This window comes from Oncorhynchus kisutch, linkage group LG5 (genome assembly GCF_002021735.2).
Source record: "Oncorhynchus kisutch isolate 150728-3 linkage group LG5, Okis_V2, whole genome shotgun sequence".
Lineage (NCBI taxonomy): Eukaryota > Metazoa > Chordata > Actinopteri > Salmoniformes > Salmonidae > Oncorhynchus > Oncorhynchus kisutch.
The window spans coordinates 9252226-9321374 of NC_034178.2; the positions used below are offsets into that span (position 1 = coordinate 9252226).

General features: G+C 42.3%; 2 protein-coding genes across 5 annotated transcripts; one reads left to right on the top strand and one right to left on the bottom strand.

The window, feature by feature from the left end:
• Window positions 1-12413: 12413 nt before the first annotated feature.
• On the top strand, window positions 12414-17558 carry LOC109890608 (protein sprouty homolog 2). Its single transcript, XM_020482552.2, has 2 exons — window positions 12414-12937; window positions 14449-17558. Exon 2 carries the CDS (start codon window positions 14500-14502, stop codon window positions 15547-15549), a length of 1050 nt encoding a protein of 349 aa, XP_020338141.1. The 5' UTR covers window positions 12414-12937; window positions 14449-14499; the 3' UTR covers window positions 15550-17558.
• Window positions 17559-31681: 14123 nt separating this feature from the next.
• On the bottom strand, window positions 31682-60109 carry LOC109890609 (NEDD4 family-interacting protein 2-like). 4 transcript variants are annotated; one of them, XM_031824350.1, is made up of 8 exons: window positions 59821-60109; window positions 54047-54227; window positions 53608-53744; window positions 53124-53211; window positions 52116-52240; window positions 51035-51101; window positions 50715-50819; window positions 31682-31702 (listed from the first exon to the last, which is right to left on the bottom strand). In XM_031824350.1, the coding sequence occupies exons 1-7, from the start codon at window positions 59848-59850 to the stop codon at window positions 50716-50718; spliced, it is 732 nt and encodes a 243-aa protein (XP_031680210.1). In that variant the 5' UTR covers window positions 59851-60109; the 3' UTR covers window positions 31682-31702; window position 50715. The 4 variants fall into 4 exon arrangements, with proteins under 4 accessions (XP_031680210.1, XP_020338143.1, XP_020338144.1 ...); XM_020482554.2 differs by lacking the exon at window positions 31682-31702 and adding an exon at window positions 49037-50241; XM_020482555.2 differs by lacking the exon at window positions 31682-31702 and adding an exon at window positions 49037-50636.
• Window positions 60110-69149: the final 9040 nt, after the last annotated feature.

Sequence of the window (69149 nt, forward strand, 5' to 3'; positions counted from 1 at the left end):
GACTTTAATTTCGAGGTGAATGATCCCTTCAAACTTTCTCAAAGGGCTGTGAGCTCGGTAACAAGAAGGTGCACATAACAGAACTGAAAATCTCATAGAGCATTGGATGCACCTGTGAAAAGAAACCTTAAAGTGCAACAATCTTACCTACAGATGTAGGATCTTAATATGACCTATTTCGTCACAGGAGGGAAATAATCCTGCAGCAGGAGTATTTGAATGAATTATTATATTTAGAATTGCCGCCAGGGGGTAGCTGGAAGCGGTGTTTTGTCGGCTATGCAATGCAGTACCGTACCTAGAGGGCTATGGTTTGGGGAAGGCTCTACAAATCAACTAACTTCATACCATCAAGTATCATCAAGTATTCTCACGCCTTACTAGAGCATTGGACACAACACAAACGCTGGCATGTAATGAAAGGATAACATATACAGTACCAGTCAAAAGTTTGGACACACCTTCTCATTCAAGGGTTATTCTTTATAGAATAATATTGAAGACATCAAAACTATGACATAACACCTATGGAATCATGTAGTAACCAAGAAAGTGTTAACAGTGAAAAGAAGGTGTTTACATCAAACAGTTTGCAATGACTTCTCTCCCCATAGGAATACATTGCCTGCTCCCATAAATTCTACCTGAAGCCTATGTGGGTTATGAATGTCTTATGAACCTGTCTTCGATGACAATTCATCAGGCCACTATGAGGTCTACTTGTGTTGATCCTAAGCTTCCTGGCGCAACCGGAAGTGATTAAATTCACCCTAAATGTGTTTTGATGTACCAAACCTGCAGTTTGTGAAAATCACTGCATTCAACCCTATGTAGATCAGTCAATTCTTTATGTAAAGACTTTAAACTCAGGATTCTGTAAGCGCATACCCCAATCAGGATATGTGTTTTTAGCTTTTAGCTTCCTGTGCCAACTGGAAGTGCCTTAAATTGTGGTCATAGGAGCTGTTTCGAAGGGTTAAAAAGGTCAGATGTTTCCAAAACTTCATATGTGTGATTAGGCAACACTCATGAACTGTAGATCAGTCATTTCTCCCAACAGATGTCAAAGAAAAATCTCTCACACACACACAGCAAGGATGGAGTGACACAGTGCGGGGCTTAAAGACACACAGAGCTTGCAATGGCATTACCATAATCTCTAGGCTGTGCCGAGTTCAACGAGATGCCCCGCTTGACCGTAGCTCGTCAAGCGACTGTTCAAGAAAGTAGGCCCATAATGAAGCCTGGCCCTAAATACCAGGTGCTTATAGGGGACAGCGGCGGAACCGTTAGGGTTAGAATGACAACGTTCCTGAAGTCCTCCCGATCTGTGCAAGCCTAACCTTGACCGTGTGGCCAAACAAATCAAAATATATTTGAGATTTTAGATTCTTCAAAGTAGCCAACCTTTGCCTCGGGTGATTGTGGAGGCCAGGTCATCTGATGCAGCACCATCACTCTCCGTCTTGGTCAAATAGCCCTTACACAGTCTGGAAGTGTGTTTTGGGTCATTGTCCTGCTGAAAAACAAATTATAGTCCCACTAAGCAAAAACCAGACGGGAAGGTGTATCGCTGCAGAATGCTCTGGTAGCCATGCTGGTTAAGTGTGCCTTGAATTCCAAATAAATCACTGACAATGTCACCAGCAAAGCACCATCACATCATCACACCTCCTTATCCATGCTTCACGGTGGGAGTCACACATGCCGGAATCATCCGTTCACTTACAGTACTCTGTGTCTCACAAAGACACGGTGGTTGGAACCAAAAATCTAAAATTTGGACTCATCAGACCAAAGGACAGATTTGTACTAGTCAATTGTCCATTGGTCTTGTTTCTTGGCCCAAGCAAGTCTCTTCTTATTGGTGTCATTTAGTAGTGGTTTCTTTGCAGCAATTCGACCATGAAGCCCGGATTTATGCAGTCTCCTCTGAAAAGTTGATGTTGAAATGTGTCTGTTACCTGAACTCTGTAAAGCATTTATTTGGGCTGCAATCTGAGGTGCAGTTAGCTTATCCTCTACAGCAGAGGTAACTCTGGGTCTTCCTTTCCTGTGGCGGTCCTCATGAGAGCCAGTTTCATCGTAGCGTTTAATGGTTGTTGCGACTGCACTCTCAAAGGTCTTGACATTTTCCGGAATGACTGACCTTCATGTCTTAAAGTAATGAGGGACTGTTGTTTCTCTATGCTTATGTGAGCTGTTCTTGCCATAATATGGACTTTGTCTTTTACAAAATAGGGATATCTTCTGTATACCACCCCTACCTGGTCACAACACAACTGATTGGCTCAAACGTATTAAGAAGGAAATAAATTCCACAAATTAACTTTTAACAAGGCACACCTGTTAATTAAAATGCATTCCAGGTGACTACCTCATGAATCTGGTTGAGAGAATGCCAAGAGTGTGCAAAGCTGTCATCAATGCAAAGGGTGGCTACTTTGAATAATCTCAAATGATCAGGAATCAAGGTAAGACCCAAGTGCAGACTGTGTGAAGTAACCACGTTTATTGTAACCACAGGGACAAGCAAACGACAGGTCAAGGCAGGAAGGGGTCAAATATCCAGAGCAGAGGCTCAGGTGATGGACGGCAGGCAGGCTCAGGTGATGGACGGCAGGCAGGCTCAGGTGATGGATGGCAGGCAGGCTCAGGGTCAGGTCAGGCAGAGGTCGGTAATCCAGAGGTGGAGCAAAGGTACAGGACAGCAGGCAGGCTCAGGGTCAGAGACAGGCAGAGTGGTCAGGCGGGCGGGTACGGGGTCAGGACAGGCAAAGGACAAAAACTAAGAAGACGAGAAAAAGGGAGACTAGGGAAAACTAGGAGCTGAGACAAAACGCTGGTAGGATTGAACAAACAAGACGAACTGGCAACAGACAAACAGAAAACACAGGTATAAATGCACAGGGGATAATGGGGAAGATGGGCGACAGCTGGAGGGAGGTGGAGACAAGCACAGGTCAACTTTTTACTGGTACTGTGTATATACCAATATAATTATATATAAATGCATATCAAACATGAATATATATATATTCAATTAAAATAATACAGTGTTGTAATATTATTGATGCCTTTAGCTATCCTTGCAGGGGATTAGACATATGAACTGAAGTCACAAGATGGCCAAGCCTCAAAACTAGAAACATTATGAGACATCAACACGTGTAATTTTTTAAATAAATGTAAAACATGTATTGGTTTTCCTGTATCTGTGCATGAGTCCTTAAAACAGTCCATTGTACAAAATAAGTCATTCCCAAGTGAGGTACATCAAGGAGATTAACCCCAGCATTCATAAGCTTGATAACTACGAGGGCATGACGGCTGAGTGGTCCCTTGGTGTTTATACTTGCATACTATTGTTTGTACAGATGAACGTGGTACCTTCAGGCGTTTGGAAATTGCTCCCAAGGATAAACCAGACTTGTGGAGGTCTAAAATTGTATTTCTGAGGTATTGGCTGATTTCTTTTGATTTTCCCATGATGTCAAGCAAAGAGGCACTGAGTTTGAAGGTAGACCTTGAAATATATCCACAGGTACACCCCCAATTGACTCAAATTATGTCAATTAGCCTATCAGAAGCTTCTAAAGGCATGACATACTTTCCTAGAATTCTCCAAGGTGTTTAAAGGCACAGTCAACATAGTGTATGTAAACTTCTGACCCACTGGGATTGTGATACAGTGAATTGTAAGTGAAATAATCTGTCTGTAAACAATTGTTGGGAAAATGACTTGTGTCATGCACAAAGTAGAAGTCCTAACCGACTTGCCAAAACTATAGTTTGTTAATTAACACAAAATATGTGGAGTGGTTGAAAATGAGTTTTAATGACACCTAAGTGTATGTAAACTTCTGACTTCAACTGTGTGTGTGTGTGTGTGTGTGTGTGTGTGTGTGTGTGTGTGTGTGTGTGTGTGTGTGTGTGTGTGTGTGTGTGTGTGTGTGTGTGTGTGTGTGTGTGTGTGTGTGTGTGTGTGTGTGTATACACACACTACATGATATATTAATATGGAGTTGGTCCCCCGTTTGCTGGTATAACAGCCTCCACTCTTCTGGGAAGGCTTTCCGCTAGATGTTGGAACATTGCTGCTTCACAATAACAGCACTTACAATTGACAGGGGCAGCTCTAGCAGGGCAGAAATTTGACGAACTGACTTGTTGGAAAGGTGACATCCTATGACAGTGCCACGTTGAAAGTCACTCCTCCTTAAGGCCATTCTACTGCCAATGTTTATCTCTTGACATTGCATGGCTGTGTGCTCGATTTTATACAGCTGTCAGCAACGGATGTGGCTGAAATAGCCGAATCCACTCATTTGAAGGGGTGTACATACACACACACACACACACACATTAAAATACAAAAAGACAGTGAATATCCTGGTGGTTGGGAGGTTCAAAACAAGTTATTTACATCTGTAAGGTGTCAGGGTGGGATGTCCTTTACCTGGAACAAGCAGAGACAAGGGGGAGAAATTAACCTCGCTGATTCAATTTCAGTGACGGTTCAAGGTGCTGAAACTACAGCTACCTTTAAATTAATAGTTTTGCATATTCTTAGGCTTGGTCAAGTTGTTTACAGTAAGAGTATAATAACTTAGCAACACAATAGGCGTGCAACACATTAGGGAAAGGGAATGTGGCAAGATACATTTTGCTAACGTTAGCTAGCATGCAGCTAGCTAGCAAAACAGACTCTTCAACAGAATGCACAAATAATGTGGCTGGCTAGCAAGCCTAGATTTAACAGAACACAGCTAGCTGCCTTTCCAACGCTTTTCATCGGATAATGTTCAAATGTCTTACCTCCAAATGTGTCAGGCAGGATTGTTTTCTCCTGCCAAGCCAATGCAACCTTTCGGTTACTAGTCCAATGCTCTAACCACTAGGCTACCTGCCACCCCATATAAAACAATGGTTGTGGATGTGTGTAGCTGCATTTCTGATACATTTTTGCACATTTCAAGTAATAGGACCTAGGCCTAGCTTTTGAGCGAGTGAGAGAGATTATTTTGATAGCAAGCCCTGATCCCAATTACTCAACTGCCCCCGCATGGACTGAACGAGAACTGCTCATTTACAGCCACACGAGGCTCATTTGAATTTCCTGATACATCAGGAAAATGATCCACAAAAAAAAAAAAAGATTAAGTTAAGAGATCCAACATCTGTACATCTTACTTTTGGGCAACTTTTTTGCATCACAAATAAATGTGCAGGTACCTCTGAGAATAGGAGAAGGGTTCATCAAAATACCCTGTCTGTAACCCTGTCTTTACAACACAAACACATAAGGTGACATTTAAATCAAGGAAAACAGTACTGAACTGTGCCTCAACTCCCACACGTCTTACCGTTACTTTCAGAAGGACCCCAAAGAGTTCAATTCAATCACTACGGATTTCATAAGATCAACCAGCAACAAATTTGGACAAATCACATTGTAAAGAATACAAAATATGGAGGACAGAAAACAGTGTGTCATCCCACTTCCTGTGCATACTAGTTATCAGCCTTTTCAGAGTTAAATTTGATCAACTCCTGCGTCCTCTGTCCTCTCTCGCCTCAATTTGAAAAAGGTCAATGGTAATTGAGGAGAGGTGGCGAGGAGAGTAAATGTGGACAAAAATGCACTTGTAAGAAATGAGAAGCTCCTTCTCCACTCTTACAAGTGCAATGTCACCTTATGCGTCCTCAGGCAAATTACATTTACAAGGGTGGATCACAAAATAAATGTGTAAAGTAATAAAAACAAATGAAATTACATTTTATAGACATTTTATAGATAAAAGGATAAGTACCATATTGTTTTTAAATGTGTGCATTATTTTCTCCTCCGACAACACAACAGCTGATTCAAATGGGTTGTGGCAGATATCAAAACTCTTCTAAGGTAGGATACACTTGTGCTTCCTCACCAAAAGGAGGCTATCGAGGAGGAGAGGACTGCCTACTAACTAAATTGACACAATCCTCGACCACGAAACCACCCACTTATCGATTTCCGGGTCACAGAGGAGAAAGGACGGGGGAGAGGACAGAGGATTTGCCATTTGCCCAAATTAGAAAAACCACATCGACATTCTGCCTGTTCAGTGAGATGGATCTTTTGGCTCCCCTCACCTAAATCAGACGTTCATTTGGCTCCCAAACGGCTCTTCGTTCAGTACTGCTTTAAAAAGGATGACAAACCATGTCAAACATCACATTTCTAATGTAAAGTCATTATGTCAGGTCTTGAAATCTGAGTTCAAATACATTTTACCTGACAAAATTAGATCGCTTACAAAAAAAGGAAGATTTATTTCAAAGAAATTGACCATGTAAAAAATGTGCGTGGACGAGAATGTGGCTCTCTCCTCCCTACCTATTGTTCCTGCAGTGAGGATTCACCATCTTCAGAGAATGATGGTGTAAATGTTCGACAGTTAATCGTTGTTTGAAGCTCAACAAGCAGTAGTAGCAGTGTGCAAATCAGGGAGCCAAATGAACGACTCTTTCACGGATGCGATTGTGATCCCGATGTTCACCAAGAAATCTGTTCAAAATGAGCCGTTCATTCGCAAATTACCCATCATTGGTTCAAACAGGAAACAACAGACAACAAAAGAGCCACACTAATGATAAATCTACACATCATGTGATTATACCTTCTCGACACGTACATGTTGTCACCAGCAGAGGAGTAGCAATTTCCCCTGCACCAAATCCTGGCACTGTTAGAGACAGATTTGCCTTCAGAAAGTATTCACACCCCTTAACGTTTTCCACATTTTGTTGCGTTACAGCCTGAATTTAAAATGGAAATGTTTATTCACTGGCCTACACACAATACCCAACAACGTCAAAGTGAAATTGTGTTTTTAGAAATGTTTACAAGTTAATTGAAAAAGTCAAGCTGTAATGTCTTGAGTCAGTAAGTATTCAACCCCTTTGTTATGGCAAGCCTAAATAAGTTCAGGAGTAAAAATGTGCTTTAAAGGTCACATACACTGTGTGGGAGAGCAAAGCAAGAGCAAAGACTTAGGCCTGGCCATTAAATCAGAGAGAATACATTACACATTCCTACACTTGAACTAAAATGGTGTTGAGTGACACGAGGCTACTGCTTGGGGATTTCATCCAAAGTAAGAACCTGTCAGTCTTCTAGCAATGTTGTTTTCTATAGACTTGTGTACATATCTAATTAGTGATTGTCCTGTAGAAGCACTGTGGGTAGTGTTTTCCCCAATTTTCCCCAATCATGTCATCGATGACATGCTTATGAACAACATCTTGTGCTGTTGAGACTTTCCTGGACAGCCTTGTGTGCCAGAAACTTGACAAAAATGTGGTTAATTAAAATGCATAGAGTATGATCTCTGTAGTCCTGGTGCGGGATTGGGGCACCTTATTGAATGATGAGACAAAATATTTCATTCAAATGCCATATATTGGAACAAATAGAAGAGTGGTTCTAAATGAAAATAGCAAACTAATTGGCTTCGTGTGAGGTAAAAACAGAAACGGTATACGTTACAAATAGCCAAACATTGGCCAATTATGTGAATATGTTTTTGATTATTGTATGGTGTCTAAAGAGTTCATTTCCAGTAAATACTAAACTAAATCATTAATACATGCAACTTTAGCCGTAAAAAAAAAAAAGTATATGTGGGTGGATTTATAACAGAAAAGAGGATCTGTGTGGTATGTATTGGTTAGATTTAGTCATTGGGGACACTTTATAACACAATGTACAAATTGAGATTTTGACTGCTATTCTGGTGTCCTAGTCTTACCATAAACATGTTGTCCAAGTTTAGCTAATAGCAACTCATATAAAAGAAACAGCAATGACAAAAAAACACCCTCACAGTCGAAAAGGAGGTATTATTTCTAACAGTGGAGCCAACTTTTCACTTCTACCTCAGCACATTTTTTTTCTCTCTGACTATTTCAATATGATCATAGTCACATTGTAACTATGCCCAACTGCCAAGAAATGGTGTACCGCTGCACTTCTCCCCTTTCAGATACAAAGAGTGGATAAACAGAGGGTGCCCAGGGAGACATTTTTTGGCTCCTGCCTTTAGGGAGGTATCCATAAATCAACCAAAACATAGACACACACAGCGGTCTAACAGTGAGCACAGAGAGTGAATGGGCACAGAGGCACAGTGGAGGGTTGCTGCAGCAGACCAAGTTCTTTCCTTTAACCCATTTTCATGAGAGACTTTTTGCATTCCACAGACCCAAACAGTCCAAACTGTGTCTCTAGAAGACTGGCCTGCCACCTTTTCTCCAAAGTAATGATTACACCATTAAATGAGGTACTTAAAGGGAGATGAGGCATGTTTATTTAATGAATAAACACACTGATTTATTATTTGTTTGATGGATATGGGCGCACTCAGGAATCATTGTGCTATTAAGGATCCAAATCTATTAACGTGATAGATATGATTGCTTTTGCATGGTATACTCTGAGTGAAAAAAAGAAATGAGTGATTTCTGTCAACTTGGGAGGTACATTTTAATGAATAAAAGCACACAGTCAAGTTCATATAGCCCAGGTGTGTGCAATGCTGGAGAATAATCCATTTGTGTCTTGTAAACATATTTCCTTCTGGATTTTGCCTCCATTTGTTCCACAATGTTCCGGGGTAATAGTTTGGGCTGTTAATTTGTGATACCTATCCTGCTTTAGTGTACATTATACTGTCATTAAAACTTTGTCATGTTGCTCTGGTTGTGTTCTTATGTGCAAGACTTCTATATTAAGATCATTAGGCTGAGGAAATTAGAATAGTTATTTATGTTGGTCTGGATTCCTATATTCTGGAGTGTGGACAAGGTTGCCAAGTATCAATTTCACTATTCTTCCAGAGAAGTGAATATAAAAAAACAGTGTAAAGGCCCTGATCTGAAACTGAAATGCCAATACCTATCATACTTTAGGCTTGAGGATAGATAGTTTATACTACCATTGTAAGCAATGATGCAACCCATAGAGCAACAACAAATGTTTCACTCATTTAAAAGCAACTAAGCTCCTAATTTGTGTCACTCTGAGTGTCTTCTAGTTAGCCCCAATCCTTACATCACCTCATTGATTCCCAATGAGTGGTTAGTGGTTTGTCCAGTCTCCCCCTCCTACCTAAGCATCAACCAATGCACCAGATTCAGCCTAGTGTGCAAACGCAGCAGCAAACGTTCTCCTCTCATGTATACCAGCGGTCCGTTTAATGGGTCAAGAAAGTGTATAATAAGGGCCTGACATCTGTGAAGACATTCATTGTATGTACTCTAACCCGTGCATCTACCTCATCTGACCCTGAGATAAAGGGATTTTGAGAATTTGTTATGGAATTTTGAGGGTCAAATGGGAAACGTTTGACCCTTAATTTTGAGCTAACCTAGATGGAAGTCAGATAAACTAACTGACGGGCATATATGAACAATACACGTATAAGTAGCCCTAACAAATAGACATTGAGTTTAACCTGATGTAACCTAGCCTAGTACACTTTCCTGCACAATATGCATCGTGGCACATGTATTTTACAACACAACCAGTTCTAAAAAAGGAATGAACAGCTTAAAAGCGAAACGTAGCTGTCAGAAGTAATCACACAACCAATATGACCTGAGATATGGGGTTTATTACACTGTGTCCTAATCTTATGTAACTGACCTCGCCAGTCCAATCAAGTGCGAGGACTTTCTCATTAATCCAGACCTGGCATTCTTCAGTGACTCAATTTCTGGCTCCGTTACTATGACAGTGGGGAGGGAGAATGCCGTAGCTGGTTCAAAATCAGTCAGGATTTAATATAAGAGGCTATACTTCCTGCACTCTCAGTCTAACCTGGTGTAATGGTCTTAATTGGACCAACAGTCTTCGGCGTCAACAGTTGTGGTTAGAGCGAGAAGGCTAACCCACTTGTGTTATCAATATGTGATGCGCTTTAATTACAGACCACACACCACATACCACTTCCTGCTTCTACTCAGGGCTCGATAGGCTTTTCTCATTAATAATAGTAATGTCTCTTTGTTTCTCTATCTCTTATTTTTACATCATGAGAAAAACTAAACAAACTGTGTCTTAAACCAGGTAAATGAACAGGTAAAGTAACAGTGAAAATAAAGACAGACAAGATAGCTGTGGAATTAATTGATAAACATGCTATTTTGTTCCATTAGCGAACTCCCATTCATTTCAACCCCATTCAGTGTAAGCATAGAGGAGATTGTCTCAGATGTTGGCGGGGGGTGGCTTTGTAAAGCCAAACTCCAGTCATGTCATGTTTATCTTTTGCCTGAAATCCCCAAACTCTGCATGCACCATTTCCGTTGCATCCCCATTTCATCTTTTGTGTAGAGATGGGAAAGGGGTTGAGAGAGGGGGGGTTGAGAGAGAGAGAGAATGAGAGAGAGAATGAGAGAGAGAGAGAGAGAGAGAGAGAGAGACAGCTGTTCCTTGTATGGTTCAGGAAGCAGGCTTTAAAGTATGGCTTTAGGGTTATTTTGGGATGGATGGGACACAGCAGTGAAGACAGGAAACACAGCTGAAGCCAAGGGAGCTGGGGGGGGCACAGTCCTTGTTATTCCCCTGGAAGGGGGGTGTAGGGGTAGGGGGTCGGTGTAAGAGACAGGATATTGTTGTTGTTGACAGACTTTTAAAAAGTTAACTTCCTGAATGTCCCTCTCTCCTCGTCACTCCACTCCCCCTCCTCCCTTCTCGCCCGGGGGGCTTGGCATTGACAACATGTGACAAGAGGAATCTAGGACCTATCGAGCAGCGGGAGTTCCAGACAGACAATAGGGCTGTCACTTACCTTTTCCCCTCTGCCGCTGAAAGGGAGGCCCTGAACAATGGCCCCCCCTCAGCTGGAGGGCGCAGTGTCTCTTTTTGGGAACACTCCCAGCCAACAAGAGGCATTCATCACTATAGAAACCCTACCTTGACCCCTCACCACTCTCCTTTCTCTTTCACTGCATTCTAGAGAGGTATATGCATGTCCCCCTTTCTCTCTATCTCCCTCTCTTTCTTTGATGATAATTTAAAAAAAAGTTATGTTGTTGTCATGTTTAGGCTTCCATTCCTTTAAAGTTCAACTCTTACCACAAACAGTGAAGCAAACCAAGTTGTGGTGGACCGAACTTGTACTCTCTGTAAGTGGCTACGGGTACACTTTATGTCAATCAAATGGTTAAAGGGATATTTCTTTACGGAGGCCTGAACTACTATGTATGAACATCCCAGCTTTACATGGGCCCTGCTAGGGAGAGGGGGATGGGAGGACTGGCTTTGAATATTGGATGAAGTATGCAGGGAAGGAAACGAGTCAGGACAGAATGATAGTGTGTGGGCTGTATTGAAGGAGGGAAGGGTAGTATTTGCAGACGATCCATATCAATGAATCAATCGCTGTATAGGTTCAATGTAGTTGAACAAGAAAATTATAATCTGAAGGGTGTTCCTGCAGAAACAAGTAGTGTCCTGTTCATCTGTAATTCCACAAGAGGGCACTACTTTTCACATAATCACAAATTGAGATGGATAATATAAAATGCAGCCTAAAGTGAATGTCCGTTGTAAATTTAATACACCCAAAAATGGAGGTAAACAAGGTCTAAACACAGTCATAGAGGTACAATCAACACCAACATTGTGTACATTACCAGGTTCTTAATTCCAGTAAATCATTGACATAACAAACTAGAATGTAGGGAAACAAGTACTGCATCATGATCTGACTGCCACTTCCCATGCTTTTCCCTCTCTGACGTAGATTTGCTTCCTGTATCTCCCATGCTTTGATACAGCTGAAACATTTACAAGGCATTTGAGAGTTCAAGAGAGTGCCTTTGGAAATGTATGATGCCCTTCCATGTTGCCTCATTCAGAAATGGCCTACTCACACCATCGAATTCCACCCTACATGCATAATCACCTCCTCATTTGCTTTACTATTCTTCAGCTGAAATTGCTGTCCAATTACAACTTCTGCAAATGGCCCAAGTTAAAACCGGGGCTTTTCTTACAACCTATATGGTCCTCTCCTCTGACAATAGCACAGTAATAAGCATATTAAAATAGATTGATAATAGCCTACCCTACATCTTCTCTATTATCAATAGTTTCAATTGCAATAACCATTGGAAACAGGAAAATATAGTATATTGTTTTGCAAGAAAGTATACTTTTAGAACTGGATTCAGTGCTACTACACACGATTTGAACAAATGCTGCCTATCAAGCTGCAGACCTGATATTCCTTCAATTAACGTAGTCTAGGCTATGTTAGAACGTTTTGCAATGCCTGAAGTTTTGTCACTGGGAATGTGGCCCGTCCCTTTGCAGTTGGGAACAGTTTGATAGCACAAGGGTGTGAATGCGAGCCCTGTAGCTACAGCCAATGAGCTGGGACCGGATACAAGATATCCTCTGAAACAGCAACTGCTTTGTCCTCCCTCACTTCCATATGACGCCATTTACAGCATAAACCCGACCTCTTCTCCGGAAAGAGGAAAAAACAAGACGAGAAAAACTTGAAAGCACCTCGGCGTGTAAGGCAGCCAAACATTCAACAATTACAGCGAGTATTTTTTTCGAACTCCAGCTTACGTCGGAGTGCAACAAGCTCAACGGATTCAAAAGTATCGAGTGCGCATTTTCACTTTTCTAATTTACTAAAAAAGTGGAGAGCCAGCAAGCCCTTAGTGATTGATTCGTTTTTGGCAGTATTTCGCCTCGGGTACTCTCGCAGTGGCTATGTTTTTGATCTCTTAAAATTGGAATCTGGAAATATTGTTTGTAGCTACTTTATCGTTGCACTGGATCGTGTGGATGGGTTTACCGATTAATTTAAGTAGGAATACACTTTCAGATTTAGGAATTTAATACAACAAACGGGGCTGAAGTGGTGCGAACACGGTGAGTTCGTGAAAACAAGTTTGTACTATTTCAACAACAATGTTTAAAAGTTGTAACATAAGAGTAGCCTTAACAATTCTGCATTGTGCATGCTCTCGGACTCGGGAGTTCCAACTGCCGAACCGCATTGACTTTCCCCATCCTCTCCAACCTTCCCCGTGCAATGCCAGCATTTTCTTATCTGAATAGGCCTACAGCTCCTTGCTCTAAAAAGTAGGGTTTTAGTTCCCCCCTTCTGATTAATGTTCTAGACATCACCCTCTTATTCAAAAATGGATAGCCTGTCAGTAGAAAATACATTTTGACTAAATCGATTAAGTAAATACAAATCTGTGAACGGTAGCCTACACATGAAAACAGATTGAGCGCAGTTTAACATGGTTTTTGTTTTATATTCAGAACAAAAATAGAGGGCTCTCTTACATTATAGAAGAAACGTGGAATGATAAAAGTCAATATTTTTGTATTGATGTTTGGGTGGGGCTATTGGTGTTTATGTTAGGCTATTTCATAATAGGAAATTAGGGTTTTTACTCTTCTGACTCGCCAGGCCATTTGCCTATCAAATGCCCATCTCAAATGTCATGATAGTTGGGCTCATCCGCTGCCTCACACACACACACACGCGCGCGTCATGCACACCATGATTTATTAGGCTAATAATTGCCTCCAGAGTGAAATAAAACAATCTTTAGAAATGTTCAACTATGAGTCCCTCGAAACTAGCAATCATTTGTTTTTCACTCATTTGGAAATGGTGGCAGCACATCTAAAGTCTCTAACTTCTAGTTATGGGACATGTGAGGATGCAAGTTTTGATACACAGTATGTGCATGATGACATGTTTGAGTGCCTCAACTTTTGTTGAAGTTGTAGACTAGGCCTGTCTCAGCATTGGCTCCTGTTCTCTTCCTTGCATGCTCTTTATATTCCCTGTTTATATCTCATGTAATGGAAATAGTCGGTATGTACCTAAATCCTCCAATCAGAGTGGCTTAACATGCCTACTGTCAATTTCCCAACGTACAGAAACATGATCAATCCACTGACTGTTTCATTATGTTAAATCTTTCTTTTTCTTCTCCTATCATGTGAAATGGTAAACAAATGGTGAAATGTTGCCTTAGAGGTACTGTTAGGTATATATTTGGTTGTTGTTACCTATCCCATCCTTTTAACACCAAACAGAAAGTGCCTAGGGTTAGGGGATATGATTGGAATTGAAATTGGGCATATGCTTACACTTTTACATTGGAACAGTAATTCCTAATGTAAGGTGTTGATATATTTGTCAAGCAAAACAACTCCAGTCGGTAGCTAGACAACCCATGTTGCCAAACCTTTATCTCTTCAATGCAAATTTCAGTGGCGTCTGTAGAGTTGAGATTTGCATATCGTATGTATTTGCCCACACAGTTGTATCATCAGTTATGATTTACATAGGGTCGTTTCTACTCAAATGTCACCTTGTCGTCTCATATATATATATATTTGCCTGTCTTTCTCTCCAGGACTTCAGATGTGTTCAATGCCAGCCGGAGGGGTCCTTCTTCAGAGCCAAGATGGAGACCAGTACTCAAAATGGCAGTGGTGGCGGAGGGTCGGCCGGCTTGCTGCGTGCTCTGCGTGACAGCGGGAGGCTACACCGGCCTCACCATGCCCAGGAAGGGCAGCCCGATCCTGGGGTAAACCCCAGCCAGCAGGCCCCTGTGCTCTCGCTGGACCAGATCAGGATCACCGGGAGCAGTAATGAGTACACAGAGGGACCAACGGTGGGACCCATTGTGGTCCCTAGGCCCCCTGGCTCGTTGCCCACCCAGCAGAAGAACGACCTAGGCCTGGAGACCAACGAGCAACTGGAGCCCCAGGACCCCAGGCCCAACCAGAGGAACTTACTCCCCCAACTTCAACAACATCCCCAGCCCACACACTCCACAGTCCCCCTTATGGATGCCCCATCTCTTTCTTCTAGCACAGAGGGCTCCAGAAACAGCCCGAGGACCAGTACAGGCAGCACGTCTTCCGTGCAGAGGCTCCTGAATAGCCCGGAGATTAGCGAACAGATAATCAGGACCCAGCCCATAGGTGTGGAGCTTAAACAGGAGGAATTGAAGCCTCTGGGGAGTATGGCTGGAGGGGCTGTGGTGGTCACGGTGCCCGGTTGCGGTGCCCCTGCCGTTAGGGAGGGGCTGCTGGGTAAACACGCCTACCGCTGTGAGGACTGTGGCCGGTGCAAGTGCCAGGAGTGCATGTGCCCGCGTGCCCTGCCCTCCTGCTGGATGTGCGGCCGACGGTGCGTATGCTCGGCGCAGAACGCGGTGGACTACGGGACTTGCGTGTGCTGCGTCAAGGGCCTGTTCTATCACTGCTCCAGTGACGATGAGGATACATGCGCCGACAAGCCCTTCTCCTGCAGCCAGTCGCACTGCTGCGTGCGCTGGTCGGCCATGGGCCTCCTTTCCCTGTTCCTACCCTGTCTCCTGTGCTACCTCCCAGCTAAAGGGTGTCTCGCCGCGTGCCAGAGCTGCTATGACCGTGTCAAGCGACCGGGGTGCCGGTGTAAGAACACTAACGTTGTCCACTGTAAGAGCGTTGACTGTAAGCCAACGTAAAGGGAAGGTACCTTGGGTGTTGTGGAGAATTGATGGGGGTTTGACATCTTTGGGCGACTGAAACGATCACCTCATCACGTTTTGGCCCAGTAGTCAGAAGTTGATTGGGGGATTGGCTAAGCTGAGCTGTTTGACGTGGTTTGTGTCGTTTGTTTTCAGCTATGGTTGTTAATACTGGCTGCTTGATCACCAAGTGCCCTGATTTTGTATTGTTTTAATCGAAGTCCAGAATGTTAGCCCTTTTGACATTTAATACAACTGATATGCTCTGGACAGACTCTCCTGACTAACTTGTTTGTGAATAGTAATCGCAAAAGTATGTAAATTAGCAAATGACCTCCTCAGAGATGTTTTATTTTTGTATATATAATATTTCAACTGTGAAAAGCATTCTGCCAAACCAGAGGCACCTTGATGATAGATCCATATATATTATGTAATACAATGTTTAATGTTGTACATTCATGGAAATGCATATCAATCATTTTTGATGTTTGCCTTACAAGAGAAGGACATTTACACATCTTATCCCTTCAACTCTACTTGTAAATTGTACAGTGACCCTATAAGAAAATCTTTATTTTCTATTTTCAACATTGTTTAGTGGTAAGAATATTTATTTGAAGTTTTATTATTTTATAAAGAAAATATTTATTTTGAGAAGCATCTTAAGAAACATCAGCCTGTTCAAGTACTCTGATGTTGTTGCAAGTTAGGGTGACTAGGGTGTCAAATTGGATGCATATGTTCACTATGAAATAGAAAAATATATTAACGTTTGAAATTAAAACCCTGCTGTTTTTGTCAGTTTTTGTGTGTGCATGCCCAGTATCTTCAAGCTCTTGTCAGGGTAATGTTTTATGATATCAGATTGGGACACTATCTGTTATTGTCTTGGAATTGTCTCGGCGGGGACTGGTATTCCAATGGACACTTTGCCTGTTTGACCTTATGGCTTCACTGCCCAGAACCAATCCTTTGGAATCTATGTAATAACCCAACATGTTACACTGTCAGAGTCAGAGAAACTGACACTTTACATTTAGACTTTTCAGTTCTAGATGGATTAAAAAACAGAACAATAAGGCTATATGGATTTGAATCAGAACTCATTTATGTATCTTCATGTAGGAGAGGAGAATGTTGACTAAACTCAAGATCTCCCACCCATCTACTCACTTTAGTTCAGTAGAATGTTTGAGAGAAGTCTGATTAGCCTCTTCTTCTGAGGTATGTAGCTAGGGGGTTAGAGCAGAGCAGTAACTCACTAACCCATCTGTGTTTCCTGTGTGCCAGATGGTAGGGAGGAACACACAGCCACATGTTCCACAGCTTCAAACTCAAAACTTTAGAGACCAAGAATGAGGATTTCTCACTTGACCAAGTAGCATCACTAGCTATGTTTCCATTAACTTGTCCAGTGATTTTATTTTTTTTAGTCGACATTTACAGTTTGCCAAGAAAATAAATGTGACTATTGCATGCTACGGCGTGTTTCCATTGAACTATCTTGAACTAGCTGGGCTTAATGACATATCACCTAAAAAACACTTTTTCGCCAAAAACCTAGTGTCGAATTAATAAATTGGTTGAACTGTTTCCATTTAGGTAAATTGCGCATTAGGCCCAATAAATTGGCGACAGTCTATACCCTCCCACCTATCAGTTTCATATCTCAGGTAGCCTGCGAAAGCCTTGATAGAATGCAATAATTGACTAATATTTGCCATATAATTGGATGGTGAAATTTGCATGCAGCCAACCAGAAAAGCAAGGCAAAGCAATTAATGCATTCTTGAAAATCAGAACAATCCTTGTCATGCAAAGAAACATGATTTTTTTTTTATTGTTGAAAAATGTATTTCGCAAGCAGTAAGCGTTTAGAATTAAATGTGGAGTGGAGCTTTATAGTTACGTGATGCCATTACGTACCTTAAAAATGATCATAATGTATTCTAAAAACTGTTTTCCATCATTTGTCGCAATAAAGAGTACTTATGTAAATGTGATATTTCAGTTATTTTCTTATTTGCAAACATTTCTAAAAAACAGTTTTTGCTTTGTCATTATAGGGTATTGTGTGTAGATTAATGTGGGACAAAAACAAAATGTGGAAAAAGTGTAGAAGTCTGAATACTTTCCGAATGAACTAACTTTAGTAACTGCATTATCTTTAACCAAGAGAGATTGTTGGAAATAATCTAGTTTACCATAACTAACAAAACGCAGACATTTTCACTTCTTAGTCAAACTCCAAACCACTACACTGTTCTTGATTCCAATTTCCTATTTTGGACAGCCAGACTAGACTGTATCATTTCCCCAAACTGATTAGAGCTATGAAATAAGGAAAGAGCCACACTGAACGAGTTCACCTCCAAGGGAAACATCTGGCTTTCGTTGGATCATTTAACTGGGTCTGTGAACTGTTGCTCTGCATTGGGAGGACCATCGTTTGTAGCTGTGGGAACACATTATTTGGTTGTCCTTTCATTCATGCGGCAGGGTAGCCTAGTGGTTAGAGCGTTGGACTAGTAACCGGAAGGTTGCAAGTTCAAATCCCCGAGCTGACAAGGTATAAATCTGTCGTTCTGCCCATGAACAGGCACTTAACCCACTGTCCCTAGGCTGTCATTGAAAATAAGAATTTGTTCTTAACTGACTTGCCTAGTTAAATAAAGGTAAAATAAAAATTGTATCACAAGTGCTCCCTCAGTCTAAAGCTGACAGGTATAACACTTCATTACTTGTTATAACCAGGTACAAGCCCTTATCTTATTATAAGGCTTATACTATGTTGTGTGCCTGTTATTTAGTCAGGATAATTATGATGTCATAAGAAAACAAGGGGTTCATTCATGTTGACGAGAAGTCTTACAACGTGAATATCTTAAATGTACGTGTTCCTTGTGAACAAGCAGCAGATGGCCTTACCCATAGAGAAGAAAAGGAACCAAGATAACATTTGCTCTGTTGTATTATCAATGGTTTTGCCAGGAATTCCTCTGGTATGGAGTGTTCCTCTAGGCTAGCTGTTTAAAACATAAGCCCTGTCACCGGTTGAAGAACACGCGGACATGTTTGGAACACGGTATGCATGGCGAACGTTGATTGACAAGCCCAGTCTGACCTGCACGCACTTGTTTGTTATTCGTCTCGGAGCTTGAATGACAGTTCGTCTCACCTCCCCCTTTCATATAATTATCCCCTTTCCCCCATTTAATCAGCGGCGGGGGGGAAAAAACTCCCATCGGAGTGCATGGGGTTTTTAATGTCACCGTTTGGCAAGGCTTCCCCTTGCCACTATTGTCTTAATGGTTGGATAGAGAATAGAGGGAAAAGGCGGTTGGGGGTGGTTGGGAGGAAGGCCCGCAAAGGGTTAAAGACATCACTTTAAATGACAAAGGGCTAACAGTTTACCCTGCATTCAGCCTCATGTATTCATCCTATTTTCTATGGCCTCTACTATTTTGGCTCTCTAAGCCCCTCTCAACTACCTGCCCCTACTTGGTATTCTCAGAGCAACATTTTGGGGGTTTCATTGAGAGAGAGAGAGAGAGAGAGAGAGAGAGAGAGAGAGAGAGAGAGAGAGAGAGCGCGTGCGTGTGTCTCTGAACGTGCACAAGCATTTCTGGTTGCAGGCAAGGGACACCAGTCGTCAACATGTTATGGGTTCACCAGCTACAAAAGCAGTACTGGGAGGGAAGGTTGAAAACTGACACCCTTTTGAAAAGGCGCCATTCTGGGTGCATGAGGAGTTCATGATGGTGTGGAATATGGAACTTGCATATTGGGGATGATGAGTGGGTCAGATGAAGAAGAGTTGGGTTAACCTGAATACAGGATCAAACATCCTGGATGTTTCCCTTTCACTGTTACATGACTCTATTAAATATAGCAGACTACTTTTTTTCAGCGACGAACAATGATTAGAGGATGGAAAATTATATCCCCCATATTTTCATGGTCCTAGAATCTCAGGAATACTTCATATACTGTTTGTGGTGTGTCATCACCACTCCTCTGAACCGAATAGCCATGATGTCATGTTCTGATGATAAAAACCTGACAAACTACAATTTTCCCTAGGAAACCTACATTTACCACAATACCCCTCCACTCCCACCACTTCCTCCTTAACATGCACTGAAAAACACAGATCGGTTGCTCACTCATCCAAAAAAAGAGAGAGAGAGAGATATAGAGAGAGAGGGTTCGTGTGCGTGTCCCTCATTGCAGCCAGTGACTTGGCAGAGGCAGCGATTGGAGCGGGCCCCAGAATGGCTCTTTGTTGGTTGTAGCCAGGCCCCCGCGCTCCAGCGTTGCTGTGAAGCGGAGTGCTATTGAATCTGCTCACCAAGGCAGAACACTCAACAGGAAGGAAGGAAGGAAGCAGACATTCTTTATACCCCCATTGTCTGACCACTGGGCTTAAGCAATCAAACAGCTATGTGGGGAAAGAGCACAGAGAGAGAGAGGGTAAGAAGAGAGACAGAGAGAGTAGGGAGACACACACTCACGCACACACACAAAGGAGTGCGAGAGAGCTCACCAAATAGGCAGGGTACTGTGGGAGTTGGGGAAGGGGTAGGTATCTAAGCCCTGTCTGTAGTCATATATACTTTCTACCAGTCCTCACTTCAAATGTCCACTTCACATAAACATCCTGTATTTCGAAGCTGGGAGAAAAGGATTATATTCCAGAATTTAAATATGAACCATGTTAAATGGGAGAGAGGGAATGAGACATTTTCAGAGTGGTCGCGGGAGGAGCAGTGGTTGAATGCGGCAAATTTAGCGAAACACTTCACTAGCCCCATCTGTAAGTCTTTCCCGTGGCACCAGCAAGCTCTTTTCAATCGTATCTCAAGCTATTACCATGCACCGTTCCTGTCTGGACGATCTTTCAGCTCTACCCAAAGGCCCTACAGACAGGGTTTCAGAGTGAGGATGGGATAAAAATCCCATAATTGCAGAGACTCTCTCTTCCTCTCACACAAGCAAGTAGAACATGTCAAAAGCTCTCTATAATATTGGCTAATTGGCACAGATTATAGTATTACGCAAATATCTAATACTATAATGAATACATCTTTCTCCAAGAACTACAGTGCAAGATAATAACCTCATTTTGAAATGATTCACTTTAGGAGATGCAATGCAGGAAATGCATGTACAGTATGTTCAGCAGTACAGGCCAACTACTATTCAAATCATTCAAACATCAAAATCAAGTGCTTTTACTTTGTCTCTGACTTGCGGTTGTTCGCATGGCCTTCCTGGAATAGATGAAAGCATGTCAATATGTGACAATGAGCGCTCACAATCTCTCAGACACCTAGACAGGATACAGCCCTCAGACCTCAAACTGGTGTATAAACCTGAGCATCAGAATGCCAACACCACGACTCGTGGATTTCACAGAAGCAGAGTTCTTGTTTCCAGAAGTGCAGGCAGATGTTTGTGGGTGACAGAGGCTCAGTGTGTCGGGTTCTAGTCCCTACCTGACTTCTGTTTCCATTTCTATTATGTGTGTCTGCTTGTGGGACATCTAGAATGAACTTTCAAAATGTGTATTTAAATGTCTAATCACTGCAGGCTGCAGGCCGTATAATAAAAATATACACTGTATAAGTTTTCACATTTATATAATTCACTATCAGTCTGAAATGTAAAGGATTTCCCTTCAAAAACATAATTTTACACACTACTGTTGTTAATTGTTATCATGGCGTGTAACCCATACAATTATAGCACAGTTATATAGCTATGGGGTATCAGTTAGCCCTATTAGAATTAACTGCGACCAGCTCAGGGGGAATTTAGGGGCAGCCGCGCTGTGAAATCAAAGAAGAGGGCTCTTTAAACTTACGTAGCCGGCGTCACCACGCATTATGTCTTGGTTACACCTCCAAATGAACAATCTGCCTTGAGGCGAATGATTCTGGGAGAGAGGTGGGCAGAGGGAGAAAAAGGGAGAGATAGAGGGGTGGGGGGGGGGGGCAGAGCCCTGCCTGCCTGGGTTAATAGATTAGCAGAGAGCTGAAGGGAAGTGCTCGTTAGCCGGAGCGAGTACTAATGAGTATGGAACAGGAGCAGACTGTAACAACGTGTGTGTAGGTGGCAGGGAAGTCAGGCGCAGGAGAATCCAACTTGGTATAAATGGAGTCGTTTAATAAACTTAACAAAACTCCAAAACCAAAATACAACATAAATAAAAATGGGTACAAGAACCCGTTGCGCACCAATACATAATACACGAATATACAAACAAACTATCTCCGACAAGGACATGAGGGGAAACAGAGGGTTAAATACACAACATGTAATTGATGGGATTGGAACCAGGTGTGAAGGAAGACAAGACAAAAACCACTGGAAAATGAAAAATGGATCAGTGATGGCTAGAAGATCGGTGACGTCGACACCACCTGTACAAGGAGAGGGACCAAACTCGGCGGAAGTCGTGACACAGACAGACAGATGAAGACTGTGTGAATCTGTGGTGTGTGTATGTGTGTGCGTGTGTGGGGTGGGAGGGAGGGGGATGTATGTCTGGGGACTGACTGGGATTCTAATGGTATAGGAACGAAAAGCCCTCCAAAACTACACCTTTGACCAATATATACAGTTGAAGTCGGAAGTTTACATAAACCTTACCCAAATACATTTAAACTCAGTTTTTCACAATTCCTGACATTTAATCAGGAAGAATGGAGGCTGTTACATCAGCAAACGACAACTCCACATCAATCTCTCCTTCCAGACCCATATCAAACATCTCCAATCCAAAGTTAAATCTAGAATTGGCTTCCTATTTCGCAACAAAGCATCCTTCACTCATGCTGCCAAACATACCCTTGTAAAACTGACCATCCTACCAATCCTCGACTTTGGCGATGTCATTTACAAAATAGCCTCCAATACCCTACTCAGCAAATTGGATGCAGTCTATCACAGTGCAATCCGTTTTATCACCAAAGCCCCATATACTACCCACCATTGCGACCTGTACGCTCTCGTTGGCTGGCCCTCGCTTCATACTCGTCGCCAAACCCACTGGCTCCATGTCATCTACAAGACCCTGCTAGGTAAAGTCCCCCCTTATCTCAGCTCGCTGGTCACCATAGCATCTCCCACCTGTAGCACACGCTCCAGCAGGTATATCTCTCTAGTCACCCCCAAAACCAATTCTTTCTTTGGCCGCCTCTCCTTCCAGTTCTCTGCTGCCAATGACTGGAACGAACTACAAAAATCTCTGAAACTGGAAACACTTATCTCCCTCACTAGCTTTAAGCACCAACTGTCAGAGCAGCTCACAGATTACTGCACCTGTACATAGACCACCTATAATTTAGCCCAAACAACTACCTCTTTCCCAACTGTATTTAATTTTAATTTATTTATTTATTTTGCTCCTTTGCACCCCATTATTTTTATTTCTACTTTGCACATTCTTCCATTGCAAAACTACCATTCCAGTATTTTACTTGCTATATTGTATTTACTTTGCCATCATGGCCTTTTTTGCCTTTACCTCCCTTCTCACCTCATTTGCTCACATTGTATATAGACTTGTTTATACTGCATTATTGACTGTATGTTTGTTTTTACTCCATGTGTAACTCTGTGTCGTTTTATCTGTCGAACTGCTTTGCTTTATCTTGGCCAGGTCGCAATTGTAAATGAGAACTTGTTCTCAACTTGCCTACCTGGTTAAATAAAGGTAAAATAAATAAATAAAATAAAAAATGCAACTCCACATTAATGCCCATGATTTTGTAATGAGATGTTCAACGAGCAGGTGTTCTTATACTGTTGGTCATGTCGTGTGTGTGTGTGTATATGTATATGTATATGCAAGTTTACATACAGCTTAGACAAATACATTTAAACTCAGTTTTTCACAATTCCTGACATTTAATTCTCGTAAAAATTCCCTGTCTTAGGTAAGTTAGGATCACCACTTTATTTTAAGAATGTGAAATGTCAGAATAATAGTAGAGAGAATGATTTATTTCAGATTTTATTTCTTTCATCACATTCTCAGTGGGTCAGAAGTTTACATACACTCAATTAGTATTTGTTAGCATTGCCTTTAAATTGTTTAACTTGGGTCAAACGTTTTGGGTAGCCTTCCACAAGCTTCCCACAATAAGTTGGATGAATTTTGGCCCATTCCTCCTGACAGAGCTGGTGTAACTGAGTCAGGTTTGAAGGCCTCCTTGCTCGCACACGCTTTTTCAGTTCTGCCCATACATTTTCTATAGGATTGAGGTCAGGGCTTTGTGATGGCCACTCCAATACCTTGACTTTGTTGTCCTTAAGCCATTTTGCCAGAACTTTGGTAGAACGCTTGGGGTCATTGTACATTTGGAAGACCCATTTGCGACCAAGCTTTAACTTCCTGACTGATGTCTTGAGATATTGCTCAATATATCCACATAATTGTCCATCCTCATGAGGCCATCTATTTTGTGAATTGCACCAGTCCCTCCTGCAGCAAAGCACCCCCACAACATGATGCTGCTACCCCTGTACTTCACGGTTGGGATGGTGTTCTTCGGCTTGCAAGCCTCCCCCTTTTTCTTCCAAACGTAACAATGGTCATTATGGCCAAACAGTTATATTTTTGTTTCATCCAACCAGAGGACATTTCTCCAAAAGTACTATCTTTGTCCCCATGTGCAGTTTCAAACCGTAGTCTGGCTTTTTTTATGGCGGTTTTGGAGCAGTGGCTTCTTCCTTGCTGAGCGGCCTTTCAGGTTATGTTGATATAGGACTTGTTTTACTGTGGATATAGATACTTTTGTACCTGTTTCCTCCAGAATCTTCACAAGGTCCTTTGCTGTTGCTCTGGGATTTATTTGCACTTTTTGCACCAAAGTACATTCATCTCAGAACGCGTTTCCTTCCTGAGCAGTATGACGGCTGAGTGGTCCCAAGGTGTTTCTACTGGCCTACTATTGTTTGTACAGATGAACGTGGTACCTTCAGGCGTTTGTACATTATCTGAGATCTTGGCTGATTTCTTTTGATTTTCCCATGATGTCAAGCAAAGAGGCACTGATTTTGAAGGTAGACCTTGAAATACATCCACGGGTACACCTCCAGTTGACTCAAATGATTTAGCTTATCAGAAGCTTCTAAAGCCATGACATAATTTTCTGGAATTTTCCAAGCTGTTTAAAGGCACAGTCAACTTAGTGTATGTATACTTCTGACCCACTGGAATTGTGATACAGTGAATGATAAGTGAAATAATCTGTCTGTTAGTAACTATCTAACCAAGAAACTAACTAAGTCAATGGTTTGGAGCAGGATTTCAGAGGGCTAATGTGTCTGTATGTTTATTTTAATGTGATTTAAAGAACTAGACACACAATAGATATATACTGAACAAAAATATAAACGCAACAGGCAACAATTTCAAAAATGTTACTGAGTTACAGTTCAAAGAAGGAAATCAGTCAATTGAAATTCATTCATTAGTCCCTAATCGATGGATTTCACATGGTTGGGAATACAGATATGCATCTGTTGGTCGCACATACCTTCCCAAAAAATAAATTGGCCGTGGATCAGAAAACCAGTCAGTATTTAGTATGACCACATTTTGTCTCATGCAGCGAGACATATCTCCTTTGCATCGAGTTGATCAGGCTGTTGATTGTGGCCTGTGAAATGTTGTCTCACTCCTCTACAACGGTTGTGCGAAGTTGCTGGATATTGGTGGGAACTCGAACACGCTTTCATAAACGTCAATCCAGAGCATCCCAAACATGTTTGATGGGTGACATGTCTGGTGAGTATGCAGGCCATGGAAGAACTTGGACATTTTCAGCTTGCAACATGGGGCTGTGAATTATCATGCTGACACGAGGTGATAGCGGCGGATGAATGGCACGACAATGGGCCTCAGGATCTCGTCACGGAAGGTCTGTGCATTCAAATTGCCATTGATAAATTGTAATTGTGTTCGCTGTCCGTAGTTTATGCATGCCCATACCATAACCCCACTGCCACCATGGGCAAACCGCTAGCCCACACGACGCCATACACACTGTCTGCCATCTGCCCGGTGAGCATTTAAAGGTGAGCATTTGCCCACTGAAGTTGGTTACAACTCTGTCGGGTCAGGTCAAGACCCTGGGGAGGACGACGAGCATGCAGATGAGCTTCCCTGAAGTGTTTTGCTTGTACAAACCCACAGTTTCATCAGCTCTCTGTGTGGCTGGTCTCAGATGATGCCGTGAGTGAAGAAGCCAGATGTGGAGGTCCTGGTCTGGTGTGGTTACACGGTGGTCTGCGGTTGTCAGGCCGGTTGAACGTACTGCCAAATTCTCTAAAACAACATTGGAAGTGGCTTGTGGTAGAGAGATAAACATTAAATTATCTAGCAACAGCTCCGGTGGACATTCCTGCAGTCAGCATACCAATTACATGCTCCCCCAAAACTTGAGGCATCTGTGGCATTGTGTTGTGTGACAAAAGTGCACCTGTGTAATGATCAAATCAAATGGTATTTGTCACATGCGCCGAATACAACAGGTGTAGACCTTACCGTGAAATTATTAATTACAGGCCCTTATTTAATTGTTTTATTATTTTATTTAACCTTTATTTAACTAGGCAAGTCAGTTAAGAACAAATTCTTATTTTACAATGACGGCCTACCCCAGCCAAACTCTAACGACGCTGGGCCAATTGTACGCCGCCCTATGGGACTCCCAATCACGGCTGGTTGTGATAGAGCCCGGAATCAAACCAGGGTCTGTAGTGACGCCTCTAGCACTAAGATGCACTGCCTTAGACTGATGCACCACTCGGGAGCCCACCAATTCCCTTAACCAACAATGCAGTTCAAGAAATAGAGTTAAGAAAATATTTACTAAATAAACTAAAGTAAAAAATAATATAGAAAGTAACACAATAAAATTACATAACAATAACGAGGTTATATACATGGGGTACCAGTACGGAGTCAATGTACGGGGGGGCACAGGTTAGTCAAGGTAATTTATACAAGTAGGTAGTGGTGAGGTGACTATGCATAGATAATAAACAGCGAGTAGCAGCAGTGTAAAAGCAATGTAAGTAGTCCAGGTGGCGATTTGATTAATTGTTCAGCAGTCTTATAGCTTGGGGTAGAAGGTGTTAAGGAACTACCAGCTTGCTGTGCAGTAGCAGAGATAACAGTCTATGACTTGGGTGACTGGAGTCTTTGACAATTTTTGGGGGCCTTCCTCTGACTGTTTAATTAACTTCTTGAAATGCCACACCTGTCAGGTGGATGGATTATCAGAATGTTGTCAAATGTGCACTAATTACTAAACTCTAAATATACCTTCCAGGACACTGACACTAAGCATGTCACAAGTCACAAGTCATCCCCTTCATCCTTCATCCTTCATCCTGCCCACTCTCCAAATACACACAACACATGAAGCACGCACTCTGATGAAACAGATGGACGTTCAGTCAACCGCCACAACACAATCACTTCAGCGTCGCAATCAAAAAGAACACAGCTAACGTGTGGTGTATTTCGTTCATGTTCCGTGTGGCTGAGTCTATGATCAGCAAAATCTGTGAGAGCACTAGGTGAAAAAGGGGAGGGGGGAGTCAATCATTTACAGTTGTGTGTGCGTGTGTGTGTGTGTTCAAAAGCACAGGCTCAGGGGGAGAGATTATATAAAGCTTGCAGGCCCGCCGTCCTGATTGACACGTTGTGTAATAAAAGGCTGACTGTAGCCTTTCAACCCCTCTCTGTCCCAGTTCACAGACAATGGGCGGCTGGAGAGGCAAGACTAATAACAGTCATTTAACATAAATCCAAGGCAGGAAGCGAGGCGCTGTGCTGGCAAATCATTAACCAGTGCACGTTTGATGGCGACACCGAGGCGCTGGATGTGCTTTACAGCTTTAGGGGCAATTGTCATCGTGAAAGCAACAATGATCCTCCCGTCCTTGGGGAGAATATGAATTCTATATAAATACATATAGGACCTACTGCGGTAGGGGCTGAAATGCCAGACTGGGATTTATTTATTTTATTTTTTATTTTACCTTTATTTAACCAGGCAAGTCAGTTAAGAACAAATTCTTATTTTCAATGACAGCCTAGGAACAGTGGGTTAACTGCCTGTTCAGGGGCAGAACGACGGCTACCCTGCCGCCCCGATTGGTGTGGGTTGGATTGGTGTGTGTTGTGTTAGATCTCCGTACCCAGACAAGACACACCGTCCGTGTCTAGCTGGAACATTCTACGAACGTGAATTAAAATGATGTCAATGACAAGGCATTTTAGTAAGTGTGAAATGTCGTGGCCAACCAAACCATTTTGATTTGAGGCTGTTATAAAAAAAAGAACAGCTGCATATCAAACACTTGGTGAATTTTACTGCCTTCCGCCCATGAGGCTAGGCGCCAACTTGGTCCTCAAAAGTTAACCAAACCCCTTCATCTCAAGGGAGGGATATTGCATTGAACCCTGCTGCGAATTCCCTTTAAAACACACATAAAAGGCCACTCGAATTACAAAGCATAGATCTTCCCTACTTACAATACTTGTGCTCACAAACAATGGTTGGACTTGGAAGATCCATCCAAGAAGTACAGTGCATTCGGAAAGTATTCAGACCCCTTGACTTTTTCCACATTTTGTTACATTACAGCCTTATTCTAAAATGGATTTTTACACTCATCAATCTACACACAATACCCCATAATGACAAAGCAATACAGGTTTTCAGACATTTTTGCTGATTTATTAAAAATTAAACACATAAATATCACATTTAAATAAGTATTCATTTACATAAGTATTTACTTTGTTGAAGCTCCTTTGGCAGTGATTATAGCCTTGAGTCTTCTAGGGTATGACGCTACAAGCTTGGCAGACCTGTATTTGGGGAGTTTCTCCCAATCTTCTCTGCAGATCCTCTCAAGCTCTGTCAGGTTGTATGGGGAGTGACGCTGCACAGTTCATTTCAGGTCTCTCTAGAGATGTTCGATTGGGTTCAAGTCCGGGCTCTGGCTGGGTCACTCAAGGACATTCAGAGACTTATCCCGAAGCCACTCCTGCGTTTTCTTGGCTGTGTGCTTAGGGTCGTTGTCCTGTTGGAAGGTGAACCTTCACCTAAGTCTGAGGTCCCAGGTTTCCTCCAGACATGACGCTTGGCATTCACGCCAAAGAGTTCAATCTTGGTTTCATCAGACCAGAGAATCTTGTTTTTTATGGTGTGAGAGTGCCTTTAAGTGACTTTTGGCAAACTCCAAGAGGGCTGTCATGAGCCTTTTACTGAGGAGTGGCTTCAGTCTGGCCACTCTACCATAAAGGCCTGATTGGTGCTGCAGCGATGGTTGTCCTTCTGGAAGGTTCTCCCATCGTGGTGGTTCCAAACTTCTTCCATTCAAGAATGATGAAGGCCACTGTGTTCTTGAGAACCTTCAAAACTGCGGACATTGTTTGATACCCTTCCCCAGATTTGTGCCTCGACACAATACTTTCTCGGGGCTCTACGGACAGTTCCTTCCACCTAATGACTTGGTTTTTGCTCTGACATGCGCTGTCAACTGTGGGACCTTATATAGACAGGTGTGTGCCTTTCCAAATAATCTCTGATCAATTGCATGTATCACAGTATCCAGTCAAGTTGTAGAAACATCTCAAGGATGATCAATGGAAACAGGACGCACCTGAGCTCAATTTTGAGAATCATAGCAAAAGGTCTGAATACTTATGTAAATAAGTTATTTCAGTTTTTTATTTGTAATAATGTGCCAAAATTTCTACAAACCTGTTTTTTGCTTTGTCATTATGGGGTATTGTGTGTAGATTGAAGAGGAAAAACATTTATTTAATTCATTTTAGACTACGGATGTAACGTAACAAAATGCGGAAAAAGTCACGGGGTCTGAATACTTTCCGAATGTACTGAATAAACGTGACATTTGCTAATGGTCTTGATGCAGACTTGTGCACAGCAACATTTGCACGGGATCAAAACATGAAAGCAATTGGAATTCAGAAAGGTGCAGTACTATCATTGTATTAGCTCTCTATCAGCATATCTTGTCACAGGAACTAAACTTGTGGGACCTGGCCGCGAAATGTGTTGCGGAACTTTTTCTTATCACTGTGTTTTTGTTCTTGTTTCCAAGGGGAACAAACAGCCAGACGTACGGCAGCTAATTAAAATATATGCAAAAAGTGTTACGGTTATGAAAAGTCATTTTGGGTGTTCGTGATCATGCTATTGATTTGGGCTTGTGTTCCTCGTCAAAAGAAAAGGGGGGGGGGGATCATTCACCTCAATGGTGTCATAAACCTCACGCTTCAATGGATCCTTTCAGACCCGGCTTACATATTCAAAATCCAGCAGTGAGATACATGAGGGAATTTGCAAGCCAAACACCCAGTGATGTAACTGGCACAAGCCCTTTCCATGATGTAGCCTAAGCAGCAACCACCCAGAAAGGTGGTAACATATATTTTGTGGAGATAGTGGAGAGACATGGATTGCTAGTAGTGCTTATTTCTATAGCTCTGAATGAAATAGCATTTGAGTGCTATTGAATCAATAAGCCTAAGAACGAGGTGAAGTTGCACTGGAGGAAACAGAAAGGTGCATCTGCCGATCATTCATACAGATGTCTCATTGATACTCGCACCGCTGTCAGAAACACTGACTACCCCGTTCTGCAAAGACTTCTGAAAATCCATAATGTTCTTGCAACTGACGGGATTCACACGTGGGCCTTCTACATGCCCAGAAGAGCACATCCTATGTGTCTGATCTTTTAGGCCTCTAGGCCCGAAACCTTGGGATTAGCTCAGGTAGCTAATGCAACTCTTCACTGAACTACCTCCAGTACATTATGCTATAAAATGTACCACCAAATCCACACAATGTCCAAGATACAGTCCCATGCTGTGTATGTTTACCAGCTAGACCCATGATGCAAATGGACAAGAACCCACACAAGCACACCAAAAGACGGTGACATCTTGAGTGGTTTCCCCGTCATATTATTTTATCAAACCAGCAATTTCCGAAAGGATTTGTGGCTGTCTCTTGCGATTACCCCAGTCACCGCGGAGGTCTGCCCTCAAGCTGGTCCGTATGGAGTTGAATTCAGGCTGGTCCCAATATCTCTGGAGCACATGAAAACTTTCATATTTTGATTAATTTTAGTGCTGCTGGTTAGCCAGGACATAAAAGAAGTCCACTTAAGTTGCTATGTCTTCTTCTCTGTGGCAGTTTGTGATATGTTTTAGCTTGACAAACTGGCCATGTGTACAGCGTACATTTTAGGGCATCAATGTGGCCGACTAGAGTCGATGGGCAGATGAGTTTTAATAGTACCTATATTCAGTGTTAGCATAGAACGTGACTTGGGGAAGTTTACGTAGTTTGTTGTTGTTGCAGGGGTTCATTTCCTTGAATAAATTGTATTCTTTCCCCTCATCCCCTCAGTAATATGGTGTTTTGTGTTGGTGTGATGTGCTTGGTGAGACATAAAACTGAAACAGCTGTGCAGCACATTCTCCTCAGATGGACGCCCGTAGCTAACCAAGGGAGAAACCTGATGTGTGAACAGATGTGATGAAACCATGTGCAATTCGATCTCATTAGAAACAGCTTGCTCTTAGATAGCAGGCTCTGGCTTCTTCATGGTGTTTGTCAGCAAATTTGCTGCTGCAAAGTAAAAACATGAAATATAATTTGATCAAACAAATATTGATGTTTATAAGAATTGGCTATTGATACACTTAATATTGATCATTTGAAGAATTGGTAGAAAACTCCACTTAACTTAGACAGAATGCCTATTATTTCCTTGCGTGTGGTGAATCAATGTCAGTATGTGAAGCAAGTCATGTATCCATAAATGATCATAGTGGTAAATAACCATAAATGTCCTCTCTCACTGTTTTCCCTGATGCTTTCCTGATAGTCCGAGTTTCAGCCATGTTAGAACAGCCACCCGGACCATGAGTCTCTCCTGACGGGCGGAAATTGATCTCTTGAGGCCGTCACCCAACTATGAGGTGCTGCAAGGCATGGTGTCAGGTTTCCGTGGCGCAGGTGCAACGCTCCGACAACCCGCTGACAGCAGCCAAGGTGAGGTTTGCTCACGCACGGCCCTGAAGAAAGACATTTGTCAATGGCAAAGAGAGATTGTCAGCGTGCCTGGGATTCCTCCCAACTCAAAATAAGCAGTGACAAGAGAGCAGGGATAAAGGAAGCCCGCTTTCTGCCAAAGGTAGAGTCTGTGGAACAAACACAGGTGCAATATTTCACTTGAACAAAGAGCTTAATGTGAGGAAAGGCTATCAGAGAGGTGGATTGTTGCTGTTCATCCCCCCCCCCCCCCCCCCCAAAAAAAAATATATATATAGCCATGCGGAGAAACACCAATCTTGAAATGTAACATGATCATTATATTAATGGGGTGTGCACTGTACCGATCTTTGCCGAATAAGCCGCACACTTAAAATGCAATTCCAATGAGAGGGCCAAGGAATGGCGCTGCTGGAGTGGAGCCAAGCCAAACTGAATTCCTTCAGCTTGGAATTTCTGCTTGATTAATACAGAACACACAGTCCAACACTAGGGTTGATTATGTGTAAGTATTCCCACTTGCAACCAAATTAAGAAACCATTCAAAATAGGCAGGCAGGCCTGTCTCCTTGATTGCACATAGATTGCCTATAGATTGGACTCACATACTGGGAGACATCTTGTATAGATGTTGTATATGTAACGGATGTGAAATGGCTAGCTAGTTAGCGGTGTTCGCGCTAAATAGCGTTTCAATCGGTGATGCCACTTGCTCTGAGACCTTGAAGTAGTAGTTCCCCTTGCTCTGCAAGGGCTGCGGCTTTTGTGGAGCGATGGGTAACGATGCTTCGAGGGTGACTGTTGTTGATGTGTGCAGAGGGTCCCTGGTTCGCACCCGGGTATGGGCGAGGGGACGGTCTAAAGTTATACTGTTACATATACTTAAATCCTTTATAACGCTGGACTAATGTCACAATAATGTTTTGTATGTAAAAGGGAATTACAACATCTCAGGATAGTAGAATATTTAATCAGACGTATCTAATCCTTCAGAACATACATTGCAATCATACGGTACATTGTCCATGAAATTCAATAGCTTCAATAGCTTCTTCAATAGCTTCACCGACTTACATATCCACTTACAGAATGTATTTTTCACCTCGATTTTCTCTCCACCTAATCCATGCTGACACGTATTCTTCTCTCACTAGAAGTTATACATAACATACAGGAGGCCTAGAGCTACTGCTGCTGTTGAAATGGACCCGTAAGTAAGCCCAAGGAGGAAGTTCCTGTGGTGAGACGGCCCTGTGCGCCTAGGCTGGAAAACCTCTCAACAACTTCCTGTGGTCACCTGGGCTCTGTGACCCAGAAGAAAGGGTTCCTTAGAAACCTCCCCACCACCCCCACCAGAAGCCCTGATCCTCTCTGCCCGCCGACATGTGATTCGGTAGACGGGGAGGAAAAGGGAAAAAGGGCCTCATAAATAATGTCTCGCGCCCTCCGAGACGCAGCCCTGCTGGTTTTGGAGGGCGGCCCTCGTCGGCCTGAGTGAATCAGTAGCCCGGGCCTTGGCTGTGACATCCAGGCAGAGCCACGATGAATAGGGGCTTAAGAGAAAATTACAGAGAGAGGAGGGAGGAAAGAGAGGGAGGGAAGGAGGGAGGGGGAAAAATCTCACAGGTACTCTTGTGCTTAATTACTTCTTATAGGATAAATATTTCTTCAGCTACTTGGGTGGAGAGACAAAGAATGAGGACCTGTTCTCGGGGAAGGTGATTATGCCATTTCAGGTGTGTTTTAGGCCATATTAGGTAGTCTCATGTTTTGGGGAAATAGTTTCCAGTGAACACTTCTGTCTACCATTGCAAATTGTAGTTTATAACAGATTGACATGGTAGGACACAAACAAAGCTTACCTTGATGGCATTTGTAACAAAACATTCATTTAAAAATACACATTACCAAAATCAACTTAAGTTCAATCACAAATGGTACGATCTTACTACCAGGTCTCATCGATTCTAGTCTGTTCCAGTTTTAATCAGGGAACCCTTGCAGTCATGAAAACTGTAACCAATTATCTACTGACGCCATTTACACTCGTGTGGAAACCTAGGGCCCACTCCCTGCGGTTTTAACACTTCCCTTTCCTGTTGAGGCCAGTGATGTTTTCACGGAAAGTCATTAAAGGTGTCTGCTCTGTACAAAACTTCAGGTGAACGTCTCATTGTAATACAGAAAGGGGCCCCAGGAAGCCATGTTTTATTTCCCATGTCACACGTCCAAGTTCAAGTTGATATAGACTACTAGATTGGTTGCACAACTATATTTTTCCAAATACATTAGCTGGTGGAGCTGTAGACCCCATAGAATTGTAGTGAATGTGGTACTTAAAGTCCTGAACCCCACTGTGTAGCCTAGACAAGAACCAACAGATTGTTGAGTAACCATTGGCCATATAGTCCCAAGCCGGAGGAACAAAAACATAGTGTAGGTCCAAAACGAACACCTTGTGTTTTTCTTACTGTCCCACCACGCATTCTCTCATGTTCCAAAATGGCAGACTCAAAATGGGGACATACCAGATTCTAGAACAACCCAGACAGTAAGACTATACTAACTGTGACATGGATTGTCAATGTGCTATATATATATATATATATATATATATATATATATATATATAGAGAGAGAGAGAGAGAGAGAGAGAGAGAGAGAGAGAGAGAGAGAGAGAAGCCTGGGTGCTGCCAAGCTGTATGCCTGCCAAGTGTTGGTCCGATGGGCTGGTGTTGGGCGGTGCTAGTCACGGTGGGGGTTGGGGTGACAGTTACAATACAGAGACTGACATTAGAGGCCAGTGCATTGGCCCGCCATGTGCTCAATACAATCCCAGTTAGATCTTCACTTAAGTTGGCTCAAGTGGGCATTGAAGACGTTCCATGGTATCTTTTGGCCCATGACAACTGCTAACTGATAATTACTTCCAAGCCAATTATGAGCAAGAGAAAAATACAATGGACCTTTTTATATAGGGCTAGGAGCATAATGTATGCACCTAGCTTAGCTATTATGAGCGGATGGTAACAATGATAATTGCCACAACTAATCCCAAAAAGAGATTGTATTTTAAAAAAAGAACAATCATTTCATACCTTCATTATATTGAGACACGATTTCTCTATTTTTTATTTGTGGGAATACTTGGGAACAGATTTCCTAAATGTTTTTTTGCTGAATTCCTTGTGATTTTACACAATTATTGTTTTATGGTATTCTTTACAAAACAAAAACAAAAACCTTGCCGGGACGATTTTGTCCTGCGGACCATCTGTTAGCAATCCCTGGTCTATGCTCTCAACAAACTACAGTACCTGAAGCTACCCTCAAGCAACCTCTGTAACCATTTATGGATGATGTTGTCAAAGCTTATTCTATAGTTCATCAGATAATGTTACACTGTGAAGCAGTATCAGATTTACCTTTACTTTGGCAACTCGAAGCCTCTGCTCCCAGAATAGGAAGTCACTTATTAAGAATCATCTCCACTGGTGCCAAGCTAAGCTTTCTGGTCCCACTCCTCAGATTCCTTGCCGTGTTTCTTGGAAAGGGTGCAAAGTAGGGGGGCGCTACTCATACATGCCTGGAATATTAGTTAGCTTTCTATTCACTTAAGGGTATGGGCAAAATAAAAACTGTTGTCGAATAGGCTTGATGCTGATCGCATTAATGCACTAGAGTTTGGGGTATGGAGGAGAGAGCAAATGATTGAAAGTGCTTCCAGAACGTTTGCCGTTGCTATCGACAAAGCAGCCTCTGTTCTTTTTCTGCAACTCCCCATCCCTTCTCTCCCCCCAAACCCCCAACCATGACCCCTTCCCCATTTCATGGTCCCCCCACCTCTCTCTCTTTAGGATGCAAGGAGCAGGAAGAGAAACCCAGCCAAACTCTGTCCGAGCAGAGGGGATCCTAACAAGGGCCCGGGGCCAGGGGCCCTGTTTGGGATACGGAGGACAGGGGGGAAATTAAGCATGGATGAGTCGGAAGAGGCACAGGGAGGGAGGATGGGGGGATGGAGAGAGGAGAGGATGGAAGGCAGCAAAAAGAAGGGGAAAAGTGGAAAGAGTTGAGTTGGATGGGGAAAAAGGGATGAAGGAAGGATATTAGAGGAGGATGAGAGATAAAGATATAGAAGAGTTGGATGTGGCAGAGAAGAGGATGGCGAGAAGGGGGAGAGGAGGAGAAGGGGGATTGCAGGTCAGGGCATGGAGTTGGAATACATTAAGTTCTGCTGAGGTACAGAATGGCACATTGTTAACACGGACAGACAGTCAGAACAATCCAGGCTTTGTGTCCCATGCTGGCATCTCTCTCTCTATCTGTGTGAGTGTGTATGAGTGTGTATGTGTGAGCAGGCATGCGTGTTGGTATATTAGATTTGGGTTTTGAGGTCTAAAAGGAAAGTAGCATAATAATTAATAACAGCTAATGTCTCAATACTAACCTTGTTCTAACATTTTGCATGAATGTCATCATCACCACTAACCCAATAATATATTTGTATGCCTGGTGTTTGCATAAAGCAAATTCAATTTTCCAGCGATTTTATCACTCTTTATCACTCCCAATGATTTCCTTGTTATAGATTTCATCTGAATCAATGGCTGTCAGTTCCTAAGGCAAATATATAGTCAGTTATTATAACCCTGAACTAGCCACGTGTTAATGAGTCCAGGTAGCCAATGTAGCCCACTTCTGATCAATGGTATGACATTCTGAAATAGGATGGGGAGCATGTAGCATGCCTGTCCAAGTCCAACCACGAACATGTTATAAAGTTATGAAAGTAACCTCCGACCCTTCTCCAGGCACAGTGACATCACCCCTGTGATTCTGAGACTAGCACGCAACAAGCTTATCTCCTGCTCTGCTCTGGGCTGACTCGTTCAGTTCCTGTAGCGTGGTTCTAATTACAATGGAGCAGACCTGGGTTCAAATACTATTTGAAATCTTTTGAGAGTTTGCTCTTGCCTGCCTGGAGGGAAAGCTGGGCTTAGGTATACAGCTATGGCACTACTCTATTGGTCCATTAAGCCAGGCAAGCTCAATCAAGCACAGATAAAGTAAATGCAATTATTTCAAATAGTATTTGAACACAAGTCTGGATGGAGCCTATTCCCTGCCATGGCTCAGAGAACAATACTTCCCTGATCCAGTTAGACTCAATCCACATGTCAGCACTGTGAAACTGTATTTCTGATAGTGTAAATCAAACCAGATATTCTCTGGTTGATCTGCCAATACACATGGGGGATGCTGTTTGGCTTTGAGTGCTATCAAAATAGCAGCAAAAACTGGACCGAAACAAGTGTAAAATGTTATTATTTGGAGGAAAATGTAGGCTGAGTTTCTTTTTTGAAGCACACTTGAGAGAAGCATAGGGCTCTCTTGCATTTCTTATGTGTGACATTGTGATTGGTTACTATATATACTATATTATATAGATCTATGTATAACGGTCATAAGCAGATCGTTTGATGAAAGGAATGTTGAGAATGAAGCAAATATTGCACTTATTTTTTCTCAGAGTACACAAACGTGTGCATTATGTCCTCTGTTTCTTATCAAACATGGCACTTGGTTTTGTTGGCAACACTCTCAAAACTATTGTCGGGGGTGCCAAGTTGTATTTTACATCACTTTTCATGCCTGTGTTGCGTGAAGATGTTTTGAAGGGGCAACCCCTTTCAATATTTGCCCATTTGTTTCCTGGCACAAGTGGCAATTTTTCCAGGATTCTCAGTGTAGATTTGACTTGTTGAAAACCCAGATTACAGGCCTATGATTTATCCTCAGTTCCACTCAGGAGTATTTCTCCTTGTTTGCATATCCATTGGGATGTATGAAATGGATTTATTATCAGAACTTCCCCAATTCTTGTGTGTTGTAATGTATTTTGGTGTTGAAATGACAGATAGGAACCTGATGTTGAACACCTTTCTTAAAACTATTCAGAATGTATAGTAAAATAAATGCTTCTGTAGTTATGGTAAAATAGATTCTGCTATTCTTTTACCTGTTCTTATCATGTACCCAGGAACACAAGAGGTCACAAGAGGTCAAATGTTCAGTGAAGGGCCAACCAGGAGATCCTGTCAGTCTCTAGTTCCTGTTTATTGTCCCTGCCACCTTGGTCTATTGTGAGCCTGACAACATGGCCCCACACCATTGTTGTTCTGTTTTCATTTGCATAAACACGTAAAAGGTTAAATGGGTCTCTTTCACACTGGGTTGGATAAATATTGCATTCAGAAAGTATTCATTCCCTTGACTTATTCCACATTTTGTTGTGTTACAGCCAGAATTCAAAATTGAAAAAACATTTTTTTTTCTCACCCTTATACACACACATTACCCCATAATGACAAAGTGAAAACATTTTTGCAAATGTATTGAAAATGAAATACATAAAAATCGAATTCACATACATATTCACACCCCTGAGTCAATACATGTTAGAATCACCTTTGTCAGCGATTACAGCTGTGATTCTTTCTGGATAAATCTCTAGGAGCTTTCCACAGCTGGATTGTACAATATTTGCACATTTCTTTTCAAAATTATTCAAGCTCTGTCAAATTGGTTGCTGATCATTGCTAGACAACCATTTTCAGGTGTTGCCATAGATTTTCAAGTAGATTTAAGTCCAAACTGTCAGTCAGCCACTCAGGAACATTTATAGTCTTCTTGGTAAACAACTACAGTGTAGATGTATTTTAGGTTAATGTCCTGCTGAAAGGTGAATTCATCTCCCAGTGTCTGGAGAAAAGTAGACTGAACCACATTTTCCTGTAGAATTTAGCCTGTGCTTAGCTCCATTCCATTTATTCTTTTATCCTGAAAAGTTCCCCAGTCCTTAACGATTACAAGCATACCCATAACATGATGCAGCCACCATTATCCTTGAAAATATGGAGAGTGGTACTCAGTAAAATGTATTGGATTTGCCCCAAACATAACACTTTGTATTCAGGTCAAAAAGTTAAGTGCTTTGCAACATTTGTTTCAGTATTACTTTAGTGCCTTGTTGTAAAAAGGATGCATGTTTTGGAGAATTTTCATTCTGTACAGGATTCCTTCTTTTCACTCTGTCATTTAGTTTAGCATTGTGGAGTAACTATAATGTTGTTGATCCATGCTCAGTTTTCTCCTATCACAGCCATTCAACTCTGTAACTGTTTTAAAGTCACCATTGGCCTCATGGTGAAATCCTGATCGCTTCCTCTAAGTTAGGAAGGACACCTGTATCTTTGTAGTGACTGAGTGTGTCGATACACCATCCAAAGTGTAATTAATAACTTCACCATGGTCAAAGGGATATTCAACTTAAGTTTTTTTTCCCTCCCATCTACCAATAGGTGCACTTCTTTACGAGCCACTGGAAAACCTCCCTGGTCTTTGTGGTTGAATCTGTGTTTGAAATTCACTGCTCAAAACTGAGGGACCTTACAGATAATTGTATGTGTGGGTTACAGAGATGAGATAGTGTTTAGCATTATTTTTTAATGACTATTATTGCACACAAAGTGAGTCCATGCAACTTGTGACTTAAGCACATTTTTCCTGAACTTATGTAGGCTTGCCATAGCAAAGGGGATGAATATGTGTGTGCGTGTGTGATTTCCTGATGCAATCCTGCAGCTTTGCTGCCAGATGCAGCCATAATGCCAGATCTCCGACTGGGCTGTTTAAGTGTCAGCAGAGCTCTGACATCTACCCTGCTGTTCACAGGCCCTCATGATGAGACACAGTAGATGAGGAGAAATGGAGGGATGGGGCGGGGATGGACGAGTGGAGGATAAGGGAGGATGGGGTAAAGAGGGGTCAGTATTAGATAATGGAGTGCTAGTGGTGCAGGACGCGAGAAGGCCTTTTGGAGCCTGGTGAGAATACTTTTCAGAATTCATGATGGATTGAACTGATACAGATTCAGCTGATTTCTGCCAAGTATATAACTTATGGGGTATTTGGTATTTAATTAGGATCCCCAGTAGCTGTTGCCATAGCAGGGGTCCGCAAAAAACATGAACTAAAACAGAACATTAACAGACTAAAGAACAAAACTGAATACATTTATATACAGTACCTGGCAAAAGTTCACGGCACATCGCCTCTCACATATTTGACCTAGATATTGTGTATGCACCGACATACAGTACCAGTCAAAAGTTTGGACACTTACTCATTCCAGGGTTTTTCTTTATTTTTACTAATTGAAGACATCCAAACTATGGAATAACATATCTTTTTAAAAACTTTTTTTTATATATTTTTTTTACATGTAACCTTTATTTAACTAGGTAAGTCAGTTAAAAACAAATTCTTATTTACAATGACGGCCTACCCCGGCCAAACCCAGACGATGCTGAGCCAATTGTGCGCATACCCTATGGAACTCCTAATCAAGGCCGGATGTGACACAGCCTGGATTTGAACCAGGGACTGTAGTGACGCCTCCTGTACAGATGCAGTGCCTTAAACCGATGTGCCACTCAGGAGCCCATATGTAATCATGTAGTAACCAAAAAGTGTTAAACAAATAAAAATTGAGATTCTTCAAAGTAGCCACCCTTTGCCTTGATGACAGCTTTGCACACTTTTGGCATTCTCTCAACCAGCTTCATGAGGTAGTCACCTGGAATGTCGAATTTCTTTCCTTCTTAATGCGTTTGAACCAATCAGTTGTGTAGTGACCAGATAGGGGTGGTATACAGAAGATAGCCCTATTTGGTAAAATACCAAGTCCATATTATGGAAAGAACAGCTCAAATGAGCAAAGAGAAATGACAGTTCATCACTAATTTAAGACATGAAGGTCAGTCAATCCGGAAAATGCAGTCACAAAAACCATCAAGCGCTATGATGAAACTGGCTATCATGAGGACCGTCACAGGAAAGAAAGACCCAGAGTTACACCTGCAGAGGATAAGTTTGAGTTAACAGCCTCAGAAATTGCAGCCCAAATAAAGTTCAGAGTTCAAGTAACAGACATCTCAACATCAACTGTTCAGAGGAGACTGCATGAATCAGGCCTTCATGGTTGAATTGCTGCAAAGAAACCACTACTAAAGGGCACCAATAAGAAAAAGAGACTTGCTTGGGCCAAGAAACACGAGTAATGGACATTAGATTGTGGAAATCCGTCTTTTGGTCTGATGAGACCAAATGTGACATTTTTGCTTGCAACCGCTGGGTCTTTGTGAGAAGCAGAAGTGAACGGATGATCTCTGGAGGAGGTGTGATGGTGTGGGGGTGCTTTGCTGGTGACACTGTCTGATTTATTTAAAATTCAAGGCACACTTAACTAGCATGGCTACCACAGCATCCCATCTTGTTTGCATTTAGTAGGACTATCATTAGTTTTTCAACAGGACAACACACCTCCAGGCTGTGTAAGGGCTATTTGACCAAGAAGAAGAGTGATGGAGTGCTGCATCAGATGACCTGGCCTCCACAATTACCCGACCTCAACCCAATGGAGATGGTTTGGAATGTGTTGGACTGCAGAGTGAAGAAAAAGCACCCAAGAGGTGCTCAGCATATGTGGGAATTCCTTCAAGACTGTTGGAGAAGCATTCCAGGTGAAGCTGGTTGAGAGCATGCCAAGAGTGTGCAAAGCTGTCATCAAGGCAAAGGGTGGATACTTTGAAGAATCCTTTTTTGGTTACTACATGATTCCATGTGTGTTATTTCATAGTGTTGATGTCTTCACTATTATTCTACAATGTAGAAATTAGTAAAAAAATAAAGAAAAACCCTGGAATGAGTAAGTGTGTCCAAACTTTTGACTGATACGGTATATCAGTGCATACACAATATCTAGGTCAAATAAGGGAGAGGCAATGTGCGTGAGGTTAAACCAAGTTTGCTGTTCACTTGAGCAATCTTTGATGGAGGGGAGTTCAATGCAATCTCGGCTCTCTATATAACACTATGTTTTCTTGAATTTGTTCTGGATTTGGTGACTGTGAGAAGACCCCTGGTGGCATAAGTGTGTGTGTCAGTACTGTATGTAAGTTGACTTTGAAAACAATTAGCAATTTTCAACAAACTGTTTTTATAAAAACAAGAAGTGATGCAGTCAGTTTCTCCTCTACTTTTAGCCAAGAGAGATTACTCAGCCTAGTATTGATATTATCCCTCTGATTACAGTGAAGAGCAAGACGTGCCGCTCTGTTCTGGGCCAGCTGCAGTTTTTCTAGGTCCTTCTTTGCAGCACCTGACCATATGACTGGATAATAATCAAAATAAGATAAAACTAGAGCCCCAAAAAAATCTGAGCATCTTTTTATCACAGACAACAGACCTCTCCCCGTCTTCACAACCACTGCATCAATATATTTTGACCATGACAGTTTACAATTCAAGGTAACACCAAGTAATTGAGTCTCCATAAACTTGCTCAACAGCCACATTATTCATTATCATATTCAGCTGAGGTCTAAACTTAAGAAATGATTTGTACCAAATACAATGCTCTTAGTTTTAGAGATGTCCAGGACTGGTTTATTACTAGCCACCCATTCTAAAACTGACTGCAACTCTCTGTTTAGTGTTGTTGTGATTTCACTAGCTGTGGTTGCTGACACATAAGGTTGAAGCATCAGCATACATAAACACATTGGCTTTGTTTAAAGCAAAAATAGAAAAGAGAGGGCCAAGAGAGCTGCCCTGTGGTACACCACACTTAACATTAGAGAAGCTTCATTTAAAGAAAACGCTCTGTGTTGTAATATAACATGTTGAGTGCCCCTCCCTACAAACATCCTGAAAGTCTGTTGTTATTTTTTCCACCTCAGCCACAAAATTCTAAATTACAATGCTTCTTCATTATTAGGTATTTTATGCATGAGTATGATGGAGTTGAATTAGTCTTTCTGCATCTAATTTTCATCCTAGGGGGGATGAGTGAAAGGCCAGTTTAATGTAATTTTGATTGTAAAATGTGTCTGTGGTTAAAAAAAGCTATGGCTGTTTAACATTTGATGCGATTGAAATAATTTGAAACAAACAAAAAATGTGTCTTTCCTAAAGCTGCCTGTGGTCTGGACACCATCCTAGTGCGGCTGAACCTTAGTGGAGAGAGTGGAGTGAGACAAGCAGGTGGTTCTTATCTCCAATACCCTGTGCAGTGGGGACACTCACTGCATTGTGCGCCTGCTGGCTTGCCAATTAACCAACATCTGCTGGGAGGACAGGAGCCATACTCTTCCACGGGGGTGTATATGACGCAGTAATGCATGATGTCTGTCTGCTATGAGGCTGGGGCCAGGAGTTCAGGTCATCAATATATAGGGGTATTGCAAACATTCTGACATTCCGAATGGTTCAGGTCATGATTTCGGATGACTGCCGTTCGGTTTATCTAAGGCTCAGTCCCAAATACCCTCCCTTAGCCCTAACCCTTAGGCCTACCCCTCCATTTTGCGCAATCCCGGGAGCCCCATCGAGTTGAAGTGGTATACCAATTCAACTTTGAGTGAGGCGTAGTGCCTTTACAGACCTCTTGTTGACCCTTAAAACAAAGTTAATCGAAATGCAGACTTCCTATGGAGCGGTTCCCAAAACTCACATGAAGCTCTGTGACCCAAGGCTGGAGCTTTGCTTCAGAAAAGATGGCTGACAAAAATACTAGGATGGAAGCAAATCTAAGTAATTATACCTTCATAATTAGTCATGCAAAAAAATTACAGTTAAGAGGAATATTTTAGTTTATAGAGAGACAAACAATTATGCACATAAAAATGGCTATTTAACAAGCTGACTAGCTAACATTAGCCATCTAACTATATATATATATATATATTTTTAAATGTTTAAATTGAACCTTTATTTTACTAGGCAAGTCAGTTAAGGACAAATTCTTATTTACAATGACGGCCTACCCTGGCCAAACCCGGGTGATGCTGGGCCAATTGTGCGCCGCCCTATATATTTAGCCTGCTATACGGGCGTTTGACATTTGTATAAATTGTCATTTGCATTGTTTAATATTTAAGGGATACCTGAGCAAACCAGGCTGTCATCTTGTGAAACCCAGTGGATGTAAAGAATCTAGTTGAAGCAACGTAGCTAACGCTTTTGTGTAGTGGAGGATAAAAAGAGCTGTATGCCTATAGCTATGTAGCAGATCTGTGTATGGACCCTAAAATATTTGGTATAAATATTAGTTAAGCACAGTGGCTTTTATGGCTTCCAGTGGTTAATCATTCATGCCTAGGAAATTGCAGAAAAACATGTCAAACTGCTGTTACATGTCAAACTGCTATTGTGAACTGAAAGTCCTGCTTCAGTACTATCCCACGTTGAACCACAGCCAGATGATGGGTGCATTACAGAACATTGTTTATTTTCTGTCCTTTCATTTGTTGCATGAGAAATATAAGGAAAGCATTTTCTGGTGCCAGTACAGGTATTGTGCTGGTGGAAGAATTGCGTGGTAGGCTATCCTTTGGTGGATTCTGCTGTGCGCGAGCAATGTAGTGATGTCCCATTCTCTAGGATTATGCAGCTCTCCCTACCACTAGTTGCTCCATTTGAGGGACACTCACCCACCCAGGGACGCTCAAAAACAAGGGGAGGTATTGGGATTTAGCCTAAAAACAGACGGCACCTATGCATCACGGGGGCATGCCATGCTTCCCTTCAACAGTTTGATAAGTGGAAAATGAGGGGTGGAAATGAAGCTTAAGTTGGTTTATGGAGCTTTTGGCCACACATAGTCGCTGGCCCCAGGCATTACCTCAATTAATCTCTGAGAAAACTTGTCAAAATATTAATAGGGCCCTTAAGTGATGGAAATCAAAGGCTGCCGTTGTTCGGACATGGAGAGAACATGGGGGAGAATGTGTTTGCTGAGAAAACATGGAGGGGTTTCTCGCTAAACACGAAAGAGTTAAAGCAGGTTTAACTTGCTCTCCCCTCTCCCACTTTCTCTCTCCTCCCTCTGTCTCACTCTCTGGCCCCAGGCTGTGGGTGAAAGGCGGTGATTGAGGCCTTTCATGCCAGGCTAACACTACAGTCCACTGTGTGGCCCAGACGGAACATTGGGGCCAAAGTGGCCGCACCATGGTAGATGATTGGCCAGTGCCATTTAAAACACGGCAGCAAACTCCAAGCATCACCTCTTTTTCATCTATATTGACAACTTTAGTTTCAGTACATTATATTTTGCTGAATTTGAGCATGGTACTGTTTAATCCCAATGGAGGATTACAATAGCGATGCCCTGGTGCAAGGCCAACTTTGCTTTCATTAAGAGTTGTTGGTTAAGATTAGGTTGCAGTAGGAGTTAAGAAGAACGGATCCTCAATCAGTTACTAAAGCAAAAACGACTAACTGCAAAACTGTGTTCCATTTCAACCTCAGTGAAAGGAACATTATATCCCTCAGCCTGTAACCCACCTACCATCAATTTAGAGAGTAAAAAAAAAAAAAAAAGATTCCTTTTAAAAGGCAGGTTTAGCACTCAGTTGTAAGTTGTGTTGAGTCAACACAAGCAGCAACCGTAAATGGCTTTCCTGTGTATCTGTGAAATATGGGAAACCATAAAAATAGAAGTCTTCCACTGTATTAGCTAAGTGCAAAATAAAATGTATTATGCAGAGGACAAATTGTCTTGGACGGTGTGCTTCAAGAGAAATATGCCAAGATAGGCAGGCGAAGATGAAACATCACTATATTGCCAAATAGGAAATATTATCAAATGCAGACAATGAGCCAGAGCTCTCAAATGGGTCAAACTTGTATAGCTCTATAACTATGCAACGTGCTCTTTGAAAGGGTAGTCTATAGGACTTGGAGAAAACAAAGGGGATGATGGTGGCCACCGTTCCGTAATCTAAAATAGAACAATTTATAGGTGTTTACTTATCCAATCAGGGCACTCTTTAATGAGGTATCGAATGCACATTAGGTCAACATCTGTTTGTATAAATGTGTTTGAAAGGAATGATATTCTCTCTCTGTGCCTACAATACATCAAACTCTACAGTAGGAAGCCTTGTCATTTGGGGTGTGGCTAAAAGGGGTCTGGTCTGGAAGTGGGGCAATTCTACTCAACAGGTTGGCCAGGTGGCACCCTCCAAAGAATGTCAATATTTGCAGACGTTGAGCTGATATCTCACTCTGCTGCTGGATGGATGGCTCAACAGACAGGAGGTAAATGATGTGGAACACAAACAAGAGAAAGGGAACAGTTATATTGGGGTTCCGGAATTGGAAACATCTCTTTGGTTGTTTCGTGAACCCATTCTCAAGACGACCCAATGCAACAGACTGAAACAAGCTCGTCATCGACAGCGCAGAAAACTGGCACTGTTTTTCTTGTGCGTAACAGCTGTGCATAACGCTGTGTACTCTAGGGCCGGCGCGAGCAGAACTGTCTGTATCGTATGTCTCTCACACATCCTAATACAAATATTGTGTGGCAGTTGCCACGGCGACGGCTGAGCAACAGCTGGTTTGATTCACTTCATGAAGAACCTGTCCTGATGGAGCTCTGCCAGAACAACTTTTATGTGGGACTAGAAGTGACACATATGTTTAAAAAAAAAATCTGTTTAACATGTAATGTATGTTTTACTACGCAAGAAACCCGTTGTATTTTTCATGATTAGATGTTTTAGTTCAGAATACAAGAATAGGTGCTTATTTGCAGATTATACTGTAGGCTATGTTCCTCTTAAATTGATTGACTCCATTGACAATTATTTTGAAAAAAATGAATTGAAGCAGATAAAAATGTTTCCCATTTCAAGACAAATCTAAGTCCATGTCGGCTCTCACATAGAAGGTATTTATTTGTTCCATATTCCTTTCCCTTGATGCAAACCTACACACCACACCACACACTTCATCAAAACTCATTGACAGGATGCATCCCTTGATTACATCACAAGGAAGTAACGTGAAACACTCACTCCTCTACTTTCTTCTCCAGGTTCCCTATCGCGCTGGAGGAGTTCATGTTACAGCTATGGGAAGGAATCAGGGAGGAATCTAAGAGGAGCCGAGCACAACTGCTCATCGTCAGAGCAGATTAACATTGTCAAAGTGGAGAGCGCTTGGGAAGTGAGCGCAAGAAACTCTCTGCCAGCTCCAATGCCACACCACCAGTCCCCACAACAGATCTGAGGCCTGGCTTCCCCTCGATAAGTCTTTATATTGGTTATGGTTATAATCTGCCATTAACGACTGGTCTAGCATCAGCCCTCCAATATCTCAGTAAAACCCGTAAACATGAGGTTAGCAACTTAAACAACCCTGGATCAGCTGTTATGGGAATTGCGTTTTGAAATCAGCCCTCTAACTCTTATAAGAACCTCAGCCATAATGTGCTTATCCTTAACTCATCATCCTACATCTTCCAGTCCCCTGAAATTCTTCTCATCCAAATAGAAGTTGTTGAATATTTAGGCCCGTTCTGACTAACCCTGCACCTAAAACTGTACCATGACACCTCAGGGGTATTGATAGTTTGGCATGCAGTGTCAGAAAGGCTGGCTTTGAACTGGTTTCTGCAGCCAGGTGTAGAATTCCTCTTTAGGTATAGAGATGACCATAGGTTCAGGCTGTGGTGGGTTTTCCAAAGCCCACAGATGTGTGAAATGACCAAGGGTTCCTATGTAGATTTAGACCTGCCTGGATTGCTATGCATACGCACGAACACACACAGACATACAATACGTAAGTCCTTTGGATTTGATTGCAGTTGGAAATGTGCTTGGTAACGGCCACAAAAAGTGCAATTCTTTATGAGCATCACTTGACGTCAGTTCATTCAGTGAGAAGGAATATTTCCTGATCTTGTACTAATTAGCTAAATGTGTACACAACCCAATTTGAAGTAGTCAGTATGCCTGAGAATTCTAGCATGCCTGTATGACGATAACAAAGAACCATAGCCCGCTTTGACTGAAGACAGGCAGGCATGCATTTAGGAAATCCTTCCAGAACCCTCCACACACAGCAGAGAGCCCAAGGCTCTATTTGTGGTTACTTTACTCTGATGTAAAGAGACAAGCGTGTATCTGCCAAACCAACAGGTGAGCCAAGCCACTCTTCCCTCCACACCCTCCACAATGTTTTGTGCCCATTTGAAAGCTGTAGCAGCCTTGTGTTGCTGAGATTACATATCCCGCCGTTTCTGGGCAACATGCTTATTGCGAGTGTGCTAATACATCACAGAGACACATTCACAGACGCACACACACAAATCCTCATGTATGCAGGCACAAACATAGAAATCAGCAACATAGAATGTATGAAACTCACTAGTACACATTATGCATCCACACCACACATGATTATTTACACCTATACACACACCGACTTCCAAAGCCATCAGGAAGCACACACAGCAACCCTATTACTGTCTACTATTTAGTTTCAACTCAGTTCCACTCTCGCTCTCTCCTGTCCCCTGGAGGGAGTTGTCATCTTTGAGTCAACTGATTCTAAGAGCTCAGCTTGATCACCCTTCAGAGAGTGAGCAGAGTGTTGACTTAAAGCCCCGGTAGCATCCACAACGGGCCGGGAAGTGGGGAACCTGTAGCAGCAGGGCAGGCGCATGCTTAGTTTGGCCGTAAGGAGCTATAGGCTAACGAGACCTCAGATATGCTGCCGACAGCAATTGTCAGCACTGTTCCCTCTGGGCCTGTGCGTGTGACAGAGTTTACTTTGTGCCCTGGCCTCTCTTCCAAATCGCTCTAGTTAAAGAGTGGATGGAGGGAGGAGGTGGATGAGTATTGAGGTTGTGAGAAGTAGGGCCTAAGCTATCCCGGCCTGATAAAAAGGGAGAAAAAAAAAGTGCCTTATAATAGAGAACATTTGCCAACCGGAAGGGAGTTCTGTAAATGGGTCACTCATTAACAGTTTATAAAGAGGCTGGATTGGGGACAGCAAAAGAAAGAACAAATAAAACCCACATGCATTCAGTAAAAGCAGGCCTCTGTATGGCAAACAATGAGCTTTTCAGGAAGAGGTTTATACTTTGTCATTTCGATAAAACATATTTGGTTGGACAAATGCCAGAGTGAGGTAAATGTACACCATCTAACGATAGCAACAACCAAACTAACCTCTGAGGGTTTAGAGAGAATCAGTCATGGGCCGTTTCTCAATTCCTATCAAAGACCAATGGAGGAAGAGGTTTGAGGGAGGGACCTTGTATCCTGTCCTCCAATGCGCTTTGAGAGCAATTGAGGAAACAAGGACAGAAGCAAGGATTTAACGGCTAGTAGCGTTTTCAGACACAGCCCTAAATAAGAGAGGCTATTCAACATCCTCCAGGGCTCACAATAGCACACGATAGGCCTATTCAACATCAAATTAATTCTAACATGAGGCAGTCACAGGGTGCATTTGGAACTTTATTGGCATTTTGCAAGACTTCAGGTTAAAGGGTTAACAAGCACGCATCATCATCTCTGAGTACCAGAGATGTTCCAAGAATCATTTCTGGCAAAAATAGTTTGGCTGTTTTACAAACATACAAATAGAATATTAATAATGTTGCTTTAGCTGAATACTATTATAACCAACTTGGCCAGAATAATCATGCATTTAAGTTACGTTTTTCGATATTGCTGATGAGGCTTCTGTGTAACAGAAACAAAATGACAAAGGCATCATTCAAGCATCAAAGAAAGGCGACAATACTTTAAAATGTCACAGTTCAGGCTAATTGCAATAATCAACTTAATGAAAATTGAAAATAAAAAAGGTGCAAAAGGCAGATGTCCTTTTTAGGGATAAACACAAATTCCAGTTGGACTGACAAAATTGGACTGACAAAGAGATCAGTATACGCACTATGACAAGTAAGAAATTCACAACTGATGGAGAAAGAGGTTGCACATATAAATTGGCATAAGCTGTGATACAGTTCAATCATTTCACAATAAAAAAGTCATGAGTTTCATCAAATATCATATTTTTATACCAAAGACAATTAAATACGGGGATTAAAATTAAGGGATACAATTCAAATTGTAATAATGACACTCCTGATTGAACTCTAGACTAACCGTTTCATCATCATCCTCCTCATTAGGACCAGATATCCAGTTCAGGTAAGGACACAACTGCATAAGACCTCTTGGCTGCATACTGTTTTCTTCCATCTTCTTGTGTGTGCTTTTCCACAAACATCCACAACAGGTAGACCCAGCTACTACACTGCACTATACTACCCCCCCTGTTAAGGTGTATTCACTGTACAAGACTTGGGATATTAAGCAGGTTGGGACCATTACAGGGGTTAGATTAGGAAGGCAATTGAAATCAACAGAGCCAAACAAAGCCGGTGGAAATAACAGAAACACACAGGGTATATTTAGCTGGGTTAATCTGTATTGTACGGACTTTCTGAAAAAGAGACGAGTCAGCTGTTTTTGCTTTTAATGAAAGATGCCAGACTTTCGCAGCTGTAATGACGCACTGGTTCTTTTCTTCCTCACATCTTTTCACTGTGTTTTTTTTTGTCCTGGTCATTCGAGAAAAGGCTCGCAAATCCTCAGGGAATTTCACATTAAGGAGGAATGTTTGGAGCGACAACCTGGAGCAAAGGAAGTGGGAAAATAATTCTGAAAACGCAACTGTTGTAGAATTCGCAGACTACGGGTAGCAGATATTACCACATGCCATTTACAGAAAGACAAATTGGAACAACAAGATATAGTATTATTTCATAAACAATAACTTCATTTATATGCATGTCTTTATATGAATGTCAAGTCTCAAGGATAATATCTACTACACATGTTAGTATGCGGTGACTGTGTACTAAGGTCTTCATTAGTAGTGGGCTCCCGAGTGTCGCAGTGATCTAAGACACTGCATCTCAGCGCAAGAGGCGTCACTGCAGTACATGGTTCACATCCGGCCATGATTGGGAGTCCCATAGGGCAGCGCACAATTGGCCCAGTTTCGTCCGGGTTAGTCCGGGGTAGGCTGTCATTGTAAGTAAGAATTTGTTCTTAACTGACTTGCCTAGTTAAATAAAGGTTCAATTAAAAATATATGTTTTACCTCAGTACAGGAAGAAGAAGCGTGTTCTGTGCGAGGCAGCCATGCTTTCAGACATGTTGCGCACTTTCAGGTAGTTCACGAACCCTCTGAAGAAAAGCAGGAGACCTGAGGAAGGGATTCGAAATCATTAGTAAAAAACACCACTATTCATCCAAGGTCAAGGAATTCACTTTACTGTGGGAAGATTAGTAGTACATCCTTTCAGCCAACAGATGGCATTGGTGTACATCATTCTAGGTGGATATATTAGTACAGCTTAATTCCTTAGCATTTGGCTAGTTGAAGAATGCAGCACTTGCGATGCAGATCAGTAAACTTACCGAGGACTAGGAAAATCCACCAGAGCCAGTACTGCCCATTGAAGTATCCAGTAAAGTAGTCCGAGAACTGTGGGAAAGTAGAATTTACAGGAAATGGAAATTTAGCACGTCCTACCATCATGAGAATACTTTTGAATGACAATCAGTTACTATAAACACCTGCAGATTATCAGAATCACCATGGCAGAAATGTACATGCGCTAGGATTAGGCCTCCTCAAGCCTCAATTTCTCGAATGTTGGGTGTCCTAATTGAGACTATGGGCCGGTTTCCTGGACAAAAAAATAAATAAGCCCAGTCCCAGGAAACCAGGCCTTCAATTTGGCACTGCTCAGATAAAGGCCTAAACTCCTGTATAGCCTAGTATTGCACAACATCTAGTGGGAGTAGCTGTGTGCACCAGATCAATGATGAAAGCCCGGGGTTAATAACTCTATGCCCACCAGTGTGTTGCTTCTACATGTGAAAATTGTACAGGGCTTTGATTGATGCCCAGAGCACAGAGATCACACTGGGTTCCTGCTCTTAAGGGCATCCTCCTCACATCTAGGGCTAACAAGCCTTAGCAAGCATCTGCTTCCTACTGCACAAGCCATGCCTGGGATATGCAGTGATATACTGAAAATACTTGAAATTTATTTTGTAACATTCAAGTCATTAACATGCAGGCTAAGTGAAGCATTGAAGTTTTTTATTTTTTATTTACATTTTAGTAATTTAGCAGACGCTCTTATCCAGAGCAATTAGGGTTAAGTGCCTTGCTCAAAGGCACACTGGCAGATGTTTCTCCTAGTCGGCTTGAGGATTTGAACCAGCGACCTTTTGGTTACTGGCCCAACGCTCTTTACCGCTAGGCTACCTGCCGCAATTACGTGCACAGAATTGTCTGGATTAAGCAGGATACTGCTAGCCAGCTTGTTAATTTAAAGTAAACCATTTGTAACATTGATGTTTGAAGTAGACACTTTGTATGGGCTGCTTTTGAAGTGGTGGACTGTATGTCCTGTCCCATATTGAAATCAACTCTGTACGTTGTTTTAGATACATTGATTAGGCCCCTTTAACCCAATACTGCACTTACTCTGACGATGAGAATCCACTTGATGAGAGAGAGGCCAAAGCCGCAGATGGCCCCGTATCGGCCGGCGATGGTGTTGGTCAGGCAGAATGACAGGCAAAACCCAATCCAATTGAACAGGAAGGCCACTATTTGGAGACGGAAGAAAGCATGCAGTTAAGGGGCCTTCCGGGTGGCGCAGTGGTTTAGGGCGCTGTACTGCAGCGCCAGCTGTGCCACCAGAGACCCTTGGTTCGCACCCAGGCTCTGTCGTAACCGGCCGCGACCGGGAGGTCCGTGGGGCGACGCGTCATCCGGGTTAGGGAGGGCTTGGCCGGTAGGGATATCCTTGTCTCATCACGCACCAGCGACTCTTGTGGCGGGCCGGGCGCAGTGCGCGCTAACCAAGGTTGCCAGGTGCACAGTGTTTCCTCCGACACATTGGTGCGGCTGGCTTCCGGGTTGGATGCGCGCTGTGTTAAGAAGCAGTGAGGCTTGGTTGGGTTGTGTATCGGAGGACGCATGACTTTCAACCTTAGTCTCTCCCGAGCCCGTATGGGAGTTGTAGCGATCAGACAAGACAGTAGCTACTAAACAATTGGATACCACGAAATTGGGGAGAAAAAGGGTAAAAGGAAAAAAAAAAAAATAGACACCACTCTCAAGGTTGACTAACATTTCTGTTGAGTGAGTCACTTTTCAGTATATCACAATGTCCTTCTATACATACTTAAAGACACATTCTGAGGCCAAATGAATGCAGCCTGAGAATCGCTAAGCTGACTTACTTTGACCTTTCCCACCTCCATTCCTATTGGAGGAACAGATCATGTTGTCTTCAATTGGTGACTGTTGCCACCTTGTGGTGAATCCATAGAAAACACCTTCAATTGATTACTCACATTTTCATCGAAGCAAACTTTTGTTATGTTTCCCTAATCAAATGGGCCAGTCCGCTCAGTGAAAGAGGCTATTTGGGCTTGTCAACTCACTGAAGAATCGGGGGTTTCGTGCAACAACAGATCCACTTACTGAAAAAGGCCAGCATGAAAATGCCGTCGTTTCCCACCCTCAGCTGGTCGACATCGCTGAAGTCATCCCTTGGAGGGAAGTCATCCTCCTGTTTAAGAGAAATGGGACATGGAAAACAACTCATCCATCTCTTCTGCAGAAACGTTGCAATAGCTCAGTCATCCCAATGAATAAAGAGATGGGCGGTATAGTACTGTTATGTGTCGACATTTCCTTCTCTTTTAGAGTTGTTGAGAAAGCAGAAATAAAGCTCATTGGGCACTTTTACTAGACCTACATAAAATAGAGCTAACATACTGTAAATACTGTTGTAGCTATGACTTGGACAATATAGCTATCAAAGTTGTTTTGATCCTGAAATATGTTGTTACACTGGGTAGTTAATAGCAGTATTGAGGTTTTTCTTACAGCATTCCAGCAGAATAATCCTGTTTTCATGGGTAAACATCCCATACTCAAACACGTGTCTGTGTGTGTGTCCTACCCCTGGTATCACCTCCACAGCAGAGAGTACCATGGCTGCAGCTTTGGCTTTCTCTGCCTCGTCGTAGGTGGGAAGAGAGGTGGCCACGCTGTAGGGAGGCGGCACGGGGAAATCACTTGGGTAACAACTGCTCTCTACTGGGGGACCACAGGAAAGAGACATGGCCAATTAGACCACAACAAATCAAATGAACACTGTTCACAAGGTGAAGATGGAGTTCGGAATCAATTCAATCAAATAAGGAAATCACATCGGCTTAATTCCAGGAGTGTGAATTATCGGCCTATACTTAGGGCAACTGGCTGGTTCCAACGTGTTTGAAAGAACTACATGAGAGCTACAGACGCTACAAGAGAATGAGATGGAGAAAGGGTCAGAAAGACAGTGAGACACAGAAAAAGAGCCAAACAGACAGTATATGGAGTCTTTGGTTCTGTACCAGGCATGGCAGCGGTGGCTCCCAGGGCGATGCTGGCATACGGGGGAGGTGGGGCCTCTGCATCCCCCCCCAGGGCTACTGGGACAAGGCAGGCCTGGGAGGACGAGTTGGCCTGTGCCGAGGTGCACGGCTGCTGGGCGCTGGTGGAGGGCCCACAGGAGTCGTCTTCATCATTCTCAAACTGAGAGAGGGGGGGGGGGGGGGGGGGTAGAGAGGAGTTAAGTATCACTTCAATAAAACCAACGTCACAAGTTCACGACACAGAATGTCAAAGGTGAGGAAGGAGAGGGAAGCCCTGTAAACTGAGACGCTTGGAGAGATATGGTCATGGCCCAACACTGAAAGATCATCTGGTGTTTTGTAATAAACTAAGTAGGCAACATTTGATTCCAGTGCTGAGGGCACTGAAGACATCCAAAACATGTGATCTAGGCTAATTGCCAGCATAGCATCCAGTTGGAAGAAGACAACATGGTCATGGGAAACAGAAGGGTGACAGTAATGTTATAGAGAAGACAGCACAGCCTTATATCTGGCCAATGACAAATGATGTAGCTTAAGCGGATGCATAGCCTAGGCCTTGATCAGTGTGGCAGCAGTGCCAAATGCTGCTTTAGTCTTGCAGCTCACTTGAGACTCACTTGGCGTTTGCGTAGGTCAACAGACCAGCGTTTAACTTGTGGCTTAGCTGTAGTTTGGCATCATGTCCAGCAGCACTCTATGCACTGCGGGGTCAATGTGCAAAGCCAGGAGAATGAGTGAGTGCGATGCTATCCGGTGTCAAGGACACCAGTTATGCAAGAGCTAAACAACTGCATAATTGGCCAGGGGTGAATGAGTTATTTCACCATCGGCACACCAAGGCCTAAACAAGAACTCCTGAGGTTATCTCAGTATGTCCTATATTAATCTGATACATCTAGTATACGTGTTGGATAAAAGTCCAAATAGTTAGGTTAGGCCTACATGTTTAAAGACCTGTTCAGAATGAGTGTGCACAAATAACAAGGATGGTTATGGGGAGTTTACATTATAAAACAGCCTGTATGACGCATCTAAATACAGGTTACCCTCAAAACCTGAAAGAGATGACACAGAGGCAAATCCACAGTTGCCTAGCGACCGAGGAAAGTGCAGAGGCAGGATCGAAAATAGCACGGCTGTGGCTGAAAAAGTTTTGCACTTCGAAAAAAGCAAAAAAGGTAAGGCATACCATGGTATGTCTGATGTTAGCAAGCATTCCAGCATAGTGCAGCAGTGGGTATTTGGACTTTTAAGGCCAGTAGGCAACATTATTCAATGGCTTACAACAACTGCCTAATTAACTTATCCCATATCAAATCAGTCTGTGGAAGTAATTATTGATAACCTAAATACACATGGCATGATAACGACTATGAAAGTTTTAAAAAAATCTGCTTTCGAGAGTGATGGGCCGATACAGGACTAAACCAGAAGTGACCCTAGCCTTGGATACACGGCATTTACATTGACAACTAGACATCCGAGCAATAGCAAACCTCCAGCAGCATAGCTAAAGCTGGTGCTAGAGGCAAAGTGAGTTAGATGACAGCGCGTAACACAGCGCGACCCAAACAAATATTTACACACATGTAAGAGTCATTTTTCAATTGGCACAAAAAGTGGATTCAATATCTTTCTGAATATTTCCTCGTTATCGGAGTTCCACCTGAAACTGGAAAAAGGTGTTTATAAGACACCGGTGCCTACCAAATCGATAATTATGGAAGTATCGCCAAGTATAAAGGTAGGTTGAATACTGTTCCCCTATCCATTACCCATCCTACTCTAGAACCCCAGTGTTTCCTCTATATTAATTTAGAAGCGGTGGGCCGCCACTTCTAAATGACAACCTCCACTCCAATTTTGTATAATTTTTTTTAAATAATATATACTGAACAAAAAGATCAAACACTACATGCAACAACTTCACTGATTTTACTGAGTTACAGTTCATATGGAGGAAATCAGTCATTTTAAATAAATTAGGCCCTAATCTATGGATATCTGTATGACTGGGGATACAGGTATGCATGTTGGTCACAGATACCTTTAATAAAAATTGACCTCAGGATCTTGTCACTGTATTTTTGTGCATTCAAATTGCTGCTGATAAAAAGCAAGTGTTCATTGTCTGTAGCGTATGTCTGCCCATACCATAACCCCAGCACTACCATGGGGCACTCTGTTCACAACGTTGACATCAGCAAACCGCTCACCCACACGACACCATACACGTGGTCTGCGGTTGTGATGCCGGTTGGACGCACTGCCAAATTCCCTAAAACGACGTTGGTGGTGGCTTTTGGTAGAGAAATTAACGTTCAATTCTCTGGTGGACATTCCTGCAGTCAGCATGCCAATTGCACACTTTCAAAACTTGAGACATCTGTGGCATTGTGTTGTGTGACAAAACTGCACATTTTAGAGTGCCCTTTCATTGTTCCCAGCACGAGGTGCACCTGTGTAATGTTCTTGCTGTTTAATCCACTTCTTGATATGCAAAACCTGTCAGGTGGATGGATTATCTTGGCAAAGGAGAAATGCTCACTAACCGGGATGTAAACAAATTTGTGCATATGGAACATTTCTGGGATCTTTCATTTCAGCTCATGAAACACTTGACATGTTGCGTTTCAATTTTTGTTCAGTATATATATATATATATATATTTTTTTTTTATATATTTATATTTTTTTTATTTTTTTTTTATTTCACCTTTATTTAACCAGGTAGGCAAGTTGAGAACAAGTTCTCATTTACAATTGCGACCTGGCCAAGATAAAGCAAAGCAGTTCGACACATACAATGACACAGAGTTACACATGGAGTAAAACAAACATACAGTCAATAATACAGTATAAACAAGTCTATATACGATGTGAGCAAATGAGGTGAGATAAGGGAGGTAAAGGCAAAAAAAGGCCATGGTGGCAAAGTAAATACAATATAGCAAGTAAAACACTGGAATGGTAGATTTGCAATGGAAGAATGTGCAAAGTAGAAATAAAAATAATGGGGTGCAAAGGAGCAAAATAAATAAATAAATTAAATACAGTAGGGAAAGAGGTAGTTGTTTGGGCTAAATTATAGGTGGGCTATGTACAGGTGCAGTAATCTGTGAGCTGCTCTGACAGTTGGTGCTTAAAGCTAGTGAGGGAGATAAGTGTTTCCAGTTTCAGAGATTTTTGTAGTTCGTTCCAGTCATTGGCAGCAGAGAACTGAAGGAGAGGTGGCCAAAGAAAGAATTGGTTTTGGGGGTGACTAGAGAGATATACCTGCTGGAGCGTGTGCTACAGGTGGGAGATGCTATGGTGACCAGCGAGCTGAGATAAGGGGGGACTTTACTTTAGTTTTACTTGTATTTAAGAGGAATTGGAGGCTACGGAAGGAGAGTTGTATGGCATTGAAGCTTGCCTGGACGGTTGTTAACACAGTGTCCAAAGAAGGGCCAGAAGTATACAGAATGGTGTCGTCTGCGTAGAGGTGGATCAGAGACTCACCAGCAGCAAGAGCGACCTCATTGATGTATACAGAGAAGAGAGTCGGTCCAAGAATTGAACCCTGTGGCACCCCCATAGAGACTGCCAGAGGTCCGGACAGCAGACCCTCCCGATTTGACACACTGAACTCTATCAGAGAAGTAGTTGGTGAACCAGGCGAGGCAATCATTTGAGAAACCAAGGCTGTCGAGTCTGCCGATGAGGATGTGGTGATTGACAGAGTCGAAAGCCTTGGCCAGATCAATGAATACGGCTGCACAGTAATGTTTCTTATCGATGGCGGTTAAGATATCGTTTAGGACCTTGAGCGTGGCTGAGGTGCACCCATGACCAGCTCTGAAACCAGATTGCATAGCAGAGAAGGTATGGTGAGATTCGAAATGGTCGGTAATCTGTTTGTTGACTTGGCTTTCGAAGACCTTAGAAAGGCATGGTAGGATAGATATAGGTCTGTAGCAGTTTGGGTCAAGAGTGTCCCCCCCTTTGAAGAGGGGGATGACCGCAGCTGCTTTCCAATCTTTGGGAATCTCAGACGACACGAAAGAGAGGTTGAACAGGCTAGTAATAGAGGTGGCAAAAATTTCAGCATATAATATTTAGAAAGAAAGGGTCCAGCTTGTCTAGCCCGGCTGATTTGTAGGGGTCCAGATTTTGCAGCTCTTTCAGAACATCAGCTGAACGGATTTGGGAGAAGGAGAAGTGGGGAAGGCTTGGGCGAGTTGCTGTGGGGGGTGCAGTGCTGTTAACCGGGGTAGGAGTAGCCAGGTGGAAAGCATGGCCAGCCGTGGAAAAATGCTTATTGAAATTCTCAATTATGGTGGATTTATCAGTGGTGACAGTGTTTCCTATCTTCAGTGCAGTGGGCAGCTGGGAGGAGGTGTTCTTATTCTCCATGGACTTTACAGTGTCCCAGAACTTTTTTGAGTTAGTGTTGCAGGAAGCAAATTTCTGCTTGAAAAAGCTAGCCTTGGCTTTTCTAACTGCTTGTGTATAATGGTTTCTAGCTTCCCTGAACAGCTGCATATCACAGGGGCTGTTCGATGCTAATGCAGAACGCCATAGGATGTTTTTGTGTTGGTTAAGGGCAGTCAGGTCTGGGGAGAACCAAGGGCTATATAATGCATGTATTTATTTTTTGTAATTTCTATCTTTTATATATATATATATATATTTTTTTTGTGAAAATAATTTGGGGGATGTTCATTTTCAGTGTAAACTTAAATGACTAAGACCAGAAATAATGTATGTAGAGAACATAACAGCTATATATTTTTTTGTAAGACCATCTTTGAGAACTAACAACAACCAAAATGAAAACTAGACTGGGGGAATACAAATAAAAACAAATGTCATGGCATGTTATGTTTTGAGTCACTCAGACAGCACAAGAAGAACACAGTATAAACCATGCCAAAATGTGTGAATTGCAGAAAATGTACTTTTAAACTGCACATTTTCCATCAGCCCCATGGCAAAATGTATAGAAATGCAGGAAATTATAATATTTTACAGTTTTAAAGCTATCTGCCCCATGGTAAATTGTGAAGAATTGGAAGTATTTTGAATTAAAACAGCAACATGTCTCTGCGGCCAAGAGGGCGGCCTCAAACCGCCTCCCCCACCACTGCTGAAATAGCTAATAACTACCTAGCAAACTGGCTTGAACAATAACCGAACCACCTTGTTTTTCTGACCATTATTATGTAACTATGAATGGCATCTTCTTTGTGGGGGGAGTGTATATTGTTCTCATGGAAAGCCAATTACTGAGCACTACAGAGATGTCATGGAACATTGTTTATATTATGTACGTTTTTGGGGGGCTCTAACTATACTTGAGCGAGGTAGTTTATTTGGTAGTGTTGCCACAAATGGCTGCATATAATTGAAGTCCAGCCTGGGTTAGCTTACCTGGCACTTGCTGACATACAGCGAACTAACGTTTGCTAGCTAGCCAAGTTACTTATCCGTTCAGAAAACCAATACAAGCGGAGTTAACTAAGTGATAAAGTGCTGTCATGTGGATGATTAACGACTCAAATTGAATTGGAACTTGCTAGCTAACGTTTAGCTAGGTTAGCTACTGTAGCTATTGTTGATCTGCTGCTGCACGAGCAACATCCGTTTGATTATACAAGCCGTCAATTTAAACATGTATAGTCTAGGTTGACACCAAGTAAAATTGTAAATAGGTTGTTTATACTAGTTGGAGTTCCCAAACAGATGACAATGTCGATTGTTTTGGCTCACCACTTGGTATCGGCTCGCTGCCTGGTCCATCTTGACGTTAGACTCAGCTGGCGGAGCTAGCCAGCAAGCGAAAAGTCAACAATCGTGTATTTAGCTATTTCGTAACTTGATTTTAATTTTTAATGGACAGCATTCAGGTGAAGTAGATGAAATATACACGCTGGGACGTACAATAAACCGTCCATTTACGCTTCAACTGAAGCAAAACTACTTTCGATAGGAAACGTCGAGTGAGTGGAAACACAGAGGGCTCTTTGACTTGTGACGCAATGCCTCCGAATTCCAAATCTACTCCTACCCACTATACTTCCTTCATCCCTGAAGAGCTGAAAGATATTGGGTGAATCTAAACAATAAGGTGAAAATATAAAATGTCATCTTATTCTTAATACCTATCCAATCTCATCAGATTTGACTGTAGACAAGACCGTGTATAGGCTAGGAAATAGGTGCTAGTGGTCGAATTGGAATTGGGCATTCTACTCTACTGGGGAATATAAACCATTTGACCACTAGTTGGTGCAAAAAACTCAATAGTTATTCAGAGAGGCAGAGACGGACGGTCAGAAGCCTACACGCACACACACTGTTCGCTATAATAGAACCGTAGATTTCGGCAAAATAGCTATTTCCCCATTTTGGGTTGTGGGACGTTGCACTTGGACAGATAGGCCTACTTGGTAGTACTCTTGGTTTAAAGTATATCAGGACTCATTGGATTGGCTGCTGTAACTGTAAACCAGGGCTCCCTAAATGGCTCCCTAAAACACTTTTTAAAATATTTTTTTTAATGTACAATTTTCATTGTTAGACATAAGACTAAAAGCACCAGGAAATTATCTGCAATTGATTGTTCCAAAGTATTCCCACGTGGCCCACAGACAATCCAGTCAAGAATAAATCGCCCAGCGGCTTAATCTAGTTGATGATCCCTGCTGTAAGCGTTGGTAAGGAGAGACCTTGTTAGAAAACATTGGGGATATTAGGAATGTATGAGGCCCTGATTTCATAGAGAATACATTAGGCCCCTTTGGCTCCTACCACCGTGGAGTGAGAGTTCCAAATCAAACCCAGAGGACCCAATCAACTTCTATTTTCCTTCTGTTTTCTTTCCCTGCTAGTGCTTGTTAGTGAAATATGTGTTTGGCCATTAAAGGAGAAAGGGAGAGAGAGAAGGAGGGAGAGACTGAAACGGCTGTTTCAGTCTTTAATTAGACTAAGACAGTTGTAAATTATATCCAATGCAGGCTGTGCAAGATATGGTCTATCTAGGCTCATGTGTACTACAAACACAATGGGAGTAACTGAGCAGTAGATTATAGTTATCCAATCAGACCAAATAGAGAAGAGAACATTTACAAACAACACAGCAAATATTAGAGCAACATTTACAGTTGCTGTTACATTTGGAACTGTTGGATTGTTGCCACATATCAAAAGTAAATCAATAGCTTCATGACCGCAACACGTGTGTGAGTTTGAGAGGAATTGATTCTTATTTTAACTTGCAGTATTCATACATGACCACAGGGAGTCACCATAATCACACCAATTAGTAAAGGTGTCCTTGCCTGAAAATGTATGTAAAACATTGACAACATGCAACAGGGGTGACCAACCCGGTCCCATACAGCTACAGTGTGAGCAGGTTTCTATTCCAGGCCAGTTTTGTCTCACCTGATTATAAGAGAACTGTGTGCATATAAATCATCTAGGGAAAGAGGGGATTGGGGGTCAGAACCCACGAGATCTTATAGGCACCTGAGACTAACTCCATCCGCTGGGAGTTTGGGGCCATCTGAGGAGGGCACTCACGCAAACATGCTGGGGCCCAGATGCAAACATGCAACAGCTGAATACCTTCACTGATCAACATCTCCAGGATGCCTTCATAGCTGCCCTTTTATGTAAGAAATACAAGATGGATTAGATGAGTGCACAGTTATCCAGATACATGAACACAGTGAGACATTTCACAGCCCATCATTACAACAGAGTGCTCTGCCCAGAGGCTCTATGACTTGTGGGTCACAGGCAGGTCGTCAGCAGAGCTGGGTCTGCTTGTCTAAGACGGCTCCAAGAGCCACCCACATACGTTGCTTTTACAGTTTAATAGATATACCACTCTCACCCCTGAGGCTACTGAATGCTGACTGCCTTACAACTGAGACCAGTGATGTCTGACCACGTTTAGTGCTCATGGCAGCCATTTAGCCTTGGCTAACAAGCTGACTCAGCTGCTTACATCATGCTGATCAGTACAAATGGTGTAGTTAAACAGCTCTCCTCATTTGAAACAAATCAGGCGAGCTTACTGAAACCAGACCAGGGTTCAAATACTATTTGAAGTCATTTCAAATATATTATCTGGGCTTGATTGAGTTTCCTCTGTGTAATGGAACCAATAGAATAGAAGCAAAATAACAAACCGCCCATCTGGCAATCCAGACAGGCTTAACAAGGATTTGAAAGATTCAAAATAGTATTTGAATCCAGGTCTGCTTGGAACACTGCAAGGACATAATACTGCTGAGCAAAATCTTGATATGCTTCATGCATTTGGTGTACTGGAACCAAAGTGTAGAGTGTCATGATGCTGTGTGAGATTATGCATGCAACTTTCAAGAAGATTTGTTTCATTTATCCTTATAGACAAGACATACTGGAATACCAGGTGTTCTTCTTCATCTCAGTGGGAGTCCTGCTTGAACAAAATTATTTCACAAATATATAAAATGCTATTGTACCTAGGATGTGAACATTTTACTGGGTATTCCATGACGTTCACATTTCTCACTTGTTTTAATGTGTTCAGGTGAGCCAGTCATCTGATTACTGTTTGTTTTCTCCAGGCTATTATTGCTTCCATGTGTATCCATTACAAACTGGGTTCTTCAATCAGGGTCCTTTTTTAGCTGCGTAGGTGGGACAGTCAGTGATGCTACCCTCCAATGAATCATGATAACCCATGCAGATAGATACACTAGACTGGCCTGTGTTGATTCGTGGTTTACCTGCAGTTCTTTTCATAAGATGATAAGATGAACATTACACAGCCCATGGCAATAACTTCTTCAGATACCCTTCATGTAGGAGAGCCCGCGTTCTACATTTGTACTGCAAACGAGAGCCGCATCACACCCACAGAGCTAAATGCAGAGTTGGATCAAAACCGTCGGAGCACTCCAGAGGCACCCAACGCTCTCAAGGTACTTACAAAGCCTACCCCAAAATGGTTTTCCATCCGAGTTCGCTCGGCAATGCTTCAGGCAAAAGAGATGGCAAGCCCTCGCTAAGCAGCCCTCCTGTAAGGGCATGAAGAGGGAGACTGTATATAAACAGAAAGCAGTGGAATGAAATGTGTCTGTATGGCACTTTGCATGTTGCACTGAATAGTAACAACTAGGCGTACCTTTTTCAATTAGGTGGTTTAAAGCTAGAATCCTCATGAGCTAAGATCAACTGTTATACCCCATCAGAACACAAAATATAAGCTTGTTTTACTCCAATGTAAATGTAACCAAACACCATATAGCTTAAAAACATGGTTGAAACTATCATTTTGATATCATAACCATAGCTCTCGCTTTGAATTTGAGACTGGTTCGATTTCTCAGGCCCCATCCCTCAGTTTTTTTACCAAAAAAACAGTGGGGAGGGGGGGCACTTTATAATTGTTTCAATTAAGGATTACAGCTTTAACATTGTTGGAAATTTCAGTAAAGAGACCCCAATGGTATACTGTGAAGGGTCAAGAAACATTGGCTTTTGGCAAGTGGGTGTCTGTGATTGAAATATCACCAACCTCAACAGGGAAAGTAGTGGACAGAATCAAGGTAACTTAAATATGGAGATTTTAGGTTCTGGATTCTCCCAGGTAGCTGTCGGGCAGACTCATGCCCGGTTGAAGGTTCACAGAGCTGGGACGGATATCTCTACTCACAGCAGTTCAAAACTGGACCTACCTCTCGGTGAACCAAATTAAAGCCTGAATGTCCATCCAGGGAAATTTATCCTTTTCTGTAAAGTGTGTATAATCCAATGACTGTCAGATCGCATTAAAGCACATTCCTGGATTCCCCTAAAGACACATAACGTATTCTTAGTGCAGTACAGAAGTGAGAATTCTGACAAAAGTTGATTTGGAGATTGCATGTTATTGGCCTAAGCACGTTACAATTGTATCTGTTGTGCTGTTGCAGAGAGGATGAAAGGGAATAGCTTTGTTATTGACTTATGTATAGTCTTCCTTTTACTCACAATGGATTTCTTTTTTGGCAAACACATCAAATACAGTGAATCAATGACTACACATGGGATATTGAAATAAGCCTTACATTAATCCCATTGCTTTATAATAAAGGATTACATACTGGAAGTTGTATTAGCTAAGTAGTTCAGACATCTTTGCTAAGAGCCCTCCTATCATCCAACATCAGCAGGTTAAAAGAGAGGGGGAACAGGAGAAGACATTAGGGTTATTTAGGTGTAGAGATATGTTTCTGGGTTTTTTAGGCTCTAGTATTTTTGTCTGTGTGTTTATTACGCCAAGTGCATGCGTGCAGCTGTGTGTATGTGTGTGTGTACACGTACGTGTGATGCTTCAGGTCATTTCACAGGGTCGTCTACCCTGTTTCAGTGCCCAGGAATGCCATTAACCATGTATTTGACACGAACACACCACACGTAGCTGCAGTTACCTGGCAACATGACAAGGTAACTGGACTTTAGAAAACCCAACAAAAGATGAGTGTATTTATTTTTTCTGTCCAGCGGCTAGTACCTTATGTGCATACCAATTGGCACCCTATTCCCTACATAGTGCACCTATCGGCCCTGGTCAAAAGTAGTGCACTAGACAGGGAATAAGGTGCCATTTGAGATGTACGCCATGACAAAGACACCCTCTCTTGACTCTTGCAAGGTTGAAAGCGTTTTCCTCTGAATAATAGCAGCCTCCAAATAAATATAATTACTGTGAGAGGAGATTGCTTAGAAAATGAATGCTGGGAACTCTGGCTGCATTACTGTACACACACATATGTCAGCAGTTGTCTAGAGGCAGTGTACGAACCAATGAAATGCTTTAATAGCTTCCTAGGTCATCATGTCATGTATTTCAACTGCAGGTTTCCTCCGTCTGTTATTGCTATTAATTAAATTTGTAATTATCCCATAGCTGAATCTACTGAAATGTCCAAACATACACATAATGTCACCTAATGGATTCAATGACTTGGTATTCATTAGTAGATCATTTGTAATACTTTAATTAGCTAGATATAGTTAGAGAACATTTGATAATTACTGGGTATGGTTCTCTTTTAATTAAGGTCCTGATGGTATGAATATGGTAGACAGTTAGAAAGGAGGTAGGCAGGCAGGCACACACTACACATGTACCTTGAGCGTACAGCAGAGGGAGTGAAACTCCAGTTTGTTTACTGTTTCAGAGAATTGCATATACAGACGTAACATAGTAAAAGTTACTCCTGGACTATCAAAATAGTACGATATGTTACATTTCGTATGGTTACGTAAGGCAGATGGTTACTTATGGCAGAAACAAAAGTAGGGTGGTTGGTCGGGGTGGATGGCTGGGTGTATAACTTGGACTTATAGCAAACTAAAGGTTGCGAGTTCGAATCTCATCGTGGACAACTTTAGCTCATGAGCAACTTTTCAGCTGCCTAGTACTTTTTAGCTACTTTGCAGCTACTTAGCATGTTAGCTAACCCGTCCCCTAACCCTAACCCTTTAACCTAACTTCTAAACATAACCCGAACCTTAATCCTAACTCCTAACCCCTAGCCTGGCTGATGTTAGCCAGCTAGACAACATTTAGCCACCTAGCTAGAATTCGTTAACACATCATACGTTTTGCAAATACGTAACATATTGTACATTTTGAAACTTCAAAACATATAATACAAATTGTAATACGCAACATATCATACTAAATGGGTCATGGACATCCACTAATGAATTACATACCATGTGAAACGTAACATATCATACTAAACGGAGTTTGCGGATTTACGTACAGGATAATACGAAATGCTCTGAGACCAGGTTGAATGTACAGTATGTCTTGTAAGAGCATCAAAATAACTCTGCTTTATTTGTCCGGCTTTGGAAAGCTGGAACACCTTTCACCTTTCAGATTGAATTGACTGCCAGTACATTGTTTTCCAGCTTTTGGCTGTGTGTCTTGGATACTATTACATACGTTTGGTAGTCAATACATGTGGTGTCCATGTTAGGACAGTGTCAGAGTCTCATTGGGCCTATTCACTTGAGCTGAGACATAGCTCTCTCCCGGTGGGTACAGAGATCAACTCAAAGATCCGGTGATACCAAGACAGAGCTATTCTCACTCCCCCACACTGTCTATCACAGCGACTACAGCCTCAGAGACACCCATAAATAAACCCTCAATGGCTAATAAATGGGGCCAAGGTGCTATCAGCAAAGGGCTAACATTAAACCATCTCAAGGCATGTGCTGCAAGAAATGTCTTCCCCCCAATCCCTCTCCTCCACTCCTCTTCTCCCCTGAGCCCAGCTGCTACTCACTCTGTTCCCTGTCTTCTAATGAGTCTACAGGATAGATATTGCTTCTGTCACGGCGGAAACAAATGGAAGCCCGCTACAGTGCTCACTCTGAGTGCTGCTCGGTTCAAACATGCTGATCCAGGCGAAGTCACCAATCAATCTGCCGTAATGCTGTTTAAAGACTCACAGGAGATTGGAGAAACGGGATGAATGTACAGAATGAACGATTTTGGATGGAGCTGGTGGAGAAATATGTATGCTTTCATTGAGGAAAGGCCTGGTGATTCAAGGTTAATGTTGAGCGAAATCTCCGAGAAATCTATACTACGAACTGTACTGGATACTGAAAAGGCATGTACAGTGCCTTGCGAAATTATTCGCCCCCCTTGAACTTTGCGACCTTTTGCCACATTTCAGGCTTCAAACATAAAGATATAAAACTGTATTTTTTTGTGAAGAATCAACAACAAGTGGGACACAATCATGAAGTGGAACGATATTTATTGGATATTTCAAACTTTTAACAAATCAAAAACTGAAAAATTGGGCGTGCAAAATTATTCAGCCCCCTTAAGTTAATACTTTGTAGCGCCACCTTTTGCTGCGATTACAGCTGTAAGTCGCTTGGGGTATGTCTCTATCAGTTTTGCACATCGAGAGACTGACATTTTTTCCCATTCCTCCTTGCAAAACAGCTCGAGCTCAGTGAGGTTGGATGGAGAGCATTTGTGAACAGCAGTTTTCAGTTCTTTCCACAGATTCTCGATTGGATTCAGGTCTGGACTTTGACTTGGCCATTCTAACACCTGGATATGTTTATTTTTGAACCATTCCATTGTAGATTTTGCTTTATGTTTTGGATCATTGTCTTGTTGGAAGACAAATCTCCGTCCCAGTCTCAGGTCTTTTGCAGACTCTTCCAGAATGGTCCTGTATTTGGCTCCATCCATCTTCCCATCAATTTTAACCATCTTCCCTGTCCCTGCTGAAGAAAAGCAGGCCCAAACCATGATGCTGCCACCACCATCTTTGACAGTGGGGATGGTGTGGTCAGGGTGATGAGCTGTGTTGCTTTTACGCCAAACATAACGTTTTGCATTGTTGCCAAAATGTTCAATTTTGGTTTCATCTGACCAGAGCACCTTCTTCCACATGTTTGGTGTGTCTCCCAGATGGCTTGTGGCAAACTTTAAACAACACTTTTTATGGATATCTTTAAGAAATGGCTTTCTTCTTGCCACTCTTCCATAAAGGCCAGATTTGTGCAATATACGACTGATTGTTGTCCTATGGACAGAGTCTCCCACCTCAGCTGTAGATCTCTGCAGTTCATCCAGAGTGATCATGGGCCTCTTGGCTGCATCTCTGATCAGTCTTCTCCTTGTATGAGCTGAAAGTTTAGAGGGACGGCCAGGTCTTGGTAGATTTGCAGTGGTCTGATACTCCTTCCATTTCAATATTATCGCTTGCACAGTGCTCCTTGGGATGTTTAAAGCTTGGGAAATATTTTTGTATCCAAATCCGGCTTTAAACTTCTTCACAACAGTATCTCGGACCTGCCTGGTGTGTTCCTTGTTCTTCATGATGCTCTCTGCGCTTTTAACGGACCTCTGATCACAGTGCAGGTGCATTTATACGGAGACTTGATTACACACAGGTGGATTGTATTTATCATCATTAGTCATTTAGGTCAACATTGGATCATTCAGAGATCCTCACTGAACTTCTGGAGAGAGTTTGCTGCACTGAAAGTAAAGGGGCTGAATAATTTTGCACGCCCAATTTTTCAGTTTTTGATTTGTTAAAAAAGTTTGAAATATCCAATAAATGTCGTTCCACTTCATGATTGTGTCCCACTTGTTGTTGATTCTTCACAAAAAAATACAGTTTTATATCTTTATGTTTGAAGCCTGAAATGTGGCAAAAGGTCGCAAAGTTCAAGGGGGCTGAATACTTTCGCAAGGCACTGTATCACTTGCCTAAGAAATGACAGGGTATGCTGGCATGGATCATTGTTCTCTTGTCTACTTTGAAGAATGATCAGTTTTCCATTATGAGTCAAGCTCCCCCATTCACTCTTGATTGGCAGCAACTAAATTGTAAACCTCTCCTTTGAATTCTGTCCTTAAACATGTCAGCTGTCCCTTTTAGAACGTATCCATTAAAAAAGCCACCGAAGACTTCAACAGAAATGTCCAAAGCTTAAATTATCATGCGACTTTTACAAGATTCATACCAGTAAGCCCTATCCTAAAAGTACCTCTTACAAGTAACACCTTACACTGAGTGAAAAAGGAACTTTTCCGGTACTTCAGTTGACTTTTTAGCCAGTAGTTCTGAAAGTAGCACTCACGAGCCAAAAGTGATCCCAGAAAATTGCTTACTAGATCACAGATTCAGCAACGTCATTGCGCTCTCTCTCTCTCTCTCTCTCTCTCTCTCTCTCTCTCTCTCTCTCCTCTCTCTCTCTCTCTCTCTCTCTCTCTCTCTCTCTCTCTCTCTCTCTCTCTCTCTCTCTCTCTCTCTCTCTCTCTCTCTCTCTCTCTCTCTCTCTCTCTCTCTCTCTCTCTCTCTCTCTCTCTCTCTCTCTCTCTCTCTCTCTCTCTCTCTCTCTCTCTCTCTCTCTCTCTCTCTCTCTCTCTCTCTCTCTCTCTCTCTCTCTCTCTCTCTCTCTCCTGTGTGTGCATTATGTGCCTCTTGCTAGCTGTCATTCACATGGTGAGGAGCTTAAGCTTAATTGTTGAACTCAAATTATTAGGGGTCTGACCCACGTGG

Excerpts from the sequence above, each read along its gene's own strand:
- LOC109890608 (XM_020482552.2), top strand. The coding sequence starts at position 14,500 with ATGGAGACCAGTACTCAAAATGGCAGTGGTGGCGGAGGGTCGGCCGGC.
- LOC109890609 (XM_031824350.1), bottom strand. The coding sequence starts at position 59,850 with ATGGACCAGGCAGCGAGCCGATACCAAGTG. Across the intron at positions 53,212-53,607 it reads CTGTGGAGGTGATACCAGGG|GAGGATGACTTCCCTCCAAG; the intron begins GTAGGACACACA and ends TCTCTTAAACAG. Across the intron at positions 52,241-53,123 it reads TTTCATGCTGGCCTTTTTCA|TGGCCTTCCTGTTCAATTGG; the intron begins GTAAGTGGATCT and ends GTCTCCAAATAG.